The following is a 72,089-nucleotide window of genomic DNA, read 5'->3' on the forward strand; positions in this document are numbered from 1 at the left end:
TCCCATCCTGTGGAAGGCTGACCATCCTACCAAGCTGTGGCCAATTGAAGTGAACAAATTTGCTACAATCGTAAATACACAGCTGGAATATGCAGCTCTATAGTGAACAAAATGGGTCATTAAGCATGCATTAGCAGCTGGTAACCTACACTTTAAAACTGCTATTAACCTGCTGATAAGACATTTTAAACAATAAATAAAAGACACCCTTAAGAATGGTGTGAATGTATTTATATGTTCCAAAGCTTTCAAAGTGATAATGATTTATTTTCGTCAGTGCTTTTAATTCTTACAACTCCTGCCTTTTCTACATTTTTCCACCACTCATTTAAGAGAGGCACAAAACATCCTCATTCTCATTTCTGAGAAGCACTCTCAGGAGGGAGTGGTTTAGCAGTATTCAAAAAACAAGATTTCAACATGCTTAGGGGTATTGGGTGGTAGAAGTAAAGGTCTTCTCCCCAAATCTCAAGGTCAGCCAACTCCAGTACACTCTAAGCAGCAGTAATGTTTCCTGGGCCTTGAGGGAAGGGAATCTGTGAGTTTTGAATAAAGTAACCACACTGTTACCTTGGTTAGGTTGTGATCTGAGAGTACTCAAAGACAAAGTTCATTTTCCCAGTATATTGGTGAGAGGGTTTAGTGAGGTTTTTAGCTGCTTCTATTTTAAAGACCCTTTCCTAAATATGTTGCAATTACATTCCAATCAGCCTACCTTCTCTTTGTGCCTCCATCTCATTCACAAATTAAAACAACATTTTCTGGGGACTAGTTTACTCAAAATTGTAATTATTGCTTCATTGATTGCAAACCATGAACCACCCACTTCTCTTAAATACAGACAGCTGGGCCATCTGTTCCCTATGAATCATGTAAACAGAGAAGACTTGACAGAAAGATTTAAACACTTTCCAACCTGGTTCTGCCTTATTTCAAAAATGCAATCAACTGTCCAGAGACTTAACAGATGCAATGGTTAAGATGTGACCTGCCAACGTGATCCTCTCATGTAACATAGAAAGTTCTGGTTAGAAAATTAGGTCAAAGCATCCAACCTTGTCATATTTGTTCTTCCTGCTCATTTAATTAAATTTTTTTAAAAAATATGGAAAATACATACACAGGAAATAAAAATTTAAGCAGTACAGAATGGTACAAAATGACAAGTAAAATGCTCTCTTCCTGCCGCTTGCTCCCAGACAAATCCCTTTAGACATTTGAATTTTCTGTTTTTTTGTACTTTTGATTAACTAGAGCCTCTAGTTCTTGGTTTATCAATTTTAATCTGTACTGAGACTTCCCACTAAAAAAAAAAGATGATACATTTAGCTCCCTCATCCTCTCTCATGATGTGGCCAAGACCCTAACTCATTAATCCTACCTCTCTTTTTTCTCCCCTTGAAATGTCTATTATAGCTTTTAGTTTTTATATTAGTTGTATAAACTTCAAATAATACACTTAAGCCTTCATTTCTTAATCCATTCACTTGGTTTTTATTATTTTTTTAATATTTTCCTTTTTATAGTTTACATATTTTGCCTTGTGGAAGAAATCCTTCCCTGCTGCAAGATTACAAAAATATTCTCGTATACTTTATTCTAAAAGTTTTGTCTATTACACTTAAACCCCTAAACCATCTGGAATTGATCGCTGTATAGAGTGTGAAGTAGAGATCCAATTTCACTTTTTCCATATGGATAATCATTTGTTTCAGCAGTGTTTATTAAATAGTCCAAGCTTGCCCTACAGTTTTGCAATATTACTTCTGTTATATATCAAGTGCTATACAATACTTTCAATATAAAATCTGTCTCTGGAACCTGTATTCTCTCCTCTTGGTAAATTTATTCAATTAAATTGTATGCCTTAGGGTCACCACACCCTGTGAGCCTTGGTTTTCTCGTCCTTAAACTGGGGATAACAATATCTTGCCCTAACTACCTCAGAGAGTTAGTGGGAAGTCAAGTGAAATAACATATGCCAAGACACTTTGACAAATGGAAAGTGTTATTCCAGTTATGGAACCATAACATGCTGGCATCAAAGTGACTTTAGATATCACTTCGTTTAGTCCTTTATATTTACAGAAGAGGAAACTGGGGTTTCGAGCAGTTGAGTGATCTGCTCACGTAGAAGGCCTCATTATTATGCTCCTAGAGTGTGCTTCCTGAGGCCTCAGCCTAAAGTAAAGTACATTTTATCTGATCCCACAAAAAGATCGAGTCAAGGACTTAATCCTCTAGGTCTGTATGTTGGATACTGTTTATGTTTTCCCCTAAATGTGATGTAATCGCTGAAGTTTGATATATTACTTCCTGTGCCTAATGGCCAATTTCAAGGTTAAATGGTGCAAATGCAATTTTGCATAAGCCACCTCTGATTTAACAGCAGAGATTGATATACATCACAGCCACTTAACAAATGGCATCTATCCAGTTGGTGCCTGTCACACAGCTATTATGTGTTAAATATAAGGCACATTAGGTGATTTATATTGCTACTTTATGTAAAACGAGAACATCTATTTATGAAAACTGGCCCGTCTATGAATTGGCAAACACACCTGAACAAGAAGACAAAAGTTTGATTTAAACATTAAATAGCAATAAAGATAATTTAAAACTTTCATTTTCATTTAGTTAGAAAAAAATGTGTCTCAGTCAAAGACTGAATTTGGGCAGATAGTCCACAAACAGGGAATAACTATTAGCATAAAATAAAGTGTGGTTATAAAAGCATTGTTTTTTTTTTACTGTGAAATATGTCATTTACAAAGAAAGATTAAGCATGCCTGTAGTTTAAAGATTAATAGTAAAAAATAAAGCAACCATTTCTATATCTATCACTCAGGTTAAAAAATAGTATATTATCAATACCTTAGAGGCCCTTGGTGTGTACCCTCTATAGCACCTCTAAACTCCCAGGGCTAACTACAACCCTGTATATTATGCTAATTATTCCCTCACTTTTGTTTATAATTTTTGCTGCATATGTGTGATTTCCTAAAAGATGCATTGAATAATTTTGCCTTGTTTTGAAAATTACATAAAAAGGAATCATAATGTTTGTATTTTGGCATCTTCTCCCCTCATCTGCATTGGAACTTAATTGGCTGAGCCTTAGATACGTTTTTAACTTACACAAATTTAACTATGTGATACAAAATAGAAAGAAGAAGAAGAAAGGAAGAAATAACAAAAATAGTGAAAGAGAGAAAAATGATCATTTAAACAGCATTGGCGATTCTTTCCCCCATCCAGAGTTGTTAAATAAAATATAGGACACAAAGTTAGTTTTCAGATTTAAAAAATCATAAAAATTTAAAATATAATTATTACATTTTAATACTAAAAAATTATTAGTTGTTTATCCAATATTCAAGTTTAACTGGGCTTCCTGTTTCATTTTGTTTACTAAATTTGGCAGCCTATCCTATCCCATTCAATGTGCCTGCACCCAGAGTGAATGGAGGTATGAAAAAATGTGACTCTTGTTTTTTCAAGTATTTTCCAGTATCATGTGACAGTGTTATGTGTAAATCCAGTGCTCAAACATAGAAATAGTAAGGTGTTCCAATGCTGAAGGGAAAACTGACTTATTGGGAGATATGTTGCTCTCTAACATGGCACCTTCCTAAATTATTTTTGAAGGTAATTTTGATTATACACAATTGTATCAGGAGATGCATTCAATCATTAGTAACAGAGACCCAACCATAATATTTGAAAAATAAGAACTTATTCCTTCATATGAAGGAAATACAGGGATGATGTAATGGTTTCAAATGTTTGATCAGAGACTCAAGCTCCTATCTTTCTGCTTCACCATTCTTAGTGCTAACTGCCATCCTCAAAGTCACTTTATGGTCCATGATGGCTGCTAGAGCTCTAGTCATCAATTTTGCATTTCAAGCAGGAAATATGAGGGGTAGCGGGCGATAAGGGCATTCACCAGCATTCTCTTCAATTTTCAATAGCTTTCCTGCAAGTCCCTCCTAATAAGGTCCACTTAGATTCCATTAACCATTTCTAGGTCAGAAATATAGATTTTGATAAGCACATTACTATCCAGAAAAAAAAAAAAAACCTCAGGGTCCGGTCCTGCCATTAATGAGGAAGAGAAAAGTAAATATTGGGTAGGCAATTAGTAGTCTCTGCCACAGTGATTTTTGCCTTATCAACTGAACTAAGAACCCAACCCCCAAGTAAGACAGGACTCCACTATTTACTATTTACAAGAAAAGTTGCCTAAATTCTCATTCATTGCTTTTTTGGGTTATAAAGAATCAGTTCAATTATATTAGCATGTTAGAAAAACAGTGAATAAATCTGTCTATATATTTGGCATGTATTTTAGTCCAAACTACTACACTGCTATAAATAAGTAGCCCCTTCATTTAAATACTCCACAAGTAACATACTTTGAAATATTTAAGTACTAATTATTGGCACTAATAAATTCAGCCAATCTAAGAAACACTTTAGCTTTATTAACAAATCTTAACATTAAGTTTTATGCCAAGAAAAAATATTTAAAGGATCTTATACATAATCCGTGTACAGGGATAATTGTCGTATCTCCTAAACTGTTTGGAAGATGATCAGAGGTATTATTTGAGCTGTGCTTCTTGTCTGTCTGACATAGAAGTGTGTTGGATACTCCACCTAGGCCCTTTAATTCATTAGTAAACTATCATATTCGTTTTGTGGGTTTCCAGAATCCTTATTTACCCTCAGGGACATCATTCGGTCCTTTACCTTCACCTGAAATGTGTAGAGGGATGCACTGTAAATAAAAGACAAATGCATTTATCATTTAAGCAGTTACAGAAAGAGTCAGGTAAGAAAAGAAATTGAAATAATGAGATAAAACTTAATTTTAGAGCTATTTGTATATTCAACTTACTAATGATTTCCTGTATAAGCAAGAGTTTATTCTATGGCAAAACTAGATACTCCATAAGATAACTGCTGGCTCCCTAATTCCCAACTTTTCCAAGTGTAAGAGCCAATTCTGGAAACAGAAGGATCACCAACTACTCCAGCATGTTCTCCCCCAGTAGCCTCCAAAGCAAAGTCCAGGGATAGAGTTGTGAGCATCACTGCAGTTCAGTACTTAACTCCTACTTCCCCACTCAGATTCACCAGCCTGCACAGGTGGCTGCACATACTATATACTCTAACTGCATGGCTATATCTCACTATTGTCAAAGGGAAAAAAATGGCATTTGCTTCCACATATTTGTACCTTTGATTATGAGATTCCCTCAGCCTGGAATATTCTTCCTGCATCTTCTTTACCAAACTGGACTTATTTTCCAAGGCCCACATGAATAGCTAACCTCTTCTGTGAAGCCATCCCTAATTTCTTCAGGCAGAACTAACTTAACCTTCCTCTATATTTTCACACCACTTTGCTTAGCACTGATAACTCTGTCTAGCATGCATTTCATTCTGTTTTGTATGAAGAATGTTTATATAATTGTCTCTTCCACTATATTGTGAACAATTTGTGGTCTGCGGGCAGATGTTAGTTCATCTTTGTTCAAGACATAGAATCTCCCAGCCCTTGTGGCTCTTTGTTCAAAGTGGTCCTCATCCCATTATATTATTTGGGGAAAAGGTAAACAGTCATTCTTTTTTCTTATTCACCACAGATAAAACATGCATTGATTGAGTCAAAAAGTCCTCCAAAGACTTAATACACTATGAGCCAGTATTATATTTAACAAAAGAGTAGGCCAGGCCCAGTGGTTCGTGCCTATAATCCCAGAACTTTGGGAGGCAGAGGTGGGCGGATCACTTGAGGTCAGGAATTGGAGACCAGTCTGGCCAACATGGCGAAATCCCGTCTCTATTACAAATACAAAAATTAGTCAGGAGTGGTGGTGCATGCTTGTAGTCCCAGCTACTCGGGAGGCTGAGGCAGGAGAATCACTTGAAACTTGGAGGCGGAGATTGCAGTGAGCCAATATCATGCCACTGCACTACAGCCTGGGGTAAAAGAGCGAGACCCTGTTTCAAAAAAAAAAAAAGGCTATCTGCTTCATCCAATGGAATGTTTGTATTGCAAGCGCGGAAAGCCCTCCTTAAGATATACCTCTAAAATCTAACCTAAAAAGAGTATTATGGAAAGTCTCCAGTGTACTCCTTAGAAAACATTAGCCAACCACCACTAAAATCTATGCTTATGTCTATTACCTATTCCTCAAAATCTGTTCTTGCTATCTTCATGGAAAAGAAGGGATTTTAGAAAATGTGTGGAGCACAGCTTTTCCCATCTTATCAGCCAGCTTCATAATCAACTGATGTCTGGGCTCTAACCTAGAGGTGAAGTTAGATAAGTAGCCACATATTTCCAACACACAGTTGTTGGGAGGAACACCATGTTGATCTGGCTCTTATTTCAGTCTGGTAGGGCTCAAGGGAAGAGCAACCTACCCAGTCATCAACTGGATTTCCTTCTTTCATTATTTCAGACACATCCTTGCAAACAACGAACTTCTAAAATAAGCACTTTGAATCAGTTTAGTCTAATATCTGGGCCCAGTTGGGACTCTGGGAACAAAAGTTCTAAAATGAATATCAAGGTATTCACCACTACAGTCCTTTTGGCTGAATAGCAGAAGAGATTGTATGGGGAGATGCAATAATAAGAAAAATGTCTAGCAATCTCTGCTTTTTCTTCAGCCAGGCTACCAGACAAGCCTCTGAATCCCCAAAGTGATTTGTACTCAGTGACACTGTGTTCTGAAAATAACAACTCTTTTAATGTGGTGAAGTAAAAAGATTGGGGTGTTTGAAATTTGATAAATCTGAGCTTAAATCTTGGCTTTATCATTTATGGAAGCTCACTATGTGAAGTTGGTACAAATTACTTAAGATTCTTGAAGTACTTATCTATTTCTTAAACTGTAAAATGGAGTTGTCTACCACATTGGATTATTGTAATGCAACACTGAAATGATGAAGAGCTCAGCACACAGGAAGCATGCATTTAATAATATCTGTAATCCATGATTATCAGTTGTCAGCAAAGGCTGGTGGGTAACAAAGAGTCTTGTCCCTTGAGTATTTGGTATGTACTTGATAGTTTTGGATTTTTGCATGAACTAATAATTCACGTTTTTATCTAACAACTATGGAATACTAAACAGTGCCTATGAGGTTAAATTCCAAGTGGTGTAATTTCCTTCTAAAAGCTTCACAGTCTTCATTCATCCTCAATCTAAAATCTGAAATCCCTTTAGTTCCAGCTTACAGATCAGCTAAATTGAAAGCCTCAGTGACAATTAAACTTTTATGGAGCATTAAAGAAGAATCTGGAAACAGGTTTTGTTATAAACAAAAGGAGAAAATAAACAATGATGAAGATATTGGGCCATAGAAAAAGGTTAACACCAAAGAGTAGAGATGAGTGAAGTCAGAAAAAGAAAAGCCCTAAATATAAGCTTGGCCTACATCAAGACTCTTAGGTAATAATAATTATTGTTATTAAATAATATGTGCCCTGCACTGTTCTAAGCCTTTACATGGATTCTTTCATGAAATAACCCTCTTAGGTTATTATAATTACTATTCCAGTTTTGTAAATGAAAATACTGAGGCACAAAGAGGTAAAATAATTTTCCAAGGTCATTTATTGGCAGAATCAGGATTTGGATACAGGCTGGCTGAATCCTGATCCTGTGATTTCAAGCTTCACCTATGTTGATGGAAAAAGGTACAAGACATAGTTCTAAGCACTTCTCATTAATTATCTCATGATTCTTCAACAATCCTTAGGAGCCAATACCATTATTAACTCTATTTGACAGATTAAGAAACTAATTCTCAAGGGGGGGGCGGGGGAAGGGAAATAACTGGATGTGGTGGCCCATGCCTGTAATCGCAGTGTTTTGGGAAGCTGAGGAGGCAGGATCACTTGAACCCGGGAGTTCAAGACCAGCCTAGGCAATGTATTGAGACCTTGTCAAAAAAAAAAAAAAGAAAAGAAAAGGAAAGAAAGAAGGAAGGAAGGAAAAGAAGGAAAGAAAGAAAGAAAGAAAGAAAGAAAGAAAGAAAGAAAGAAAGAAAGAAAAGAAAGAGAGAAAGAAAGAAAGAAAAAGGAAAGCAAGCAAATCAGTGACACAGCCAAGATTCAGAACCGTGCATTTTGGTTCTGTGGCCTGCACTCCCATCTGATACTGCATCTCCAGACACAATGATACAGGTTGAGTATTACTTATCTGAAACGGGTGGGAGCAGAAATGTATCTGATTTTGGATTTTATTGTATTTGGAATATTAGGATGGGAACCAAGTATAAGCATGAAATTCATTTAGGTTTCATATATACCTTATGCACATAACCTATAGGTAATTTTATGCAGTATTTTAAATAATTTTGTGCATGAAATAAAGTTTTAAATATGCACGTGTAGAATTTTCCACTTGTGGCGTCATGTTGGCAATCCAAAAGTTTTGGATTCTGGAGCATTTCAGATTTTGGATTTTCAGATCAGGGATGCTCAACCTGTATTAAGCACATCTAACAGATGAGAAACTGGTGTTCAGTGGCTGAGGTGCCACAGTCACTCAGCAGAAATAGGTCCTAAATTCAGAGTCCCTAAAGTTTTATTTTTACTAGGCTACCTGACCCCTTACCATAGAGACTGTCCTGTGGTTTGGGACTTTAGTTTTCAAGGCCTTTTGTAGTTTTGCCTCGTTGTCAAATAGGTAACTCAAAGGCACTTTTTTAGTCTTTGGTTATTACACAACAGTTTGGTGAATTATTTGCTGTTCTTTTCTGGTATTCCAAAGCTAACAATTTCTAAAGAGTTAATCTAAGAAGATTATAAGAAATAAATAGCCCTGGACTGTTTGTCTCTAACCCTTACCCTCTCCCTCTTCAGGACTTACAGGAAATATATTGGCAATAATCAAAGGAAACTCAGTAATTCAGCCAGCATTACCTAACAAATCTCCTTGAAACTATTTTAAAAGCGACGGATGAGTACAAGGTCCTGGAAAGCACATGTTCTTTCTTCCTTAATTGCTGCCTAACTAAAAGCAAACAATATTGAGAATCTTTCTTTTTCTTTTTTTTTTTTTTTTTTTTTTTTTGAGTTGGGGTCTTGCTCTGTCTCCCAGGCTGTAGTGCAGTGACGTGATCATGACTCACTGCAGCCTTGAACTCCTGGACTCAACGGGTCTTCCCACCTCAGCCCCCATGTAGCTGGAACTACAGACATGTGCCACCAAGCCCAGCTAACTTACTTTATTTTATTTTTGTAGAGATAGGGTCTTGCTATTTTGTCCAGGCTGGTCTCAAACTCCTGGCCTCAAGCCATTCTCCTGCCTCAACCTCCCAAAGTTTTGGGATTACAAACATGAGCCATGGCACTCAGCCACTATTGAGAATCTTATCTCTGAAATGCACTACCTCAGATGGCAGAAGAAGCTGTACGTATACCTATTAAATAGGCCTATTGAAACCTTGTTTGTTCAATATTAATTAAGTGATGCTAATATAACCCAACCTCTGTGAACAAGCCAAGAAGATATCTGTAGATACTGGGACAAGTATTTCCTATTTGTATAACCCTTATAATTTAAGTAGTTCATGTTACTTTTATAAACACTGGAACTTAGCCTTCTAACACACCCAAGTTATAAGAAAGGGGCAAATCTTTAGTCCTTCCTATTTGAATTTTAAAAATTGAGGCACAATCATATTAAACAAGACAGGTTTCCAAATTTTCAACTCACTGCTGTGTCCTTAAACTACATAGAGGGTCTACATAGCAGGACTGATTCTAGGTAAAAATACAAAGGTGAAATTTGCCTTTGGGCCCTTCTGCATTTTTCTTTACCCATTCAGCAATCTTCATGCCCTTTCTGTGATTTTCTCCCCCTCTGCTCAAATGGCGCAATGCTAAAATACTTTACTTATGGCTTCTAATATGGACCAGATCTATAATTTGTGACTTCCTCTCCACATCTCCCACTCTAGAAATTACCTGAGTTGCATTGCAATAGGACTTCCTACAAAAAGTGTCATGTAGGAAAGCAATCAGGTGACCTGACAATCCCACTTCTGGGAATGGATGTGACAGATATAAATTACCAGGCAGTAAAAATAGATGTAGGAAGATGTAAGAGTAGAGTGACCAGCTGTCCCAGTTTTCCCAAGACTGAAGAGTTTCCTCGGAATGGGACTTTCAGTGCTTAAACCAGTAAAGTCTCAGATGACCTGAAACAAGTTGGCAACCCAAGGAGTATTGTTTACAGTAAGCAAAAAACAGAAAAAAACAAACTAACTAACTAAATGTTCACCAATAGGGTAATACTTGAGTAAATTATGACGCATCATTTTATAGAATACTATCCAACTACTTAAAAAATGAAGTAAATATATATTGAATAGAAAAGATGACTACAGGAATTATCAAATGAAAAAGCCAATTATATAATAATATGTCTAGTATGATACAATTTTGGTGAAAACATTTAAAAAAGACAATTAAGTTAGAAAAGTAACATGATCAGTTTTGCACAGTAGACCCAATCCTAAAAATGAAAAAATAACTTGGCATTTTAAAAATCCATTTTTGTAGTGGATAACACAGGGATGACTCATATATTCTGAGAGGTCATTAGGGCAATAATTAATAGCTCTATTACCTCAGGCCTAGGAATTTTGAAAAATTTATCCCAAATACATGAAAGAATAGAGAAATCTGGAATAACTAAGAATTATAGTGTCATATAATCTCACCAGAAAACATGTGAGCATTCAAAGACGAATGAAAAAAATAGAATGAAAACAAACAGGCATGATTTTCCATTTCTTGTAAAGTAGCCTAAAAAAAAGCCAAATACAATTTCCAGTGATGGAAGTTTTAAATAAATAACAACGTAGAGTTGTTTGGATTTGATGATGGCGTGGATCTTTGATATAAACAAGTTCACTGTATGTTATATATGGAAATAAGTAAAAGTGATTAGAAAACTTCAGTGAGGGGAATACAGTCCGTGCAGAAACTGTTTTGTGAAGGAAATATGTCATAGACATATTCAAGACTTTGGGGAGTTGTCAATGTCTCAGGACATATCTCCCTTGAATGTTAAAGATCGTCAGTATACAAAAAGAAAAAAGGGTAGAAATTACACCAAAAGAGTAATGATAGTTCTTGCTGATTAATGGGAATACAAGCTATTTTGGTTATTCCTTAGTAATCTTTTTTGTTTTCTCCAAATTTATCTAGAAATGAAATATTGTCTTTTTTTATTATTATTATACTTTAAGTTTTAGGGTACATGTGCACAATGTGCAGGTTTGTTACATATGTATACATGTGCCATGTTGGTGTGCTGCACCCATTAACTCGTCATTTTAATCAGAAACAAAAAGCATTGAGTCAGCTCCTATCCATCACTGGAGGGAGCATGAGGAAAAGGATTGTTCCAATACAGTGTAAATTACTGACCCCTTTTTGGAAGGCAATTGGTTGTATCAGTAAAATTTTTAAACTTGAATATCTTCAACCCAATAATTCTACTTTTCTGTGCAGACATCTATATGTACAAGGACAAACATTACAACTTTATTATAACAGCATTTTATTTTACTATTGATGAGCAACCTAGTGTTCATCAATAGGATATTTATTAAATAAATTGAGGTACATACTTGCTAAGGAATGAATGGAAGACATTTTTAAAAACAAGATAAATATGTATGTTATGACATAGAAAGCTGTCCGTATAATGTGGTTGAATGAAAAAAATGTAGAACAATGTGTGTGTAATCCTATTTTTATATCTACACAAATACACTTGTATGTTCATAGAAAAAATCTAGAGACTAAACTGTTAACAGTGGTTACTTCTGTAGAGGTGAGGGGAAAGAGTGGAGAGTTCTCTTTATATATCTACATGTTGCTTCAGGGTTTTTTTTTAAATCATAAGCGTGTATTATCTTGTTAAAAAGCCTTTTCACCCAAAGTAAGCATCTGACAGAATGGATAAATTGTACTATATCTGTACAATAGCATAGTTAGGCATTAAAACAGATGAATTATAACCTTACATGTCAACATGGATGAACCACAAACATAATGTTGAGAAGAGTTTCAGAAAAATATACGCAGTGTGGATCCATGTATGTAAAGATCCAAAACATGCATAAACCCTAAACAACATTGTTTAGAGATACACATATGAAAAAGAGGAAGGGAATGACAAACATAAAATTTAGAGTAGTAGTTACTTCTGGAGACGAGGAAGGGGCACCCAGATGCTTCAAGGATTTGGGTTAATTCTATTTTTTTAGGCTGGGTAGTTGGGTAAACGAGTATTCATTTCATTATTATTCTTTAAACAATATTCATTATGTTGCATATGCTCTCATATATACAATAGATTTCATACATGAAAATTACATTATAGATTTCATAACTAAAAATTTAAACAAAACATTTATGTTATCCTGAAAACAATCATTACACACACACACACACACACACACACACAATCAGACAAACTGATCATATTAACATGTTAGAAGCTGATTGGAGCTATAAAATCTGACCTGGGAGCAGGTACAATTTAGCTGAGGCTCTATAGAGATGCAAAATCCTACCACCAATGAATGAATGAATGAATGAATGAATAACATTTTAGATTTCAGGCAGTTAGAAACAAGTCAGGAATATTTCAATGTGGATTGGGGACAAGGGGTATTCTTGGTGTTTCCACATTACATTACAACATATGGGGAGCAAACCCCTTCTCTCAAATGGTTTATGGAGTCAATGACTTTCTAAATCTTCAGATTTAGTACCAGGAAACCACTCGAAAGTGATGCTTGGACTCCCTCGTATCTATAAAAGGTTTCTCGAATGACCAGTAAAGTCTAATAACTTGGCTAAAGTTTTCACTGAATTGAGCCCAAATATTTGAATTGATAACCTCCTATGAAGACATGGTTTTTGACATGTGCATTCTTCCATGGAACATTCTACTCTGAGTTCCTATTAATTAAATTTAACCTAAACAACACCAAATATCCCACCACCTTTTTCCCCCCACTACCAAAGAAGAGAAAATAGAAAGGAAAAAAGATTTTAATTTGCTCAGACATCTTGGTTTTGTTGAAATGATTTTTAAAAATCTTTGTCCCTTAATTGATACTTCCCCTTAGTAATTAAAGTATGGCAATAAATAAGGATGAAGCCTTTTACATTACTTGACAATGAAGGGGTCAGGCTCTCAGTCTCATATTCATCAGCCTGAGATGGGAAGCAGCAGCACGATGGGGGAAACCCATCTGTCTTTATTAAGACTTGGCACCAAGGGAGCACAGAAAAGAGAAGAGCTCATTTAGTAAATGGCAGTTCCCATTCTGCAAAGCGACAGAAAATTTACTGCACTGTCAGCAAGAAAAAAATAATCCACTCAGAGAAAGTTGTTATATTAGGAAGATTTAAAGAGAAAGACCTTTTCTGTGATATTAGAGAGGATAAAAGTTTCTACCTAATAATACATAACTAAGTAGAAAAAATTCTTCTCCAGGCCAACATTGCTCATGTTGCCTTTCCTTCCTCTAAAGCTCCTTCCTCTAGTGACCTATTCCTATCTTTTCCATCATTTTAGGCCAAAAACAAGCCCTAGCTCTACCCGAAGCCTTCCCTAATTTCAATCCAAACTAATTTCATTTTCTCGCTGTCATATTTTCTACTGGGCATAATTTAGCATTCTAACAGTTCAGCCTTTTACCATGTATTTTAGTTCTCTAATTGTTTCTTGTATTAGTTTGCTTTGCCAAACTAGATTTTTTTTTAAAGTATTTTGTGGGCAGAGACTGTGTCTTCAACAGCCTTGGAGCTCCCTTTAGCACCTGGCGGGGTTCTTGGCACATAACAAGTGTTCAACAAGTGCTTATTCCTTGATTTCTTCTGATCTAAATTCCATTATCCACGGTAACCATCTTCATTGGACAAAAACCTGAAAAAACCAAATAGATCAATTTCTTAAACAGTTTCAAATTATTTATTGAAGTAATACACACACAGTATCAAAACATAATAAAATACAGGAGGACTTATGATGGAAAACAACACTTCTGCTCCATCATGCCACAGCGCATATGTTTGCTCTCCAGGGGCAACACTTTTAACTTGTTTAAAACTGTTTCTTCTTATAGTTACTGCCTCTGCATAAAATGCCTAGACCACTGGGTCTTACTGAAATCATTTCTTCTCCCTTCTTCCATTCATCTAATATAATTATATAGTTACGTTGACTCCTCTATCCGTTATTTTAAATTTTAATTTCTTGGATGTAGAATGTTTATTACATGTTCCTTCAGCTCTCTACTCTTCCTTTTACCTCCCAACTTTCTTCATTTGTACTTTTCTATTGCATTATTTCTATAACTACAGTTAGCTTAAAAGTTAAAATTAGTCACCAGTGTTTACATTTTTGTGACTATGTCAATAGTGTTCACTTCAGGGACAATAATTAAATTATATTTTCTTCTTTGTACAGGTTTTAAATTTTTCCTGGACTTTCTAATAGCTTTTCCCCCCACCATACACTATTTTCCTGTGTCATATCCTCAGTTTGTTGGTTTCTTTTCAAAGTCTTCGTCATAACAGGTGAAGCCCCGTTTTTTCCTGGAAATTCACTCCCCAAGGCCTCCAACCTCAGGCTCCACTGTAGGCCAGTTGCTCTTTAGACTTACTCTAAAGCTACCATCCTGGGACGTCACTGCTTCCCGGGGTTTGATCTGCTCTTTTCAAGAATTCATGTCTTCCTCTTTCTTGGTTTATTTCCTCTTTTTCACTGGACTAAATCCTCAACTTCCTTTAAAAGTATTTGTTGCAGAGTAATTTCAGGAGTCATCTCATATCTGAAAATGCTTTGATTTTATTCTCATACTTGACTGATAGTTTAACTGATTTTAGAATGTCGTGCTGAAGAAAGTCATTTTCCTTCAGAACTGTGAAGGTATTGCTCCAATGTTGTCTCCTGTGAGACTGATGATGAGAAATCTGATGTCAATATCATTTTCATCTCTTTGTAGTTTACTTGCTTTTCTCTCTGGAAGCCTTAGGATATCTCTATACTTTGTATTCTGAAATTTCACATGAACGTACTTTGGAAAACGATCTTGTATTGTTTCTTTGATAATTCCCTCTCCTTTGTTCTCTCTCTCTCTTAAATTTCTATTAGTCAAATGTTAGATCTCCAGGATTACCTTCTATCTTATCTTCCTCTCTTAGTCTTTTTGTTCTACTTTTTTTTTTATATTTCCTCAAGTCTGTCTTCCAACTCTTCCTTTGAATTTGATCTCTGCAATCATATTTTTATTTCCAAGAGGTCCTTCTTGTCATCTTAATATTTATTTTCAAATATCCTATTTATGTTATATGAATGCAATGTTTTATTGAACCTAAGTATACTAATTCTAGAATTTTTTCTCTCTTTCTTTTTTTCTCTCTTATCTGTCTTTTCTTTTTTTTCTGTTTGTTTACCATTCTGTTTCATGTTGAAAGTGTTCCTCAAATATTTGCTAATCATTGATATTTTGTTTACATAGAAGAATGGTGCAATAAAAAGTGATTGGAAGCTTCATATACATAAGTAGGGAGTTGGCCATTTTGTTCAAGGGTTGCCTAAATGCAGAAATACAGATGATTTTTCTCTTGGATCTCTCAATTACTTTCAAGAATAACACTCTAATTTTTTGGCGCTCATGGAGGTTATAGCCGGATACAGGGCATTCTGTACACCAGATTGAGGAGGACAATGGGAGGATTAGCTGTGTAAAAATGGCTTCACCCTCCCCTTTCTGCCTTATATCTCACCTGGTTTCTTTGTCAACCCTGGCATTTATGCAGGGAAGGCTGACTTTCTCTCATTGTATCAACCCACTTAAAGTATTCTAAACTGTGGCATCTCCTATTCTGCTTCATCAATTACCACTCCTTCATCTACTTTTTAGCTTTCATCCAACCTTCATCCATCAATGGTCCCTTTCCCATTTTCTTCATTGTTGTGAGTTTATATCTTTTGTGTTCCTTTGCTATCTTTGGATGTAGAGGCAATACATGCATATAATCTGTATTCCATCATTAACTCATTGAAATACATAAACTGATTTCGATTACAGCTTAAGCTCCCACTTTGCTATTTTTTCTATTTCTTCTGAGAGTAGAGCACTAAATAACATCATACTCACTGCTGTGATAGCATCAAACTGATTTGGCAATAAAAACCCATTTTACAGTGTAACACACTGAAACATTAGAACAATAAACTTGTATTTATTATTATTATTTTTTTTAAAGAGTTTCGCTCTGTCGCCCAGTCTGAAGTGCAGTGGCACAATCTCAGCTCACTGCAACCTCCACCTCCTGGGTTCAAGTGATTCTTCTGCCTCAGCCTACAGTAGCTGGGACTACAGGCATGCATCAGCACACCCAGCTAATTTTTGTGTTTTCAGTAGAGGCAAGGTTTCACAGTGTTGACCAGGCTGGTCTTGAACTCCTGACCTCAGATGCTCCAACCGCCTCAGCCTCCCAAAGTGCTGGAATTACAGGCATGAGTCACCATGCCTGGCTTGTATATATTTCTTAAGCAGAATTTCTGTGCATAGTCCAAGAATGTCTGGTATGTTATTTAGTACAGTCAGTTCATTAGATACCTATTTGTTCCCTCAAGGTAGTGGTTCTTGAGATTCTTAAGCTGGGGAGCTTGTTAAAAATATATATTCTCAGGCCTCAGCTCTGCAGAAGGTCTGGGAGAGGGCCAATACTCTGTATTTTGTAAGAGCCCCTTGAGTGAAAAGCACAACTATGGTTGAGAACCACTGACCACTGGAAGTCCAGCAACAGCGAGTTGGGCTATTCTCATTCCCTCTTTCTCCTCATTTCAATCCCTATTCTTGCTGACTCCAAAAGTACATGGCAATCTTTAATGGAAGAATTGTTCAGAGTAGTTGCTGCATGGCTAATCCAGCTTTTAAAACCATACTACCTCAATAAAAATCCACCAAGCAACGTAGAAAAAATTGACAGGTTCATCTGTGCTGAGTGAACTCACTTGCCCAAGGTCCCAAGGTCATCAATGTGAATGATGAAGATGGGAACAGTATTTGGATCAGTCACAGTATATAGTCGAAGCCAGATATTGCCATTCCTTATAAATGTCTAAATCTATAATGAGAAGGTAAGAAATTACATTATAGCAGTGCCAGAGCTTAGCTACCGGGGGGGGGAAAAAAAAACCTCTTCTGCAAGGATGAAACAAGAAAATTACTTGAATTTGAACAATGTGTGCTAGGTTTTATTGGGGCAGGGGGTTATTTTTAGAAAGGAAAATTAGAGTTCTAATTTAGACAACCCAACATTATTGATTCACTGTCTTATTTAAAAATAAGGTCTGCAAGACCTTTTAGAACGTTGTCATTTTTACCCCCAGGGAAATCAGAAGTGAGCCAAGCAGAGCTGCTGATTTGTAGGTACTAGAAGTAGACCTTAGACATAGCTTCAATACTAGGGCAGGAATATGATAACAGTGGCTAACAGGACAGGTTTGGAGTCAGACATACCTGGGTTAAGAGGTTAGGCTCCATCACTTACTAGTTGTGTGACCTTGAGAAAACTATTTAACCTCTCTAAGGTTCAGTTTTCCCCTTTTGTAGTTTCTTAAGTAAACCAAGCTCTCTCAAGCTTTGGTGCCTCTGTACAGGCAGCTTACCACTCACCTCCTTTAACTCTGATTAATTCTTACTCATCCTTCAGGTTTCAAATCAACACTGCCTCTTCCTGCAAACCCTGATTTCCCCGTCAGAATTAGCAAATGCTCTTCTGTGTCTCCTCCCCCAAGTGCCCTAAACACATCTTCAGTCATAATAAATGTATGGTAATTGGTGGTTTATAAAAATTTGTTACTTCCATCATTTAGGAGCCAGAAAATTAGAGTGCACAGGCCAAATCTGACCCATGGCCTCTTTTAGTACAGCCTTCAAAATAAGAATGGTTTTTGCATTTTTAAAAGGTTAGTTACCAAAAGAAGTAGAATATGCAATTGAGATTGTACGTGTCCCTTAAAGCCTAAAATATTTATTATCTGGCTCTTTAGAGAAGAATTTGCTGACCCCTGCCATATATCATAAGTAATTTGAGGGCAAGAACTATGTTTTATTTCACTGTATGTCCTATTCCTAGCACAATGTCTGACGCATGAAAGGAATCACATGCTTGTTGAAGGGATGAATTAGTCAGTACAACCAGTATTTTCTACAGTATTATTTATTGTAGAATCAAAACACAACTTTATTTTGTCTCCCCATGTTCCAATAAAATGTACCCCATTGAGGTAACCTTTTCCTGACCATAGATGGAAGTTTGGATAGAGCACATGATTTTCTGCTCACTTCTTCAAAAATAGACAGTCCTTAGGTCACTCTAAGTCACAAAACACAACCTTGATTTAGTAATTAGAATGTATTCAGTCCAAGATATTACTCAACTTTCTCCATCTTCACTTAATGGTGAGGCTTTGTTTCCCACTAAGCCCATGCTAAGCCCTGTAGTGGTGGCTAAATGCCTTTGGAAAAGGAGGAGTGATAGGTTTTCTTCTTTCTCTCTCCACTTGCCAGTTTCTATTTGGATCCTCACCAGGGTGGAAATAGGAGTAGGGAAGAGAGGTAAGGGATTGGTCATTTCTTCCTTGGTGGAATGGCTTCCCACTCTCTGGGTCTTTGGCTCTTCTGTGGGTTCTTCAAAGGCCTCTGTCACTGAAGACCCCTCTACTGTAACTTGGGAGACCTGGGTTGATGCATTTTTATTTAGGTTGGTACTTAACAGCTCCTTCCTCAGCCTTTGGGAATCCAGCAGTTATCTTCAGCTTCCTGTTGATGGGGTCCTTTCTCCCCTCCAGATGGCCGCATTGAACAGGGTTCAGGATGACCTTACCCTGGCTGTCTTTCTTGCATGATCCCCATTTGGTTTCTAGGAAAAAATCAAACATCCCCTGCCCTAACAAACTCTGGGAATGAAGGCCAATCCCAACACAGTCAATCCTGTTCTCCTGCCAAGGGCCACATTAGCTTTCTCAGAATGGAGTACAGTTCCAAATCGCTCCCCTTCTACTGCAGGGAATAAATGTCAAGTTCTATGAGTGATCCAGTGAAGTACCCACTAGGCTTCTACTCCTGTGGAAGGTGGAGTGGAGTCTTGGCCTGGCAACAGCTCTGGGCAAAGAAACATTTTCACAAATTTCCCTTCCCACTCCCTTTCACAATCTGACTCCCTTTTATTTCTTGGAGCCTCTTCTGGAGTATTTCCATTGTAAATTTTGTATATGATGACCTGGCTTTGGAATTCCCAACTATTGTGGGTCATTAATTATGTCTTCCTGGAAACTCGAATTTAATATTATGTTAAATAAGGCTTATTTTTTCTAATTATGTAAGAAAAGGTCAATTATCCATGGTGAAACCTCTGGTTAGATTCACGTAGCCTCATTGTCTATTGATATCTACCAATTTGAAGCAACAGCATTAAGATTTGTTGAGCATCTGTAGCGTATGCTTTAGAGATATTTTCTCATCTAACCCCCCTTTTATAATTTTCCCTCTTTTATAGGTGAAAACTGAGTCTCAGAGAAATTAATTGACCTTCTTAAGGTAATCCAGAAAATATAGATCAAAGCTAAGGTGAAAACCCAGGTCAATATGATTTCAAAGTCCCTGATCTTTCTGCTATACCATGATCTTTGAACTTTTTCATCCAAAAATCCCAAATGGCAGAGAAGAGTGAACACGTATCCCTGGGGAAGTATGGGTGGCCCAAAGAGGCCCTACCACAAGTGTAAAATTTCTCTGAAATCTCATGCTTGATCATAAAAATGCATAAATTTGCATTCTATTCTGTGTGTTTATTATCATATAAACTATGTTTAAAATTATCACTTAAACTATCTACGTTCTCCTTGTCCAAATATTCAAGTAAATTCAATCATCTAGGAAAATACACTATGTTTATCCTGTACTTTCTTGAGCATACTACTGTAGTTTGAGAAACACCAGCATATTCCACAGTTTGAGAAAGAAGGTACTAGAATATGCTGGTAAGGCAAGGATTTCAAGGACAGCCTCAATTGATTTTAACCACTGGAATGAGGGAAATGGAAAGACATAGTATGCAAGAATTGTTAAGGAGAATTTGGGAATAAAGTGAAAATCACTGCAGTAATTTCTTAAAGATTGGCATGACACTATAATTAATACTATTGTGATTATTGATACCATAATAAAAATTGTTTATGATCATGTGTTGTTGGACGAGCAATGCACTAATGATGGTATAATATTGGAGAAGTAACATTGGGACATTCAGCTGTTCTTAACCTGGAGGCCATGGAGCACAGAAATTTTATCCCTATTTCTGAGGAAGGGGAAGGTCTGTAGCTTTCCTTAGACTCTCAAAGGAATCCAAGATCCACAAAGATTAAGAAACACTGCTACAGAGAAAACAGCAGAGATTTTGGGATCACATGGCCTTGTTCTCCAGTGCTGGCTCTAGGCTTACTAAACTACATGATATACTTTCTCTCTAAGTCTCAGGTTCCCCATTTGTAAAATGAGGATCATAATACCCAAATCACAGGGCTGTTGTGAGGATTAAATTAAGTTCTTTATGTTAAATGTTTGATATAGAGTAGGCACTCAAGAAACGTTAATCTCCTTCCTCCTGCCACAATATGTAAAAGATGATAAGGGCCTTTGACTACAAATGGATGAATAACTTATAGTGGAATATATACCCTGGCTAGATATGACTACTTAGAAAATGTTCTACTTTAATCTTAGAACCCCAACCAGAAACTCAGGCTGATGTTACATTTCCACAAAATATTTAAATCAAATGTATTAAGTTGGTGCCTAAAAAATCTTTTTCAAACCTAGAAATATACACATGCAAACATTCTGTTTGTAAAGATGGAATTATTTAAGCACTATCACATCCTGGAATGTTTGGTTTCAATTCTAAGCATATATTACTGTAAGACCCAGGATGAAAAACCTCTTGAATTTAGCTAGAGATTTGATCCTCTTAAATGACATACGAAGCAGCTTTTATAAAGATAGGGAGCCTCAGCTAGTCTTACAGATTCATGAGGAAGCCTCTAAGGGGTTAAAGTAGAAAGCTTATACAAACTTTGCTTCTCAGCCTCTCTTATCTCCTCCCTCTCCACACCGCTGAGACAGAGCAGAGCTGAATCACTACCTTTCCCACATACTCTAAACTGTTGCCTGCGAAAGAGGAACTGGGGACTTAGACTAATTCAGGCTGCTTTCATTCAAATGTTCCAGAGGGCACACACACATCCAAACAGACTTCTCTTTGCTTTTCAGAGCTTATAAGGACCAGGCATCTGAAGCTGCACTCTGAAGCTGTAAGTGGTAACTGACATTTTAAGTAACATTTTAAGTAATAGAAGGTGTTTTTCTGTTTTTCTGCAAAGGGATTACTCTTTAGGAAGATGAAAGAGAAACCATACTTTGCATGAACATAGTCCTGCTTCTTTGGCAAAACAAGGCATTCATTCTATGTTCCAGCTATTCCAGAGATGTTCCTGAACAAGTTACCTGTTGGTGAAAGCTTCAAAAGGGATACTTAAGTGACCAATCCTATTCATACTGTGGGCCAGGAGAGGTAAGAAATATTTGGAAATATTACGATGTTATTCCCGGTGAAGTGAGAGGCATTATTTTATTTATCGGCAGGTGTGACAAATAGGCACCATCTGCTGCAGAAGATACAGCAACTCCTACTTGAGCGAGCTTATTACTTAATGGCTCCAGCCACTGAAGAAGCATTTGCTGCTGGAATCGTTTTTTCACAGGGTGATGTGGAACTAGACACACTTCTCTCTCTCAGTTTTTTCTCCTCAGCTAGGAAGATAAATATAAATAGAATGTATTAACTCTTAAAAGCTGATATCAGTTGATAGTTTTGAATTTCTTTTCTGAATTGTTCCACTGAAGGTTTTCCTTAACTACTTGGTGAGATTTCAGCTCTGGAATTATATAGGCAGGTGTCATGCAGAAAAATGTAAAATTACCAGTGGGTTGTTCCCAGAACCTTATCATGTTAAAGAAAATAAAAGTAACTACTAGGAGCACCCTGGGAACCAAACAGAGATCAGGGTACACTTATTTTATATCTCCAGCACCTAAAAAAGTGTCTGGAACTTGATTGGCACTCAATAAATGTTTGCCAAAGAAATGTTAATCTGATTTTGGAGGCCTGTGCAGAACTTGGTTGCTCTTGCTACAAATAAGTTTCACTCAAAGAATCCCTCTCGGGCTTGATTGATGCAGAAAGTTATTCCCTTATCATTCTGGGGAGCAAAATTCATGATCTAGGAGTGTATGTTATTTTGCTCCTATGAGGTTATATACACTATGCTGATGTCAAAAATTAGTGAGAACTTGACATTTCAATGTTTATACTAAAAACACAAGACTTTTTTTGTTACTAAGATTTTATTTACCAAATTAATGACAAAATATGCAATTAGAAAACCAAAGGTGCATATTCATGTCACTTGTGAGTATTTTGGTTTACATTAGAAGTGAAGTAAACCAGATGTACAAGTTAATATTGGACATTGACCAGTTATTAAATTAAACACTTTCTCTTTTCCCTTTCCCCCAAACTTCTCTTCCTCTTTTTTTGCTCCATTCTTTCTCAATATTACCTCCTTCCCTTCCTTCTCCCCCTCATAATCACTCATTTCCTGCCCCATCTTGTCTCCATCCCACATCCCTCATAGTCTTTACTCATTTCTCACATTTCTTTCTTTTCCTCCTCTCTCCCTTCCCTCTTCCTCTATCTTCCTTTCTTTCTTTCCCTAATTCCTTACCCCCTTTTCCATTCCTCACTCTCCTCCTTTTCCCTCAACAGCTTTCAATCACTTTTACAAAGACTAGAAACTGATTTTTATTGCATGAGCTTTCCAGAAAGAACTGCAGGATACTAAAATAATTCTTTCCACAAAAAATCATATCCTTCAGAATTAATAGAATTTGAATTCCTTTTGAAATTGCATGGTTGTTTTTCTTTCCAAATGGTGCAGAGCTTTTAACAGAGCAATCATATTATCTGTGCAACTCATTAATTAGTTAGCAAAGAGAGCCATGACAATCCTGTTTGAAAAGCTTTTATGAGAAGTAGTCACAGATATAGGACCAGAGTAACAAAAAAGAGGATTTCCTAATATCTAACGTTGCATTTATTCATTTCAAAGTCCTTAATGGATTTAAGGAATTAAATTGATAAACCTCCCTAAATTGACCAGACTGTTTGGTCTCCTGAAGACTGTAGAGGCTTTAAGAAATATGTGATTAGTTAGTTTTCCAAACTTTCAAAGGAAATGTTTAAAGAAATTGACAAGGTTAGCTGAGAGCATTGTTCTCTAAGCTTCTCCAAGCTTCATAGAATTCTAATAAATATTGAATAAGTATTCAGACCTAAGGAAGATTCAGGGTCAATTGTGTAGGAGGCAGAAAATGTACTATCAATTGTTATTGAAAATTATCTGCAGACACAAGTGAACTTTCTAAAATTTAATTTAAAATCTAACCCATCCCATGTAGTTTTCCTTTAAAATTTTGTAACTGAAATAGCACTTCATGAAGAGAGTTTCTAACAAGGTGATAATTTCTTAATTCTAGATTATAATCTGGAATTTAGTCTCCAATAAGAAATTGAACAGTGGGGGAAGGGAATAAAAAGAAAAGAGAAAGTTATATTCTTCTCCAAGCTATATTAGCAATCGGATCAGAGATAAGACTGTGCTTCTCTTTGAACTGTAAATGTTAGGTACATTTCTTCATCATACCCATGCATTTATTCAATAATTCTTGAGCAGCTACTGCAAGCAAAGCTGTATAAGGGATAGACTGCTGAAAATGATCCTCAAGAATTTTGTAAGTTACAATTTAGAAGAAAACATATCAACTAGATATCTGCAATATTTGTCAAATTTAATTCCTCTAAGAGAAATACAAAGCATTGTGGAAATTAAGGTTAGGGTGGAAAGTCAAGATCAGCTTCATGAACTGAATCTTGAAGAATTGTAGTATTTCCTCACCCAGAGATGTGTGAAGATAGAAGGAACTGGTCAAACAAAAATGTGGAAGCAGGGAAGTAGGTAAGAGTGAGCATTACAGTTTTATTGGAAAGAGGGTAATGGAAGGAATTAAGGTAAGCCAGGGCCAAGGCATTGACAGCCTTAAATGTCAAGCTAAGGAGAATGGAGTAAAATCCAAAGGCAACATGTAGACTTCCAACATTTTATTTCTTTTTCCTTTTTCATTCCACTAGACTAGTTATAAATAAGTTGTATAGTAATAAAATATAGAATAAAATAGCAAGTTGAAGATTACACAGTTTGGTATATTTTTTATAAAGTTCAAAACAAATAATACTAACATCGTTTAGGCATAGGGGTGTGTGTGTGTGTGTGTGTGTGTGTAAATAAAAGGAAGGTAATGGTCACAAAATTCAGAATATTGGTTATTGGTTATTTCTGGAGAAGGATAGGTAAGAGGATGAGATGGGAGGAGCATAGGTAGATGTCGTGTAAATTATTAGTTATTCTCAATCTTAAAGTTGGTGGATGTTTGCCCACAGATGTTTGTCCATGGGTGTTCAATATATTATTAAATAAGTGAATAAAAAGAGCTCAAATTTACCAATGATGACAATGTGCCATAAACCAAGGAGTATGACTTACCTGATTCTGTATACTTGGGGTCCAAAAGGGAGTATAAAGATACTAGAATAGTGTAGAGGTTTCTCCCACTTGACTTGCACTAGCAGTGAGTGTTTATTTTTCCTTACCCTTCTTTTCTGGAAGGCAGGTGAAAAAGTAACTTAGGAGATACACGGGTGAAAAATCCATTAAGCTCTTATCTCTAGGTTACTACCATTCTTAAGGAAAGGAGCTGCTGGGAGAAGTGGTGAGGAGGAAGGCCAGTGAGACTGACAACCTATATATGAAGCACTCTGAATACATAGTGAAGCAATTGAGCTGTGTGGGCTGTCTGGGACTGTTAGAGTCCTGATTTGAAGTGCTCTGTTCTATTTGTAGACTGGTGTTTCTCAGCCCTGGCTGCATATCAAAATCACCTGTGGAGCTTTTAAGCAATACAGATGTTCATGCCCCATACAGAGCTACTGAATCAGCAACCCTGAAGAAAAGACCCAGTTATATATATTTTCAAAAACATACTAAGTAATACTAAAGTACAGCAAGGACTGAAAAACATTCCCTGAAGAGTGTGCTTAGAAACACGCGGGTAACTTGTTTCAAACATTGATTCCAGGATACTGTCCCCAGAGATTCTAATCTAAGAAAAAAGGGAAAGGGTCTGGGAAAGGGTCCGTGTTTTTATTCATAATAAACACCCTGTAGGTGATTCTGATGAAGGGACTTCCCTTGACCACTCTGAGAAACACTGCCCCAAAGGTTCCAAAACACTAGGGTTTCAGGGTGATTAGTCCATATATTTGCTTCCTAAAACTGCCATAAAAAATTATATAAGCTAGGTGACTTAAAACAACAGAAATTTATTCTTTCAGGCCTGGAGTATAGAAGTCTGGAATCATGGCATCAGTAGGGCCGTGCACTCTCTGAAATCTGTAGGGTAGACTCCTTCCTTGCCACTTCGAGCCTCTGGTATTTGCTGGCAATCCTCAACATTCCTTGGCTGGTAGATGCATCACTCTAATCTCTGCCTCTGTCTTCTCCTTGTATGCCTCTGTCTTCTCCTCTTCTTGTGAGAACACCAGTCACTATATTAGGGCCAACCTAATATATTGACTTGATTACATCTACAAGGTCTTATTTCCAAATAAGGTTACATTCACAGTTACTGGGGGTTAGGACTTCACCATTTTGGGGGGGGTGACACTATTCAACCCATAACACTGTTTTAAATGCTTTTAAAAGTACAGCCTCCAAACAACCAATAAGATAGATTAGCTGTATTCTTTAGCTGGGCTATCTAGAGAGAAAAAACAATAATTAACTCTCAAAGCTCAGTATACAAAGAAATACTTGAAAGGCTTGTGTTTAGTATGCGTATTCCTGGGCCTTGATCCCAGCTAATCAAATATCAAAATAGCTGCACTTTAAGGATAGAAAAATGTTTCCTAGACCATTGCTCCAAATATAGTGGAAAGATATTATCTCTCTCTCTCTCTCTCTCTGCTCTTGTTTCTTATGAACCAAGTTATTCTGTATGGGCAATAGGAACAGTAAGCAGGTAGACTAAGAAAAATATGGATTATGGAAAGTATAGTAACGTGGGCTAGGGAATACAAACTTTAAGCTGAAGTGTTCCCAAGCTGGGGGCAAAATTCAATATGATAGGAAAAATAATGTGACCGTTGGAGCTATTTCTACGAACTCTCCTTGGGTATGTTAACAACAGACAGAACTAGGCTACATTGTTAGCAATCTACTATTGCACATAGAAGTGTGACAGGTGATGGTTGTTTATATTGTTTATTTTAGCCACCCATATTCAAAATTCATGTTTAGAATGGCAAGTTAAATCATTTTGGAAGACTTCAGCAGTGAATAGTTGACCCTATTTACACAGTGGAATGTTTTTGCCAATAAAAAGAAGGTTCTAGCTTTACCAACGATAAAGCATGCAGTGCATTTATTTGCTCAGAATAGGCATACCCTCTCAATTCCTTCTGGTCTACAACTATTGGGGGGAAATGTCTATTTCCACTCTACAGATCTAAATGAGAGAGATAGAACAAAAAAAGAAAATTGGAGGAAGCCTGCATTCCTGAACGTTCCCCTGATTCATTAAAGTAACAATTGTCACTGGGATCTGGAGGTTGAAGAACAATTCCTTAAACTTAGGATTCCTTTGTTTCAGTGCTAGGCTTTCTGGTTCAACTAGATCAATGGTTCTTAGTCCTGGCTGCGCTTTGAAGTTACTTGGAAAAGACTTTATTGCTTTTCTTCTAACTCTCTTATTTAGATATGTGGGGTAGAAATAGACATTTTTCCCCAGTGTTTTTAGACCACAAGGAATTGAGAGGGTGTGCCTATTCTGAGCAAATAAATGCATCCTTCATCATTGGTATAGATAGAACCTTCTTTTTGTGGGCAAAAGCATTCCACCATGTAAATAGGGTCAACTATTTACTGCTGAAGTCTTCCAAAATGATTTAACTTGGCATTCTAAACATGAACTTTGAATATGGGTGGCTATTTTTTTTTTTTAATAGCAGTGCTTGGGTCCCATCCCAGACCAATAAAGTCTGAATCTCTAGAGTGGTGCCCAGGCCCCTACTGTGGAGATTATGATTCAGGAAGTCTAGGTTTGGGCCCAGGATCTGTATATTAATAAGTACCCCCAAGTAAATCTTATGATCAGTTGGTTTAGAAAACGTTGTTCTAATCTAGGTTAGTCATTAGCTGCTGTTTACTGATGTGATTTTTTTCTTTAACCTTTTACAAGCTATTTTCTACAGAGAAGAAAAAGCATTCTAAAATTAGTTTGCATATAGCAAACCATTTTGCAATTTATCAATTTATTTTTATTTCAAAATACATTGCCATTTGTTTTTCTTAGAGATAACTGAATCTTTTATTTTTGTTTTTGATTTTCAGGAAAACCAATATCTGTTGGAGAATCTGAAGAGCCAAATCTCCTGAGCCTAGGCCTACTGCTGTCAGCATCTCTGAGACCTCTCTCACCTGAGAATTACCAGGTCTGACAACACTTTCCCTCCAGCCTACAGTGAGGAATGTCAACAAAGCTACAGAAAACTCACATTCTGTAGACTTACAAGCTGGGCAGCTGGGCAGGAACCTTACAATCTCCATCCTTAGGGAAGTTTCAGAAATACAGATAAACGGGGTGAAAACTCAGATAAGCTGAGCCTGATATATACAAAAGCCTTCAGATAGTCTCCTCGCAGAAGAGCCCAATTAAGTCCACATAATTAGTCCACACATCTAGATTAGGTATAGGCAAAACGAGCCTTTTCTCCGTCTACGAAAACAGAGCAAAACACTGATATAATACTCTAAAAGATTCTTGTTCTAATAACAGTATTATAAAGCAGTTTCACCCATATTTATTTTAATCAGTATAAAAGTAGGAGTGTGGAAAATAAAACATTACTTGTATTTTTAAAAATTGATTAAGAAGCTCTGATAAAACCTATTGGAGGGGCGATTGCTGTGCTGAAGGATAGAGAGGGTGTTGCAATTGTCAAATAGCATCACCATTTTCTGCTTGTGTGCTATTGCCTTAGCTCTGAGAGTGATTGGTTTTTACCAGATTGTTAGAACACGTCCAATAGATTTAGAGACAGTCTAAGTGACTGTGAAATGCCTCAAGGGCAGTAGAAATCAAATAGAAACACATACTAACTCAAGTCTTGAGTGATGATGGAGGCGCATTTTAAATACCATGGAAATCTCACTGGGCGTGCCCATTTTCCCACTCTGGCAACAGAGGTTGATACCTCTTCAGACAAGTATTCCAACCTGTACATGTATGTGGGCTTATTCCTGAGCCTCCTGGCCATTCTCCTCATCCTGCTCTTCACAATGCTCCTTCGGCTCAAACATGTCATCTCGCCCATCAACTCTGACAGCACAGAAAGTGTTCCTCAGTTCACAGATGTAGAGATGCAGAGTCGAATCCCCACTCCCTAAAGCCAGGATGAAGGTGAGCTTTAGTGGATCTGGGTAAACCCTTATATATGGATGTCCAGGAGAGCTTGCTTTCTTGCATGAAGCTTCCCATGTAGGGAATCCACAAGTTGTTCATTTAACAGCAAGCTATTCATGTTTTCTTTGTGTTATTCTTCATCTTTACTCTGCTTGTGGGCTATCTAAAACGTTTAAGACTCACTCTGAAAGGAATATAGGAAAAGACAGCTGGTTGGGAGGGCTGGTTTCCATAGTAACCAAACAGTGCCTGGGCCTTGCACAAACCTCAGACCACAGAAATTCATGCGCAGTGGTTGTAAGAAGCACAGGGTCCCTGGAAGCTCCAAAAACAAACAAAGAAGATTTGCTTTTGAAAGAGCTGATCCTTCAAAGAGGATATCCCAAGAAAAGGACAAGTTCTAATTTAGTGTTTTGATCCTAGAGAATCACCTCTATACAAAGTTAAATTATGTCAGAAGTTAATGGAAGAGAAGCCCTTTCCCTAAACAGCAGTGATTTGATCATCTTAGGCAATCCGGTTTGTTTCAAATGAAAGAAGAGATTTAAAGAAACTGTTTCAGTTTAGAGAGCAAGTTTTCAGAAAGAAGTTTCTAGTAAACAAACTCATCTAGAGAGAGAAAAATGTGCATATTATATCCATATTAATTCTATTCATGCAGCTTCTTTGTCTTTTTCTCTCTCCCTCTCACACTCTAGGATAGAGTTGCACACAAATATGACCTTTGTTTAAAAGGTGCCTTTGCAAACAAGACTCAACTGTACTTTAGAGCAGAAATAAAATGATGTTGGTATTCTGTTGTTGAATATGGCTTTGGACAAAACATTCAAACCTTCTGAGTCCCAGGGTTTTTGTGCTGAAAAATGATTAGAGAGCTATTTAGTCATCACTATACTCTTTAGATCTGAGCATAAAAAAAAGAGAGACAAAGGAGGAAAGGACTAAACAACATCCTCCAACAAATCCTTATTGAGATCAATGTCCTCAAATGTCACATTTGTATTTCCCAGAAAATGTTCCTCCCTTCCTGATCCCTGCCAAAAGATGAAGTGTTTCACTTATTACCTATAAGAGAATTATATTTTGAAAAATTCCATTCTCATAAGTAGCCCTAGTATGCCAGTAGTGTGGACAGAATTTAATTTTTAAAACTAACTTTTCAAAGGGAAACCAAAGAAGATGAGTACCATTTACAAATCAGAATTTAAAAAACTGGTCATATTCTTGCCACCAAAGGACGAGTACACCTGTGTTAAATTTTACTTGCTAAAACAAAAAATAAGTTATCTTTTGCACCTAAAGGGGGGTCATTAAATTTCACAGAGTACTCTCTCAGGAACTGTAATGATGGTAAGAGAGAAATCAAATAGATGTTAGATTAATGCCACCTCCACCAGAAATGTAGCTCTTTGTAGTCTGTAACCAATTTAGATTGGCCCTTTTTCTCTGATCTAAACTAGATTGGTAGTGAAATTCCCAAGTGCTTTCCACTTTTATACACAGTCATTTGTCAATGCTCCTCTCTCCAAGGGGCTGCAAGTGTGAAATCCCTACATGCAGAGCTAAACTTAGCAGTAAGACTGACTGTGCCACACCTGTTACAACTGTGCACTGTCAGAGATGGCAGCTGCACTCTGCACCATTCAAAACAAATTAGCAGATAGGCTAAGACTTGGATAGGGCATATATTTTTCAAAACTCAAAGTGACTCACATTATTACACCTTGATGGTCTAAGTTGTGTGTTTATTCAACACCCAGATTCAGTGGACCCTTTAAAATTTGAGCTTTGGCAGCCAAACATGGACTTCCTCAAGACTGGCAACACGCCCCCCCCCCCGCCCCAGAACTTCTTAAGAACACACATCTTCCCTCATTCCAGGCTCTCCCTTTTGTGCCCACAGTATTTGAATGCACTTTACATTTGAGAAGTCAGTGGCTGGCTAAATGAAGGAACTGATTATACTTTCAACAGCAGTGAATAGCAAGATACGAAATACCTTGTTGCTGAATCTAATAGAGATACAGACTGAAAATCTATTCTCTGCCCATCTGACCTTCCCAACCCAAATTTCAGGAGAATAAAACTGCTTTTTAAGCACTGACTTGGATGAAGATTTCTAATTTATGATTAGGTTACTCACATGGAAAACTACCAACCTCTTTCATCACAACTACCCCATGGGGATCCAGCTCGTCACTGAGCATTAACCAAAGCACACAGCACAGATTACACCAAAATAGCAGCATAACACCCCCCACCCAATTTCCAGTGACAATATAAATGGAAATGCTTTTAAGCAGATGTGTCATTATAATGACTCACATGGTATTTAATCTTTAGGAAAATAAACTGAATGTTTTTATTGTAGCAAACTTACTGTAAAGAAAAGAATTTTTACATTATATTTATTCCCCAATGTATTAACATATATTACTGCTCAAAAAGGCAGCCAGAGTAACCAGACGGCACAATTTGAATTTATCCTTCTATTCGAAATGCTGACTTGGATTGCCTTCCCCCACCCCCACTCCCTCCAAAATTGCACATTAGCCAGTATATAAACAGGTAGGTTATTTATATATATGTGTACTCTGTTTTAAGATGAAAAGAACAATTCTTCACTTTTTATTAGCTGAACCATATGAAATTGCCATTTGATAGGCCAAAAAATGCTCAAATATCACCAACTTCATAAAATTCAACCTAATACAAAGACTCACAACATTAATTCTGTAAATAGTAAATTCTCCTAATATGTTTAAAAAGAATCCAATTTTTTAAAAGATATTTTGCATATATTTCAGAATCATGGGTTGTACAAAATGAAGTATATTGTAAGAGGCTTATGTATTATGTATTATGTATTAAGTAGGAAATATTAAGGTTAATCAAGTAAAGATGAATTCATCCAGCCTAACCTTTCCATCCATGCCAAATCTGAAGCTTTGGACTCATAACTGAGTTTGACTGCTGCAGATCCCACCATACTTACTAAGTAGGTATAAGGGATCCATTTTAATACATTTCAATGGTTATATTTAGTAATACATTTTATTCACTTGCATTTGTACAAAAGAACTTTTTTTTAACAAAATGAAGAATTGTGTGGAATAAAAAATTGAGTTTCTTTTGTTTGAAATTATTAATGTTTGAAATAGATTCATATTGTATAAAAATGGAAATATATTTGCATTAATATTTAGCATGTCATTTTTGATCCCTGGACAATAAATAATGACTGGTTTGATGATAACACATATCTATTGTCTGAAGAATGTAAAGAGAATGACATTAGTCTCTTCATCCCGGTATAAATTGTAATGACTGCACATTTGTGGGACTTTTATAATTTTGAGGTCTCATTTTTTCTTATTCTCTGATTCTCTCTCCACTTGTCAAGTGATTGGTGCATTTGTTTGTTTAGTAGTAAATTGTGAAAAAAAAAGAATGACTTCCAGCTGTCAATAAGAGTGACCTGAGGGAAGATTGAGATAAGGTGTCTAAAGTGCCAATAGCCTTCCACATTCCTCTGCTGATAGGATGTTTTGTTTTGTTTTGTTTTGTTTTGTTTTTTTTGAGACAGGGTCTCACTCCAATCACCCAGGCTGCAGTACAATGGCCCGATCATGGATCACTGCAGCCTCATCTTCCCAGGATCAGGCGATCCTCTCACCTTGGCCTCCCAAGTAGCTGGGACTATAGGCGCATGCTAATTTTTTTTTTCTTTTTTTGGTATTTTTAGTAGAAATGAGGTTTTGCCATGTTGGCTAGGGTGGTCTCCAACTCCTGGGCTCAAGTGATCCACCTGCCTCGACTTCCCAAAGTGCTGGGATTACAGGTGTGAGCCACCAAGCCTGGCCAGATTTTTTTTTTTAATGTAGCTTCCATTTTGTACTTTCTTCATTTGATCCTCACAGTAACCCTGTGAGTAGTGAGTGGAGATAATATGAAGTCTGTTTGACAAAAGAAAAAACAGGTACAGAGAGATTTGTGAGGCATTCATGGTTACACAGAGGCAGAGTCAAGATTACACTGTAAGGCTTTGGACTCCCGTTTTAATACTCATTCCACCATGCTTTTCTTTCTGAGCACTGAAGAGATATTTCAGAGCTATTCATTCTATAACACTCCAAGTTCTGCAAACAACAATTGAGCTCTGTGGGTGATTAACTCCTTGATTCCAATAATTCAAAACAAATTAATACAATTCTGCCATCTCTTCAAATAGTTGTGTAGTGTGGCAAGACACATTCCCAGACTGAGGGAGTTTGCACAAAGGCAACCCCTGCAGCTTTGATTTACATAAATGAAGAGAATAGACAGTAATATGGATGAATTATTACCCACAATGCAAATCCCAATCATCTGATCATTGGATTTAATGTTCACAGTCAATGCAAGTTCTTCATATGTATGATTGCTATCTCTCCCCTTGCCTCCCAGAAATGAGAACACCTCCCAGAAATGAAAACACCTCATCTTAGGTAAAGATAATGTTGTTCTTTAAAATTATATGATGCCTTGAGTATACACAGCAATTCCATTTGCCCTCTAGAATAAATGCTATGACATTAAAAAAGGAAAGAATTACCAACTAAAAAAAAGCTTCCTGTAGCCACAAAGAATGAATTGTTGAAGGAGACAAAATATGGAACATATGTGAAGTAGAAAAAGAAAATACACATAATAAATATAAGTGAGGAGATTTTGAAGAATAACTTGAGCAATTCCCGGTATTCCAATTCATTCAAGTATCTATTGATTAAATCAAACATATATGTGGAGGAGAATAAAAGAGACAGATTACACAACGTACTGGGCTAGGCTCTGCAGGAATCTAAAGTTTGCAATCAAAAAGTTTACAATCTGGCAAAAATGACAAACAGAAATTCATTCATTCATTCATTCATTCAGTAAACATTTATTTAGCACATAGTCTGTGTCCTGGTGAAGGTTATAGCCTACTAGGATGGATAACACCAACCACATAATTGCAAGAATACTGTGTTATAAAGAAGTATAAGGTGCTTGGGCACTTATAAAGTGGAAGGGATGCTTCCTAACCTGGCTTAGAGTGGCAGAGAAGACGTTACTATATATATATGTGTGTGTGTATACATATATATATGTGTGTGTGTGTGTATATATATATGTGTGTGTGTATATATATATGTGTATATGTGTGTGTGTGTGTGTGTGTGTATATATATATATATATATATATATATATGCTAAAGTTTAGTGAATGAGTAAAAGGAGAGAGTAAGGCAAACATGCCATAGAGAGAATGACAGGAGTAAAGATTCTGAGATCAAATAAACCTGACACACTTGAAGAAGCACAGTGAGTGAGGGAGAGAAGTCTTCAGAAGCCTGGAAAGGTTTACAGGAACCAGAACATGCAGGCCTTCGTGGGCAGTGCTATAGACTTTTTACTTTATTATAAGTGTAGAGAAGAGAACACTGGCAGCAATACAGAGGATGGATTGAAAAAAGGCAAAGGAGGTTGCAGGGAGGCCAGAAGAAACGCTGTGGCAGTGATTCAGGCGAAAGAAGAAATGGATATCTTTGCGATAGATTTAGGAGATAAAATCAGCATTACTTGACCATGAATTGGCTAAGTGGGGTAATTAAGAAGAAAAAGTCTAGAATGATTTACAGATTTCTGGTTTGAACAAGGATCTGGTGACTCTATTCACTGAGATATAGAACAATGGAGGAAAATCAGATAAAGAGATGTATTCAATTTAGGACATTTTAGTTTGAAGTGCCTCTGAGACATCCAAGTGTAGATGTTAAGTAGGCAGTTGAAAATATAGATCTGGACCTCTGAAGAGAGGTTTGGGCTGGAGTCATAAATTTAGGAGCTGATAAAGGATGAGATTACCCAGGGGAGGGGTTATAAATAAAACTGAGGAAATGACAATAATGTATGTAAAATATACCCAAACATGCTCCTCCCCATTTTTGGAGCATAGGCCACTTTTCAAGCAGATTGAAAAGAAGATTAGGTTTAAGGGTTCTCAAACTAAGGTACATTGCCCAGAGAAACTTGCGAGCAGGAGAAGTAAAAGAGTGTGTCAGAGTCAAAGTCCTTGGGAGAGAGGTAAGACTCCAAGCTGGGGAGACCAAATATAAACATTAAGTACAAAGATTAAGAGCAAGACCATAAATAAGAGGTAAATAAAGCCAATAATTAGAAGTCAGAAACCAATGGAGCAGTGTAGGTACACGTCAGAAGACAGCCCTGAGAGGTTGCAGTGAATAAGGGTGACGATGAATATTGATGCAAAAGTCCTCAACAAAATACTAGCGAACTAATTTCAACAATACATTAAAAAGATCACTCATCGCGACCAAGTGAGATTTATTCCAGGGATGCACGGATGGTTCAATATACACAAACCAATGAATGTGATACATCATAATAATAGAATGAAGGCCAAAACCATATAATCATTTCAATTGATGCTTAAAAAGCATTTTATAAAATTCAACATCCCTTCATGATGAAACCCTCAAAAACTGGCTATAGAAGGAACATACCTCAACATCTAAAAAGCCATATATGACAGACCCACAGCTAGTATTATATTGAATGGGGAAAAACTGAAAGCCTTTCCTCTAAGCTTTGGAACACGACAAAAATGCCCACTTTCACCACTGTTACTGAACATAGTACTGAAAGTCCTAGCTAGAGCAATCAGACAAGAGAAAGAAATAAAGGGCATCCAAAATGGAAAGAAGGAAGTCAAATTATATCTGTTTGCAGATGATATGATCTTCTATTTGGAAAAACCTAAAGAGACCACCAAAATCTATTAGGATTTTTAAACAAATTCAGTAAAGTTGCAGGATACAAAATCAACATGCAAATATCAGTAGCATTTTTACATGCTAACAGTGAACAATCTGAAAAAGAAATCAAGAAGGTAATCTCACTTACAATAGCTACAAATAAAATTAATCACCTAAGAATTAACCAAAGAAGTGAAAGATCTTCTGCAATGAAAATTACAAAACACTGATGAAAGCAATTGAAGAGGACACACAAAAAAATGGAAAGACATTCCATGTTCATGGATTGGAACAATCAATACTGTTAAAATGTCCATACTAACCTCAGCAATCTATAGATTCAATACAATCCCTATCAAAATACCAATGACATGCTTCACAAAAATAGGAAAAAAAATCCTAAATTTTATATGGAACCACAAAAGACCCAGAGTAGCTAAAGCTATCCTGAGCAAAAAGAACAAAACTGGAGGAATCACATTACCTAACATCAAATTATACTATAGAGCTAGAGTAACTAAGACAGCATGGTACTGCCATAAAAACAGACACATAGACCAATGGAACAGAATAGAGAACCCAGAAACATATCCACACACCTACAGTGAACTCATTTTTAACAGAGGTGTCAAGAACATGTGTTAGAGAAAGAACAGTCTCTTCAATAGTGGTGCTGGGAAAACTGGATATCCATATGCAGAAGAATGAAACTAGATCCCATATCTTGCCATATACAAAAATAAAATAAAAATGAATTAAAGAATTAAATCTAAGACCTTGAATTATAAAAATGCTACAGGAAAACATTGGGGAAACTCTCCAGGACATCCGCCCGGGCAAAGATTTCCTGAGTAATACCCCACAAGTAGAGGCAACAAAGCAAAAGTGGAGGAAACGAGTCACATCAAGCTGAAACTTCTGCACAGCAAAGGAAATGATCAACAAAGCGAAGAGTGACAGAAAATATTTGCAAACTACCCATCTGATGAGGGATTAATAACCAGAATATATAAGAAGCTCCAGCAACTCTATAGGGAAAAACCTAATAATCCAACTTAAAAATGGGCCAAAGATTTAAATACACAGTTCTCAAAAGAAAACACACAAATGACAAATAAGCATATGAAAAGGTGCTCAACATCATTGATAATCAGAGAAACGCATATCAAAAGTACAATGAGATATCATTTCATCCCAGTTAAAATGGCTTTCATCCAAAAGACCAGCAATAACAAATGCTGGTGAGGATGTGGAGAAAAGGGAACATTTTTACACTGTTAGTGGGAATGTAAATTAGTACAACCACTACGGAAAACAGTTTGGAGATTCCTCAAAAAAGTGAAAAACTGACCTGCCATATCATCCAGCAATCCCACTGCTGGGTATATACTCAAAAGAAGGGAAATCGGTATGTCGAAGAGATATCTGCACTCACATGTTTGTTGCAGCACTGTTCACAATAGCCAAGATTTGGAAGTGACCTAAGTGTTCATCACCAGATGAATGGATGAAGAAAATGTGGTGCTTATACGCAATGGAGTACTATTCAGCCATAAAAAGAATGAGATCCTGTCATTTGCAACAACATGGATGGAACTGGATGTCGTTACGTTAAGTGAAATAAGCCAGGTACAGAAAGACAGACACCACATGTTTTCACTTATTTGTGGTATCTTCAAACCAAAACGATTGAATTCATCGACATAGAGAGTAGAAGAATGGTTACCAGAGGCTGGAAATAGTAGTTGGGGGATGAGGGGGAGGTGGAGATGGTTAATGGGTTGAAGAAAAATAGAAAGAATGAACGAGACCTAGTATTTGATACCACAAGACCTAGTATTTGATAGCACAACAAGGTGACTATATCAATAAAAACTTAATTGTACATTTTAAAATAACTAAAAAAGTATAATTGGATTGTAACACAAAGGATGAATGCTTCAGGGGATGAATACTCCATTTTTCGTAATTTTGTTATTACATATTACATCCCTGTATCAAAATTTCTCATTTACCCCATATGTACATACACCTACTATGTACTCACAAAAATTAAAAATGTTAAAAAATCGGAAAAAGAAATAGAAATGAACACTTATTTGAAGAATTTTTAAGCATGAACCAGAGATTAAGTGTAAAGAATACAAAGTAGAAAGAGGTCTATCAACATGGCGAAAGGCTGGAGACCAAGCAGAAGAGTAACCAGTGAAGGTTCTTTCCTCAGAAGAATAGCAACGGTGAATGCTCAATTCTAAGTCTTTTGCTGTGATGCCCTAAAGTATAACCCTCCACCATAACTGAACCTTCACTAAAGTCTGAAACTCACATAGCCTAGAGATAGCAGTACTTTGGTTGAGTGAAGGGATTATTATGATGTCTTGAGTGGTAACATGGTGGATAAAAGAGACCACACACAGAGAGAAGACAAAACATAGAACAAAAATGGTAAATTTACTAAAAGTAGGAATTTCAACCCAGAGATAAGTGAAAGAAATACAAGACTTTACCTGAACCTTAGATTCTAAAACTCATTAGATGCCTGGAGACAGGCTAATTAAATGTCTAAAACAATCTCTTCAACATTTAACATTTCAAACTACCAGAATATCCAATATTTGTTCACCAATTTAATATATTTGTATGTGATGCTGAAATCTGTTAGCTAATTCTAACATTATTTATACTCTAGAGTTTAGACTCATAAGTAGAGAATGTCCTGCAGAATCAGATATTTCCTTCCAACCTTTGAAGAATTTCTACAATGATGCAGTAGAGAACTAACCCATGTAGTTTTAAAGGACAGAACTAGGACCAACAAGTAGAATTTAAGGGGAGTAGAGTTTATAGGAAAAGAATTTTGATGCATTGTATTTCTAGTGACAGATTCCCCAAAATAGGGCAGACTTTCTTGCAAAGTAGAATATTATTGAAACAGTTAAAGTAAAGGTTAATGGACATACCTATAAAAGATAATTATACTAACAATAATTGATATATTTTGAAGATTTATTATATGTCAAGCTCTATGCTTAATATTCTACATGCATTCTTATTTAAACTTAACAAAAGCCTGCAAAATAAGTATTATTATTCCCATTTTATCTATGAGACATTGAGGTTTAAAAAGATTAAATAAGTTGCCCCAGGTCACACAGCTGACAAATGACACATAACTGAGATTCTCACCCATAGCCAACTGACTCCAGAACCCATATACTACCATTATGCTATACTGCCTACCAAATTCTATAGAAGTGATTTTTACATTTGCTAAGAAGTTAGATCAGATGAGCTGGGGGTCTTTTTTTTTTTTTTTTTTTTTTTGACACGGAGTCTTGCTCTGTCGCCCAGGCTGGAGTGCAGTGGCTTGATCTCGGCTCACTGAGAGCTCTGCCTCCCGGGTTCACGCCATTCTCCTGCCTCAGCCTCCCGAGTAGCTGGGACTACAGGTGTCCGCCACCACGCCCGGCTAATTTTTTGTATTTTTGGTAGAGACTGGGTTTCACCGTGTTAGCCAGGATGGTCTCTATCTCCTGACCTTGTGATCCGCCCACCTCGGCCTCCCAAAGTGCTGGGATTACAGGCATGAGCCACCGCGCCCAGCCCTAATTCTAAGATTCTGTTTGTGTGTGTAAATATGTCTGTTTATGTGTGTATATGCATATTATATTATAAACAGACATATTTACACACACAAAATGTATGTGTGTATATGTCTATATCTCCATACATGAAAGAAACACATATTTATATAGCTCCATAAATAGAACATACATACATACACATATATATATGTCTATATCTCCATACATAAAACACTAGAGATAGAAACTCCTTAATCCAAAGAAAAGGTGAGAAAAAGATGGCCCTCTCAATAGCAAAATTCAGTGCAATTTAAAATCAATACAAACTGAGAAGTGATTTGTAAAATTTTGGTTAACAAGACATGGAAAGTGACCAGGTTACTATGTTCTAAAGTGACCAAGTCCTATGAAGTTGACCTAGGTAGAGCTAGATAGCCTGGAAGCTATGACTGAGATGTGAAGAAACGTCAACTATCTCAATTGTACTGTAGGTAGACTGTCTATGATGCTGAATCAGAAAAAGGGAAATCTATACAACATCTTCATTAAAAAAAAAAGGAGACAAATAATTGGTCTTTGTTTATGAAGCAAAAGCACTATTTTTTAAATTATGGACTATTTTAGGCCTATAGAAAAATGCAAAAAATATTAGGAAAGAAAAACCATTTTACCTGTGAACCACTTTTGACAATTCTTAACATTTTACCATATTAGCTTCAGATCTTTTAAGAGATATAAAACATTATAGGCAGAGTTGAAGCCCCTGTGTCCCTGTGTACATCTCTATGATCCTATTCCTCTTCCCTAGAGTTAAATACTTAGAGCTAAAATGATCTACCCCTACTCCCAGCTTGAACACTGGGGACTAAATTTATGTACACTTCTACCCCCAATATACCTAACTGTCTACATTAAAATGAGTCTTCCAGGAGTCTCTTGTGCAGGAAGGTGGTTTGACCGTTCATTATAGGAACTTCCCAAGAGAATCATCAGTGTCAATAAAGTGTCAGCAGACAATTTGTGCCTTGCACTCTTCGAATACCTCTCCTTAAAATCCTCCTCTGTTTCCACTAATCCAAGACTGTTGTATTATGATACTTACCCAGTCCTAACGAAGTCCCAATATTGAAAGAGCCACTTTTAAACAAACTTTCAATTCTGAATAAATTCTGACCTTGTCTTTTCTCCTCTGAGATACTACCAAAGTTTTGGGAAGTTGGTGTTATCTCTTACCATGGTAAGCAAACAAACTCAACAGGTTATGTTGATAATACTGAGAGAACCAGCATTCAACACTACTATTTAGAATTTGTTTTATCATTATAATATATGATTTAATTTGTTTCACTACATATGTACGTATCTAAAGGTGTCATTAATTTTCACTATTGTATTACATTGCATAAGCATGTTTGATCCATTTTCCTCATGAATATTTTGCCTGATATTAATAGAGATATATCAGCTTTCTTTTGGTATCTGCCAGACACACATTTTCCATTCTTTTACTTAAAGTGTGTGTGTGCTTGTGTGTGTTTTGATACAGGGTCTCACTTTGTCACCCAGGCTGGAGTGCAGTGATGCAATCATAGCTCTCTGCAGCCTCGACCTCCTGGGCTCAAGTGATCCTCCCACTCAGCCTCTCAAATAAGTACGACTACAAGCACACACCACTACTCCCAACTAATTTGTTTTTATTTTTAATATAGATGAAGTCTCATTATGTTACCCAGGCTGGTCTTCAACTCCTGGCCTCAATCGATCCTCCCACTTGGCCTCCCAAAGTGCTAGAATTACAGACATGAGCTACAGCACCCTACCTATGTGTGTTGTTATATTTAGGTGTATATCTTACAATTAGAATATCCGTTGGGTTTAGTATTCTTATTTTATTTAAAAATGTCTCTTTTAATTGGTGCATTAAGCCCATTTATATTTATTGGGATTACCAATTTATTTAGATTTCTTACTATCACTTTGTTATTTTTTTCTTTGCTTTTTTTCCCCCACATTTCATTCAGTTGCTTGAGTTTTTAATTTCCTTTTATTTCCTCTACTGATTTTGGAATTAAATATTCTATTTTTATTATTTTAGTGACCAGACTAAAATATTAACATATTTTATCATACTTATTGTAAAGGATAAAGTTCATCAGTATGTCTAATCTGCTGTTTTGTAACATAGGATTACACAGTAGAATTTTTTGAGTCCAATTTCTTTCCTTTCATCTTCTATATTACTCTTGAACATTTATTTCTACTTTGTTTTAATTTTTATTTTGATTAAAAAAATAAATCAATGAATCTCAAAAACATCATGCTAAGTAAATAAGTCTTGGACAAAGAGTACACATTTTATACTCACATTTATATAAAGTTCTAGAACTCTACTGTCCAATATGGTATTTAGTAGGTACATGTGGCTATTGAGCACTTGATATATGACTAGTCCAAATTAAGATGCACTATAAGTATAAATTGCACTTTGGATTTCAAAGACGTAATATTAAAAAATGTAAAATATATCATTCAAAATTTTTGCACTGATTGTATGTTGAAAATGATAACCTTTGGGGATACATTAGATTATATAAAATACAATATTTTTATTTATTTTTTATTGATACATAATGGATGTACATATTTTGAGGTACACCTGATAATTTAATATATTCATATAATTTGTAAAGATCAAATCAGTATAAATGTTATCCATCACCTTAAATATCTTTCAAATATCTTAATGCTAGAAACATTCCAATTATTCTCTTCTAGCGATTTTGAAATATACAATAGATTCTTGTAAATTATAGTCACCCTAGTGATTTATCAAACACTAGGCCTATTTCTTCCATCAGATTGTATGGCTGTACCCATTAATCAACCTCTCTTTATTCCCTCTTTCTCCCATACTCTTGGCCTTTGATAACCACCAATCTACTCTCTATCTTCATGAGATGCACTTTTTTAGCTCCTACCTATGAGTGAGAACATGCAATATTTGTCTTTCTGTGCTTGGCTTATTTCACTTAACATAATGACCTCCAGCTCCATCCAAGTTTCTGCAAATGACATGCTTTCATTCTTTTTATGTCTGAATAATATTCCATTGTGTATATATATCACATTTTCTTTATCCATTCCAATCATTGATGGGCCCTTAGGTTAAACCCATATTTTGGCTATTGTGAATAGTGCTGCAATAAACATGGGAGTGCAGATATCTCTTCAATATATTGATTTTCTTTCTTTTGAATATATGCACAGTAGTGGAATTTCTGAATCATACAGTAATTCTGTTTTTAGATTTTTGAGGAACCTCTCTATAGTTTCCCGTAATAGCTGTTTACTTCCTAATAGCTGTTTACTTCCAATTTAGATTCCTATCAATAGTGTGTGTTGGGGGGAGTCCATTTCCTCCACATCCTTTTCTTCATGGTTCAATTTTGGTAGGTTATATGTGTGCAGGAATTTACCCATGTTTTCTAGGTTTTCCAGTTTGTTGGCATATAGTTGTGCCTAATAGTCTCTAATTGCTCTTTGTATTTCTGTTGTCTCAGTTTTCATTTATGATTTTATTGATTTATATAGTATCTCCTTTTCCTTAGTCTACCTAAAGGTTTGCTGATTTTATTTATCTTTTTTAAAAAAACAACTTGTGGTTTAATTGAGCTTTTGTATTGTTTTTTAATCTAAATTTTAGTTTTTCTCTGATGTTTATTATTTCTTTCCTTCTACTAATTTTGGGTTAGATTTTTTTTATTTTCTAGTTCTTTGAGGTGCATTGATAGGTTTTTGAAGTCTTTCTATTTATTTGATGTAGGCATTTATTGCTATTAAGATCCCTCTTAGTGCTGCTTTTGCTATATCCCATATATTTTGGTATATTGTATTTCCATTTTCATTTGTTTAAAGAAATTTTTTAATTTCCTTATTAATTTCTTAATTAATACAGTGGTTGTTCAAGAGAATGTTGTTTAATCTCTACATGTTCATGAAGTTTCTAAGGTTCCTCTTGTAATTGATTGCAACTTTTGTTCCATTGTGGTCAGAAAAGATAATTGATATGATTTCTATCTTTTAAATTTTGTTGAGAATTATTATGTGACCTAAGATATGATCTATTCTGGAGAATGTTCCATGTGTTGATGAAAAGAATGTGCATTCTACAGCAGTTGTTTGAAATGTTCTGTAAACGTCAGTTAGGCCTAGCTGGTCTAGTGTGTACTTCAATTCAAATGTTTCTTTGTTTATTTCCTCCCTGGATGATCTGTCCACTACTGAAAGGAGGGTGTTAAAGCCTCCTTCTATTATTGTATTGTATTCTTTCTTTCCCTCTAAATCTATGCATGTTTGCTTTGTATACTTGGAAGCTCTGGTGTTGGGTGCATAAATATTTATAATTGTCATATCTTCTTGCTAAATTGACCCCTTTATCATTATATAGTGACCTTCTTTGTCTCTTTTTACAGTCTTTAATTTGTAGTCTATTTTTATCTGATATAAGCAAAGCTACTCCTGTTCTTTTTTTGGTTTCCATTTGTCCTCAGGGATATTTATTTCTTTAGGCATTCCTGATGCTTTCAATGGGATGAAGCAGGGACAGGTCTCCTGCCAAGGAACCCAAGATGCTGGGGAAGCTGATTGTCTACCTCTATCTCACTTTTTCCAGTGCAGAAACCATGAATCAGGGCAAACTTTTCCATGTCTGTGGTGCAGGGCAGATTGAGTGGAAGGGCATTGTGAATATCGAAATCCTATTCTCTTACCATCTGCTCAGAGTTTTTTCACTTCTGTATGGCCATGGGAACTGTCTCATCCTCATATTTGAGCTCTGGGATAGTGCTGGTGAGAAACTTGGTACTGTATATTGGTTCTTGGGTTTTTTTTATTGGGGAGTAAAGCGAACTTGTTTCTATCCTGCCATTTTGGAATCAAAATCCAACATGCAATATTTAAATTAATATCACCTGTTTCTTTTCACCTTTAGAATTATGGCTAGTAGAAAATGTAAAATTACACATGTGGCCCTGTTTTTTGCTAACATTATATTTCTATATAACAGTGCTATTCCTAAAAACGTTAAACTTTTTATTGTGAAAATATCTAAAGAGTGGTTTCTTTTGGGAAGGTGGGGGAATTGACTGGTAACGTCAGGAAGAAAATTTCTGGGGTGATAAGTATGTTTTGTGGCTTGATGGAAGATAGTATTACATAGGTTTTTAATTTGTCAAAACTTGTTAATTGGTACACTTAAGATTTGTGCATTTGAATATATGTATCTTTTTCCTTGACAAAGAGCCAAAAACAAATATTAGACTGTAATGAATGATGTGCATGCTCAAGGCTTAAGGTGAATTGTATTGATATTTTCAATTTGAAGTGCATCAACAAACAAGATGTTTTGGTGAATGGATGAAGAAACAGTTATATAATAAAGCAAATATAGCAAATTACTAATTGTAGAATCTAGAGTGTGGGCATACAGATGCGTATTGTATAATGCTTTAAATTTTTCGATATGTTTGGAAATGTTCATTATTAAATGATAAATCAAATAATAAATGTAGATAATTTTAAAAATTAAACAGGATTTCTGCTTCCAGCTAATGGAGTAACAGGAATCAGATTTACTCTCCTGGCTGCAATGAGCAAAAAATAAAATAAAAACAGATAAAATATATGAAATAATGCTTTTCAAGGCACTAGACATCAGAAAATGAAGAACATTAGTCTGGAGCTATGAGAAACAAATTAGGTAATCTCTATGATTGCCCTAGCTTACTCCCTTAAGATATTTTCCAGGCCATGGCACAGGAAGGAGGTATTAAGGTGAAGGATACTGGACTCTTGTTGAGTATATGGAGCTGAGAGTTCAGGGAGACTAATAGAGCTAGAGCTAAGAGAACAGAGACAGAACCCCAGATACATGCAGAGAGCTCCCCTCAGGTATTCAACAGAATACTTATCAGTGCATGTATGAGAAAAATCTACCTAAGGCCAAGGAAAGAACAATGTGAAAGAATTATATTACAGGGTACAGTGCCATACACCCACAGAGGGCCAGAAATAGTGCCTATTCCCACCAGTGAGATTAGAATAACTAATAACTTACAGAGCATTGGGTAGGGTACCAGGAAGGGCTTGCCTCAGTAGTGAAAAAATAGCCCTAGTCTGAGCTCTGCTTTGGACTCACTTAATACACCATAAAAATAAGACATAAATAAATCTAATTGTTTCTAAGCAACTTAACTGCATCCAAGAACAAAACTCATAAAGATTTGTAGGGACACACATATATCTAGCACTCAAAAAGTTAAAATTCACAATGTCTAACACTGAATCAAAGATTACTAGGTATTCAAAGAAAAAGAGACATATGACCCATAATGAAGTGAAGAAAGGTCAATCAAAATTGACCCATAACAGACAGAGATATTAAAATTAGACAAGGACATTAAAATGGTTATTATAATGTTACTTAATATGTTTAACAAGTTAAATAGATATACAAAATATATAAAAAGATGACCCAAATTGAACTTCCAGAGATAAAAACGATAATGTCTGAGAAGGAAAAAAAAAATCACAGGATGGGATTCATGGAAGACTAGCCACTACAGAAGAAAAGATAAGTGCATTTGAATGTATAGCAATAGAAATTACACAAAAGACACATAGAAAAAAATAATATTGATAAAAGAAAAGTGCATTAGTGAACTATGGGACAACAGTAAATGACCTCATATATGCACAATGGGAATCTCTGAGGGTGTGAAGGGGAAAGAAACATATGAAGAAATAATGGCTGAAAATTTCCAACATTAATAAAAAATATAAACTCGCAAATACAAAAAACTGAAGGAGCCCAAAGCACAATAAGTAAGAAGAAAACTACACTAAGATTCATCATAATCATATTGTTCAAAATAAGTGACAAAAAGAAAATCTTAAAAGCAGGCAAACCTGTCTGTTAAGGGGAACAGATAACAATGATATCAGATTTCTTGTCAGAGAAAAATGCTATGGAAAAGATAGTGGACATCTTTAAAGTATTTTTTAAAATCTGTCAGCCTGGAATTCTATACCTGGCAATATATTTTTCAAATACAAAATAAAGTCATTTTTAGGCATACATAACCTGAAAGAAATCATCACCAGCAGATGTCCACTGCAAGAAATATTAAAGGACATCCATCAGGCAGAAGGACAACAAAACAGATGAAAATATTGATTTAGACAAAGAGCAAACAGAAGAGAACAGGAATTGGTAACTATATGGGTAAGTATATAAGACTTTTTTCTTATTTCAACCTCTTTAAAAGACTGTTTAAACAAAAATAATAACAATGCATTGTGGGATTTGGAACATATATAAAAGTAAAACATGACAACAATAGCATAAAGGCTGGGAGAAATAAAAAAATATAATTGTAAGGTTTTTATACTATGTGTGAAATGGTATAATAGCACTTGAAGATATACTGTAGCAAATTAAATGTATACATTATAAACCTTAAAGCAACCACTAAAATAACAAAACAAAATGTTATAGCTACTAAGCCAACAAGGAAAATAAAATAGGATCACAAAGAAAATTTGATTAATCCAAAAGAAGGTGGAAATAAAGGAAAAAGAGGGAAAAAATAGATGGGACAAATATAAACAAACAATCAGATTATAGGCTTAATCCTTACCATATTGATAGTCATATAAATTTAAATGGTCCAAACACCCAAATTAAAAGGCAGAGATTGTCATATTAGATACAATATTAAGACACAACTATATTCTGCCTGCAGAAAATGTACTTTAAATATAAAGACACAAATACGCTAAACATAAAAGGATAGAAAAAGATATAGCATGCTAACACTATTCACAAGAAAGCTGGTGTGGCTGTATTATCTGACAAAGTAGGTTTCAGAACAGATAATACTGCCAGGTATAAAGTAAGTCATTTTATAATGATAATGGTGTGAATTTATCAAGAAGATGTAACAATCCTAAATGTTTATACACTGAATAACAGAACTTCAAAACGTATGAAACAAAAACTAATAGAACCACAAGGAAAAACAGACAAACCCATGATGATAATCTAAGAATCTATATACCTCTCTCTCAATAACTGACAAAACAAGTGGGTAGAAAAATCAGCAAATGTATATAGTAGATTTGAACAAAACTATCAACTAACTTGACCTGATTGACTTTTATAGAACACTCCACCCAACAACATTAGAATGCGCTTTATTCTCAAGAACCCAGGACATATTTACTAAGATAGACCATATTCAGAACTATAAAACAGGCCTCCATAAATTAAAAAGTATCCAACTCTTACATAGTATGTCCTCTGACCATAATGGAATTAAATCAGAAATTAATAACAAAATGATCTTTGAGGATTCCCATAATATTTGCAAATGAAATAACACACTTCTAAATAATGCATGGATCAAAGAAGGAACCAAAAAGAAAATTGGAAAGTGATTTTAACTGAATAAAAACGAAAAGACAACATATCAAAAATTACAGAATGCTACTAAAGCTGTGCTTATAAAAAATGCCTATATTAGGAAAGAAGAACAGCTTCAAATTATAATATCATTTCCTATCTTGAAAACTAGAAAAAGAAGAACAAATGAAACCTAAAGGAAATAGAAGAAAGGAAATAATGAAGATCAAAGCAGAAAACTGTGAAATAAAAAACAGAAAAGCAGCTGAAAAAGTCAATAAAACCAAAGGTAAATTCTTTGAGATCAATAAAATTGATAAACTGCTAGCCAGATTTTTCTCAGGAAAAAAGAGAGAAGACAAAAATTACAAATATCTAGAATGAGAGAAGTGACATAATGACAGGATCTATAGATATTAAAAAGATAAGGGAATACCTTAAACAACTCTATTCCCATAAATTTAATGAATTAGGTGAAATGGGAAAATTCTTTAAAAGATGCAAATTATCAAAGCTTACTGAAGAAGAAATAGATAACCTGAAATAGCAACCTGTATACATGTTATGGTGTGTGTGTGCACATGTGTGTGTGTCTGTGTGTGTGTGAGAGAGAGAGAAGTTAAAATTATAGTTTAAAGCCTCCTCACAAAAAATATCCAGGTCTATATGGCTTCACTGGTAAATTCTTCTATACCTTTAAAAAGTAAGTAACACCCACCTGGGCAACATGGCAAGACCCCGACTCTACAAAAAAAGTAAAAAATTTAGCCAGGCGTGGTGGCACAAGGCTAAAATGAGAGGGTTGCTTGAGCCCAGGATGTTGAGACTGCAGTGAACTGTGTTTGCACCATTGCATTCCAGCCTGGGCAACAGAGTAAGGCCTCATTTCAGAAACAATAAAAATAAATAAATAAATAATACCAATTCTACACAAACTCTTCCAAAAAACTGAAAGGAAGAAAACACTTCCCAACTCATGCTATGACGCCATCATTACCTTGATACTGAAACCACACAAAGACATTACAGGAAAATGCTGGGTAGAGAAAGGCTGGTCCCTAGCTAGGGCTTCACCCCCACAGACCTAGGTGAGGACAGGAATTTCCTGCCCAAATGTTGCATTTCCCAAGACCACCCTGGCCTGTCACACCCCTATCCTGGGCCCATAAAAACCGGAGAACCTAGTGGGCAGACACAGAAGCGGCTGGACATCGTGAGGAACACACTGGTGGAAGAAGACACAAGCAGCTGGTCATGGAGAGCCCAACAGCCGAAGAGCACGCTGACGGGGACCGGCAGGCCATCAACCAATGGCACAATGTCAAGTTTGGCCAGAACAGTCAGAGAAGAGCCAGGCAACCAGCCCAACTACAGAGGAAAACCATCTCCCTTCTGGTTCCCCCATCTGGTGAGAGCTGCTTCTACTCAATAAAACCTTGCACTCGTTCATTCTCCAAGCCCACGTGTGATCTGATTCTTCCGGTACACCAAGGCAAGAAACCCCAGGATACAGAAAGCCCTCTGTCCTTGAGACAAGGTAGAGGGTCTAATTGAGCTGACTAACACAAGCTGCCTATAGACAGCAACCTAAAAGAGCACCCTGTAACGCACGCCCACTGGGGCTCCAGTTGTAAACATTCACCCCTAGACACTGCCGTGGGGTCGGAGCCCCACAGCCTGGCCGTCTGTATGCTTCCCTGGAGGTTTGAGCAGTGGGGCACTTTAGAAGCGAGCCACAACCCCATCGCATGCCCTGCGAGGGGGACAAGGGAACCTTTCCCGTTTCACATTATGAAGAAATTCATAACAAAAATTTAGCAAATTGAGTTCAGCAATATGTGAAAAATAGAATACATCATGACCAAATGGGTTTTATCCCAGAAATGCAAGTTTGGATGAACAGTTTTTTAACAATCAACATAATCGACAATATTTAAAAAACTAAAAAGGAAAAAATATATGATTATTTCAATAGACACAGAAGAAGCATTTTACAAAACCTAATAGCAGGTCATGGTAAAAGCACTCAACAAACTGGGAAGAGAAGGGAACTTCCTCAACCTGATACAGTTCTCCTTCCAAAAAATCAATGGTAACATCCTATTTAGTGGTAAAAGATGAAGTGCTTTACCCCTAAGATCAGGAATAAGACAGGCAAATGTCTGCTTTTCCATTTTTATGCAGCATTCTAGTCAATGTAATCAAGCAAGAAAAAATAAATACACAAAGACATCCAGATTGGAAAGGAAGAAGTAAAACTATATTTTCTGATGACATGATTGCCTATGCAAAAAATCTGATAGAATCTACCAAAAGCATCTACTAAGGCTAATAAATGAATTTAGCAAGGTTGCAGAACACAAGATGAATATAGATCAATTATATTGTATACAATAACAACAAACTATTGGAAATTGAAATTTAAAAAACAATAACATTTTCAATAGCATCAAAAATGTGAAATCTTTAGGACTGTCTAATAAATGATGTGAAAGACCTGTACACTGATAACTGCTAAACATTGCTTGAAAGAAATTGTAGAAAACATAAATAAATAGGTATTCCTTGTTCATGGATTGGACAACTCAATATTGTTAAGGTGTCAACTCTTTACAAAACTGATCTATAAATTCAACACAATCCCAATCAAAATCCCAGCAGACTTTTTTTTTTTCTTAGGAATTGATGAGCAGGTTTTAAACATCATAAGGAAATGCAGAAGACCTAGAATAGCCAAAAGAATTCTGAAAATAAAATTGGGGGTAACATCTGATTTTGCAGCACTATTTGTCAATTAAAATAAAATCTATTTTTTAAAAGCTACAGAATAAAGACAGTGTGTTATTGGCATAAAAGTAGACAAATAGGTTAATGAAATATAACAGAGTCCATACATAAACCCACCTCTATATGGACAACAGATTGTGGTTATGGACAGCAGATTTTTGACAAATATGCAAAATCAAAGGAGTGGAGAGAGAAAAGCCTTTTTAACAAATGCTGCTGAAACAATCGGATGTCCATATTTTGCATGATATACAAGAATTAACTCAAAATGGATCTTACATCTAAATGTAAAACCTAAAACTTCTAGAACAAAACAGAATAAAATCTTTGTGACCTTGGGATAAGAAAAGATTTACTGAACTTGAAAACAAAAGCACAATCCATAAGAGAAAAAAAATGATAAATTGGATTTCGTCTAAATTAAAAACTTTGGATCTTCAAAAGAAACTGATAAGAGAATGAAAAACAAGCCACAGACTGTGAGAAAATCTTTGCAAAGCATGTAACTGACAAATCCAGTATTCATAAAGAACTCTCAAAACTGAAGAAAAAGATAATAACTTACCCAATTTGAAAAACTGGAAAAATATTTGAATAGACATTTCTTTGAAGATGTATGAGTGAAAAATAAGCACATAAAAAGTTGTTTATCATCATTAGGAAAATGTAAGTTAAAACCACAATGAGATACCATTGCACAGTTATTAAAATGTCTAGAATAAAAAAGACTAACCACTTCTGGTGGCCTAACAAAACTTTTTGGGTGGTAGATAAGTTTACTATCTTGATTGTGAGGATGGTTTTATGAAATACTTATATGTACATATTTACACAAGTTTATATAAATATATATGTATATATATTCCAATTATGCACCTTTAACTATGTGCAGCTCTGACGTTGAAAGATTTCTTCATGTCTGGTGATCCTTGACTGGATATTCATACTTAAGAATGAGACACTAAAAAGCTAAGTTTACTCACAAGCGTCACTGTATGATGATCAGACATCAGTTCAAAATCCTTAGCATGAGTAAAAAACTTTGCATCACCTTACTTGCTCTGTTTAATCCTCAGACCCCACTCCTTTCTCTTCTGCAATACACTCTAGCTAGGTCACATTCTGTTCCCGCATCCTGGAAAGTTCCCTTCACCTCTGTATCCTCAGCATACTGCTATTTGCCCTTTAAAACAACTTGGCCCATCCCCATTATTCAAGTCTATCATTTTCCTTAATCTCTCCCTAGAATACAGTTAATAACTATTTCCTTTGCATGACTTTGGTGGTTATAATTCCTTATACTCTTGCATTAAATCCCTGCATTGCAATACATTCTTTTGCATATACATGAGCTCCTGGAGGGAAGACATTCATCTCTACATCCTCAGTGACCAGCACAAACCCTGGCACATAGTTGACATTCAGTAATACTGGATGAGTGACTGCATGGCTAAATGTCATACTCTGACTCTCATACTGCACTGTCTCTGATGCTTATAGCTAGATCTGCTCAGTGGAAGGTCTAAGTCCATAACTTGGCCTACCACTCTCTCTTTCAACTAGATGCAGTTCATCTTGATTGGGCCCTGCTGGGACTTAAAATATATGAAAGACTGACATATACTGTGAACATTTTAGTCGTTATTACTGGGAATTTACTTTTAGTAAACAGGTTGTTCACATGTATGACCTAAATATGATACTAACAGTGTTCTTTACATATTTACTCACCAAATCATTTCCGTGTTCTTCAAATGTTGAATTCTGAACATTGTGATTTAGTACAGCCTAAATCAGTGAGCTTTTATTTTACATATGGAAAAGAAGGATAATCATTGTCAATGAAAAGAGCCAAACTGTAAAATATTTGAAGTGATTTATTCTGAGCCACATATGAGTGACCATGGCCTGTGACACAGCCATCAGGAGGTCCTGAGAACATGTGTCCAAGGTGGTTGGGGTGCACCTTGCTTTTATACATTTTAGGGAAGCGTGAGACATCAATCGAACACATTTAAGAAATACATTGGTTTGGTCCAGAAAGGGGTGGGGGGTGGGAGCTTCCAGGCTATAGGTAAATTTAAACATTTTCTTGTTGACAAATGGTTGAGTTTGTCTAAAGAGGTGGGATCTGTCTAAGATAAGAGATTGTGGAAAGCAAAGTTTTAACTATACAGATGAGACTTTTACCTAGCAGGCTTCAGAGAGAATAGGTTGTAAAATATTTCTTATCACACTTAAAGTCTGTGTTGATGTTAATGCTGGAAAGGTATACTGAGACCCGTTCAACCCCCACTTCCCATCATGGCCTGAAAGAGTCTCTCAGGTTAAATTTCAAGAGCTCTGGCTCAGGAGGAATTCCATTCAGATGGCTGGGTTACCTGTTGAGGGTGTCCAGGTTCTTGGGGTTTTGAACAAAGAACTGGACAAAACGCACAAATAAAGCAAAGAAAGAACGAAGAAACAAAAGCAGAGATTTATTGAAAATGAAAGCACACTTCACAGGGTGGGAGCGGGCTGAGCAAGGGGTTCAAGGGCCCCCGTTACAGAGTTTTCTGAGGTTTAAATACCCTATAGAAGTTTCCCATTGGTTACTTGGTATATGCCATATGTAAATGAAGAGGATGAAGTCAAGTTACAAAGCCATTCACATTCCTATCATTGCTGAAATGTTTCCATTTGATTTAGTTCTAGGAAGTCCTTAGGTTCCCTGCCTCCAGGCCTTATTCTCCTGCCTCAGTTGGGGGGCCTTAGAATTTTATTTTTGGTTTACATCATAATAAATTTGGAAGAAAACAAATGGTTCTTTGTAGCATAGGCTCCTAGTACCACTGTTCTGCAGTGAACAGTATATGCATACCTACTCCCCAAAGGCCGAGGAAGCTGAGAGTTGAAGAAAGAGGATGATAAATCCAGTTTCTTGAAAGAAACATCTAATAGGAGCTTACAAACAGAAGAGATGTCTCCAGCAGCAGAGAGACTATAGATTCCCACACCTGCCCTCCAGAAAGTATTCTTTATATGGCAAGCTTTTTTTTTTTTCAGTAAAACAGTGAAACATATGTCAGGCCTCTGAGCCCAAGCCAAGCCATCTCATCCCCTGTGACTTCAGATGGCCTGAAGTAACTGAAGATTCACAAAAGAAGTGAATATGCCCTGCCCCACCTTAACTGATGACATTCCACCACAAAAGAAGTGTAAATGGACGGTCCTTGCCTTAACTGATGACATTACCTTGTGAAAGTCCTTTCCCTAGCTCATCCTGGCACAAAAAAGCACCCCCACTGAGCACCTTGCGACCCCCACTCCTGCCCGCCAGAGAAAAAACCCCCTTTGACTGTAATTTTCCTTTACCTACCCAAATCCTATAAAAAGGCCCCACCCTTATCTCCCTTCCCTGACTCTCTTTTCGGACTCAGCCCACCTGCACCCAGGTGAAATAAACAGCCATGTTGCTCACACAAAGCCTGTTTGGTGGTCTCTTCACATGGACGCACATGAAATTAGGTGCCGTGACTCAGATCGGGGGACCTCCCTTGGGAGATCAATCCCCTGTCCTCCTGTTCTTTGCTCCATGAGAAAGATCCACCTATGACCTCAGGTCCTAAGACCGACCAGCCCAAGGAACATCTCACCAATTTTAAATCAGGTAAGCGGCCTCTTCTTACTCTCTTCTCCAACCTCTCTCACTGTCCCTCAACCACTTTCTCCTTTCCACTCTTCAATCTCTCCCTTCTCTTAATTTCAATTCCTTTCATTTTCTGGGAGAGACAAAGGAGACACGTTTTATCCGTGGACCCAAAACTCCGGTGCCAGTCACGGACTGGGAAGGCAGACTTCCCTTGGTGTTTAATCATTGCAGGGGCACTTCTCTGATTATTCACCCACGATTCAAAGGTGTCAGACCACGCAGGGACGCCTGCCTTGGTCCTTCACCCTTAGCGGCAAGTCCCACTTTTCTGGGAAAGGGGCAAGTACCCCAACCCCTTCTCTCCTTGTCTCTACCCCTTCTCTGCTTTTCTGGGGGAGGGGCAAGTACCCCTCAACCCCTTCTCCTTCACCCTTAGCGGCAAGTCCTGCTTTTCTGGGGGAGGGGCAGGTACCCCTCAACCCCTTCTCCTTCACTCTTAGCAGCAAGTCCCGCTTTTCCAGAGGAGGGGCAAGTACCCCAACCTCGTATCTCTGTGCCCCAATCCCTTATTTCCGCGCCCCAACCTCTTATATCTCTGCACCCCAATCCCTTATTTCCGTGCCCCGACCCCTTATTTCTGTGCCCCGACCCCTTATTTCCATGCCCCTACCCCTTATTTCCATGCCCCTACCCCTTATTTCCATGCCCCATCCCTTATTTCTGTGCCCCGACCTCTTATCTCTGCGCCCCAACCCCTTTTCCCACTTTTCTGGAAGGTAAGAACCCCCGAACCCCTTCCCTCCTTTCCCTACTCTCTCTTTTCTCTAGGCTTGCTTCCTTCACTATAGGCAACCTTCCACCCTCCATTCCTCCTTCTACTCCCTTGGCCTGTGTTCTCAAAAACTTAAAACCTCTTCAACTCATACCTGACCTAAAACCTAAATGCCTTATTTTCTTCTGCAATGCGGCTTGACCCCAATACAAACTCGACAGTAGTTCCAAATAGCCAGAAAATGGCACTTTGAATTTTTCCATCCTGCAAGATCTAAATAATTCTTGTCATAAAATAGGCAAACGGTCTGAGGTGCCTGACATCCAGGCATTCTTTTACACATCAGTCCCTTCCTAGTCTCTGTGCCCAGTGCAACTCATCCCAAATCTTCCTTCTTTCCCTCCCGCCTGTCCCCTCTGTATCAACCCCAAGCGTTGCTGAGTCTTTCTAATCTTCCTTTTCCACAGACCCATCTGACCTCTCCCTTCCTCCCCAGGCTGCTCCTCGCCAGGCCGAGCTAGGTCCCAATTCTTCCTCAGCCTCTGCTCCTCCACCCTGTAATCTTTTTATTACCTCCCCTCTTCACACCTGGTCCGGCTTACAGTTTCATTCCATGACTAGCCCTCCCCCTCCTGCCCAGCAATTTACTCTTAAAAACGTGGCTGGAGCTAAAGGCATAGTCAAGGTTAATGCTCCTTTTTCTTTATCCCAAATCAGATAGCGTTTAGGCTCTTTTTCATCAAATATAAAAATCCAGCCCAGTTCATGACTTGTTTGGCAGCAACCCTGAGACGCTTTACAGCCCTAGACCCTAAAAGGTCAAAAGGCCATCTTATTCTCAATATACATTTTATTACCCAATCTGCTCCTGACATTAAATAAAACTCCAAAAATTAAATTCCGGCCCTCAAACCCCACAACAGGATTTAATTAACCTCGCCTTCAAGGTGTACAATAATAGAAAAAAGTTGCAATTCCTTGCCTCCACTGTGAGACAAACCCCAGCCACATCTCCAGCACACAAGAACTTCCAAACGCCTGAACCGCAGCAGCCAGGCGTTCCTCCAGAACCTCCTTCCCCAGGAGCTTGCTACAAGTGCCAGAAATCTGACCACCAGGCCAAGGAATGCCTGCAGCCCAGGATTCCTCCTAAGCCATGTCCCATCTGTGCGGGACCCCACTGGAAATCGGACTGTTCAACTCACCTGGCAGCCACTCTCAGAGCCCCTGGAACTCTGGCCCAAGGCTCTCTGACTCCTTCCCAGATCTTCTCGGCTTAGCGGCTGAAGACTGACACTGCCCGATTGCCTCAGAAGCCCCCCTAGACCATCACGGATGCCGAGCTTCGGGTAACTCTCACAGTGGAAGGTAAGCCCGTCCCCTTCTTAATCAATACGGAGGCTACCCACTCCACATTACCTTCTTTTCAAGGGCGTGTTTCCCTTGCCTCCATAACTGTTGTGGGTATTGACGGCCAGGCTTCTAAACCTCTTAAAACTCCCCAACTCTGGTGCCAACTTAGACAATACTCTTTTAAACATTCCTTTTTAGTTATCCCCACCTGCCCAGTTCCCTTATTAGGCTGAGACACTTTAACTAAATTATCTGCTTCCCTGACTATTCCTAGACTACAGCTGTATCTCATTGCCGCCCTTCTTCCCAATCCAAAGCCTCCTTTGCGTCCTCCTCCTGTATCCCCCCACCTTAACCCACAAGTATAAGATACCTCTACTCCCTCCTTGGCAACCGATCATGCACCCCTTACTGTCTCATTAAAACCTAATCACCCTTACCCCACTCAACGCCAATATCCCATCCCGCAGCACGCTTTAAAAAGATTAAAGCCTGTTATCACTCGCCTGCTACAGCATGGCCGTTTAAAGCCTATAAACTCTCCTTACAATTTCCCCATATTACCTGTCCTAAAACCAGACAAGCCTTACAAGTTAGTTCAGGATCTGTGCCTTATCAACCAAATTGTTTTGCCTATCCACCCCGTGGTGCCAAATCCATATACTCTCCTATCCTCAATACCTGCCTCTACAACCCATTATTCTGTTCTAGATCTCAAACATGCTTTCTTTACTATTCCTTTGCACCCTTAATTCCAGCCTCTCTTCACTTTCACTTGGACTGACCCTGACACCCATCAAGCTCAGCAAATTACCTAGGCTGTATGGCCACAAAGCTTCACAGACAGCCCCCATTACTTCAATCAAGCCCAAATTTCTTCCTCATCTGTTACCTATCTCGGCATAATTCTCATAAAAACACACGTGCTCTCCCTGCCAATCGTGTCCAAATGATCTCTCAAACCCCAGCACCTTCTACAAAACAACAACTCCTTTCCTTCCTAGGCATGGTTAGCGCGGTCAGAATTATTACACAAGAGCCAGGACCACACCCTGTAGCCTTTCTGTCCAAACAACTTGACCTTACTGTTTTAGCCTAGCCCTCATGCCTGCGTGCAGCAGCTGCCGCTGCTTTAATACTTTTAGAGGCCCTCAAAATCACAAACTATGCTCAACTCACTCTCTACAGTTCTCATAACTTCCAAAATCTATTTTCTTCCTCATACCTGATGCATATACTTTCTGCTTCCCGGCTCCTCCAGCTATACTCACTCTTTGTTGAGTCTCCCACAATTACCATTGTTCCTGGCCTGGACTTCAATCCGGCCTCCCACATTATTCCTGATACCGCACCTGACCCCCATGACTGTATCTCTCTGATCCACCTGACATTCACCCCATTTCCCCAAATTTCCTTCTTTCCTGTTCCTCACCCTGATCACGCTTGATTTATTGATGGCGGTTCCACCAGGCCTAATCGCCACACACCAGCAAAGGCAGGTTATGCTATAGTACAAGCCACTAGCCCGCCTCTTAGAACCTCTCATTTCCTTTCCATCGTGGAAATCTATCCTCAAGGAAATAACTTCTCAGTGTTCCATCTGCTATTCTACTACTTCTCAGGGATTATTCAGGCCCCCTCCCTTCCCTACACATCAAGCTCGAGTATTTGCCCCCACCCAGGACTGGCAAATTAGCTTTACTCAACATGCCCGAGTCAGGAAACTAAAATACCTCTTAGTCTAAATAAACACTTTCACTGAATAAGTAAAGGCCTTTCCCACAGGGTCTGAGAAGGCCACCACAGTCATTTCTTCCCTTCTGTCAGACATAATTCCTCAGTTTAGCCTTCCCACCTCAATACAGTCTGATAACAGATGAGCCTTTATTAGTCAAATCAGCCAAGCAGTTTTTCAGGCTCTTAGTATTCAGTGAAACCTTTATATCCCTTATGGTCCTCCATCTTCAAGAAAAGTAGAATGGACTAAAGGTCTTTTAAAAACACACCTCACCAAGCTTAGCCACCAACTTAAAAAGGACTGGACAATACTTTTACTACTTTCCCGTCTCAGAATTCAGGCCTGTCCTTGGAATGCTACAGGGTACAGCCCATTTAAGCTCCTGTATAGACGCTCCTTTTTATTAGGCCCCAGTCTCATTCCAGACACCAGACCAACTTAGACTGTGCCCCCCCCCAAAAAAAAAAAACTTGTCATCCCTACTATCTTCTGTCTAGTCATACTCCTATTCACCATTCTCAACTACTCATACATGCCCTGCTCTTGTTTACACTGCCGGTTTACACTGTTTTTCCAAGCCATCACAGCTGATATCTCCTGGTGCTATCCCTAAACTGCCACTCTTAACTCTTGAAGTAAATAAATAATCTTTGCTGGCAGGACTATGCCGAATCTCCTTAAGCACTCTCTAATCAGATATCCTGAGTCGTCCCAATTCTTAGACCTTTTATACCTGTTTTTCTCCTTCTGTTATTCCATTTAGTTTTTCAATTCATACAAAACCATATCCAGGCCATCATCAATCATTCTATACGACAAATGTTTCTTCTTACATCCCCACAATATCACCCCTTACCACAAGACCTCCCTTCAGCTTAATCTCTCCCACTCTAGGTTCCCACGCCGCCCCTAATCCCGCTTGAAGCAGCCCTGAGAAACATCGTCCATTCTCTCTCCATACCACCCCCCAAAAATTTTCGCCGCCCCAACACTTCAACATTATTTTGTTTTATTTTTCTTATTAATATAAGAAGGCAGGAATGTCAGGCCTCTGAGCCCAAGCCAAGCCATCTCATCCCCTGTGACTTGCACGTATATGCCCAGATGGCCTGAAGTAACTGAAGATTCACAAAAGAAGTGAATATGCCCTGCCCCACCTTAACTGATGACATTCCACCACAAAAGAAGTGTAAATGGCCGGTCCTTGCCTTAACTGATGACATTACCTTGTGAAAGTCCTTTTCCTGGCTCATTCTGGCTCAAAAAAGCACCCCCCACTGAGCACCTTGCGACCCCCACTCCTGCCCGCCAGAGAAAAAACCCCCTTTGACTGTAATTTTCCATTACCTTCCCAAATCCTATAAAACGGCCACACCCTCATCTCCCTTCCCTGACTCTCTTTTCGGACTCAGCCCGCCTGCACCCAGGTGAAATAAACAGCCATGTTGCTCACACAAAGCCTGTTTGGTGGTCTCTTCACACGGACGTGCATGAAAACATATGCAACTGGTCATGTCTCAGGCCCTTTTATAAAACTTTTGATCACTGGGAAAGTTAGATAGGCATCTTTATGGAGGAGGCTTATCTATGGGCATTGTTTTTGTCTTGAGTGGTTATCTATGCTACAAGCATTGCTTCTTGAGTTCACTGCAAAATGCCTTGGTCTACAGGAGTCAAACATCAATCACTACAGCAGTTTTGCTTCAAGACTGCCTTACTCTTGCTATGCAACAGGTTGTTTTTCGACAATCATTTTATAATCTTTTTCATTTGCTGGTAGATATTTGGGTTCAAATGACTCCATTTACTTTTAGTCAAAGTTAATCATTTTGCTTGATCGTTTATTAGACTGTATATTCACTTTGCTCGATCCTTTATTTAACCTTATATGTACTATTACTATCAAGGTAAGTTGTTCTATCAAAGTAAATAGTGGTGATGTCATAAACTTAATATTGTAGCACAATTTTGAAAGTAGAAAAGATGAAAATGTAGATAATAAAGAAAAACTCTTGCTTACATTCAGATACATATGATAATTAGGGAGTACCATATAAAAATTTATAAAAGCAGAATTTAAATATACTGATGGCTATTTCATGAGAATGTAATGGGAGGAAGCTTTCCTAACAGCTATGCTCATTTATATTAGATTCATATATATAATCAATCAAAACAAGGTAGTTACACAGTAATGACTCATGTGATAATGATGAGACTCTGAAAGAGAGGCAATTGAATATGCATCACTTGCTTTTCATATGTAAATTCCATTACTAACCAAGCATTACTGTTCCCTAATATTTCTACATAATACTATGATTAATAGGAGTATCATGATAGAATAATGGAGAAAAATAGTCCTTATGTTGCATTTACAGATTTACAAGAAGCAAAAAATCCAGATTTATATCATAACAGAAGAAAATCTTCCATACCCGGGCACTTAACAAATAGTTTAGAATGAGAATGCAACTAACAGATTTATATATAATCTACAATTCAGCAATAATTTTCTCATTGATATTGATGTTTCCTTTTCTCCAGGAGTACAATGTGCAAATAGTTTTTTTTTTCTAAACTCTGGATTCAAATGAATGTAAATATTTGTATTCTTCTATATCAAGTTATAACATCTGGCCACTTTGCCTAGAATAACTGTAATAATAATAAGCAGGTAAATTTACCCCTTGAAGATTTGCTAAATGTTCTGCATTTCTTTTACTTATCAAAAGAATGAGGAAAGAAAGAGAATAGAGGCATCCCAATTAGAAATGTCACCTGGTGGCCTAGAATCAAAACTTTAAAATTTTTTGTTCAATTTATTTAGCAGTGTCAGTCAGCAATAGTCACTTAAGTCTGTATGCTATATAATCCTCTAATAAGCACAATGGAAAGAAAACTTGAGTAGGCTCCATCACTACCCTCAAGTAGCATATGTGTGCTGGATAAGAAGACATGATTTAATGAAGGAGCATAAAAACATTCACAAAGGTTTGCTTCATCTCTGTAATGGTAGCATTTGCTCAGGTCAAACCCATTGGAGATATTCTTTACTGCTCTATCTCACATACATCCAACCCATCAACAAATCATGTTGGCTCTACCTTCCAAACATGTCCAAATAACTCACTGCTTGTTATTACCTCCATAGCTACCATTTTGGTTCAGGCCACTATCTTCTCTCACCTAAACTATGGCAATAATCTCCTTAGTGGCCTCTCTGCTTCTACTCTTATCTCTCTGTAGTCTTTTTTACCCATATAATAGCAAAAGTAACCTTTTAAAACTAAATCAACTCATGTCACTTCCCCACTGAGAATATTCCAAAGGGAATATGGAATAAAACCAAACTCATTACCATGGATTTCAAGATCCTACCAGATCTACTCTCTACCGATCTCTCTAACATCATCTCCTAACAATTTCTCCTTCCCTCTACGCTAATCACACTAGCCTTCCTGCTGTTCTTCCAACACATCATGCTTAAGAGACTGAATATACAGACAATGGCCAAACCATATTAAAAAAAAAAAATAGAACTCTGACCCATAAACTGCAGGAACCAGTTCAGGAAGTCAATTAACTAACCAGAAATCAGATTTGTAGGAAGCCAGACTACTGTCTCTAATAGCCAATCCAGCAAGCCAAACAATAGTCTCTGTAACAATCAGCTCATAATAGCCAGGACTGATTAGTACCTGACAGCTTTCCTATTTTTTGCCCCCACTTCCAACTTAGGACCAACCAGAGAAAGCCAAATATGCATCACTAGCCGATCACATAGGATGCCCTGTTTCTAGTTAGCCTGCCTATAGCTTCACCATGCCAACAGCCTCCAATCAGAGCATGCCTGAAGCAATCCCTTTTTCCCATGACAAAGATTTCCTACTCTTCTACCTACCATTGAGTCTCTGCCAAATGCAAGTAATGGTGGCTGCTGACTCCCAAGCTATAACAAGTTCTGAATAAATAGCCTGTGCTTGTTCCCATTTGTGTAGCCTAATTTATTTCCAGATGATCATTGTGCCTAGTGGTCTTCACTCTTTCTGTTACTCTGTTTGGAATACACTTCCCCTTGCATGACTTGCTCGCTTAATGAGTTCAGGTGTCTATTCCAAAATGACCTCCTCAGAGAGGCCTCCCGTGGCCATCCTATCTAAAATACTCTTCTCAAAATAATTGGTTCTAATCAGTGATGTTCAAAAAATATATGTTGGCTGGAAGTATTCTATAGGCAGCTCTGCCCTTGCACAAAAAGGGTATAAGAACCTGGTGAGCCAAGAGCCCAATATCTTCTAAGGAGTACTGATGACAATGCCAAACTTTATCTGATCCCTGTGCTCCTGGAAGGCAGCAACAGTTAAGAATTTTCCCCACCCTTTTATATTCTGGCTAACCTCAAAGTACTACTCTACTCTCATATATTCTCATATAAGATCCATTTTCATCCTTCTCAGGGCTCCCATAAGCCTTGTGGATGACTCCCTTGTTTACCTGCCTCTGTAAAACTCCATGCCCCCTTCCTATTCACGGAGATGTTCCCCATTAATGAATGTTCTCCCTATTATAGTAGCTTCAATGAGATTATCTCTTTAATTATCCAGTGTATGTTGTCTTTCACACCTAGAATTCTTTCCTTTCCTGTAACGCCCCCAACTCCCATTAAAAGAAAGGATTTTGTTCCATGACCCAAATAGTTTACAGAAGTTTACTGTCAGAACATTTGCTTTAGGGTGAAACTTTTATGCAGGATGCTTGTAAAAGTGCTCAAAAAGATGGAGCAGGACTTTTCTGAGCTTATTGTAACAAGTTGTAAGACTTTCTTGTGCCTGCTTGCTAATAAATGTTTACATGTGCGAGATAACTCAGTCTACAATGTCCATTCATTGTAACATACCATGTAGTAGCAAGATTGTGCAATGTGAAGACCTATAGTCCTCAGCTTCTAGATATTCAAACTTAACCCTTGTGGAGGACAAATTGGCTTAAGTCAGGTTACAACAAAAATATGATAATAAATGGAAATTACTTGTTCAGTATCCATTTTTACTAATTTAATGTGTAAATATATTTTTATTCTTTTTCTTATTCTTTCTTTCTTGTCTGCTTGATAATGAAAACTGAGACCATATACACCCACACAGCTTACCATCTACATTAACATGACGTTATTCTTTCACTGCCTTCATCGGTGTAATTTTACCATTCCAGGAAACTCTTTCTCAGAAAGATAAAAGTTGCAAATAAACTATTCTTTCATTCCAGGAACTTCCTGGAAGAACCATCAGGATAGTCTTGAAAGACCATTGGTGGACTGCTTGGCCCATGACTAAACTATTATATCATGATCCTCACCCAATCATAACTAAGCCCCTTGGTTATGATTAAAAGACCAGACTTTACAATCTTATAAACATCCTAACTTCACCATTATAAATGGCGATCATTAAAAAGTCAGAAAACAATAGATGCTGGAGAGGATGTGGAGAAATAGGAGTGCTTTCACACTGTTGGTGGGAGTGTAAATTAGTTCAACCATTGTGGAAGACAGTGTGGTGATTCCTCAAGGATCTAGAACCAGAAGTACCATTTGACCCAGCAATCCCATTACTGGGTATATATCCAAAGGATTATAAATCATTCTACTATAAAGACACATGCACACATATGTTTATTGCAGCACTATTCACAATAGCAAGGACTTGGAACCAACCCAAATGCCCATCAATGATAGACTGGATAAAGAAAATGTGGTACATATACACCATGGAATACTATGCAGCCATAAAAAGAATGAGTTCATGTCCTTTGCAGGGACATGGATGAAGCTGGAAACCATCACTCTCAGCAAACTAACACAGGAACAGAAAACCAAACACCACATGTTCTCACTCACAAGTGGGAGTTGAACAATGAGAACACATGGACACAGGGAGGGGAACATCACACACTGGGGCCTGTCAGGGGCTGGGGGGCTAGGGGAGGGATAGCATTAGGAGAAATACCTAATGTAGATGACAGGTTGATGAGTGCAGGAAACCATCATGGCACATGTACACCTATGTAACAAACCTGCACGTTCTGCACATGAATTCCAGAACTTAAAGTATAATAATAATAATTATAAAGAAAACTAAAAAAAAAAAAGAATAAATTGCTGAAAAGAAAAATAATGCCAAATAAGAAATCAGAAGCTATTAAAAAAAGGAGAAAGTGGTTAACAAGGACAAATGTTGCAGAAAGATCAACTAGACTTGCATTTGGCAAATTTGGACATCTTTGGTGGATTTAGCAAAAACAGTTTAGTGGCATGGTGGAGGGAAGAATAAATGATGTAATCCTCATATCTATTTCAGAGGAAGCTGATACATTTCAATTACTTTATGTTACTGACTGGCAGGTTTCACTTTGAGAGATTAATGGTATATTGATTGGAATGTCTCAAGAAGACTCTCTTTAATGAAATGGATGATCAATGAAAATGTATTTATTCAAGTTTGCATTAACCAGAGTCTTGGCCATAGAACGCACTCAATAAACAAAATTTAAATTGAAGATAACATTCATTCACTTCTCTCTCTCTCCCTCTCCCTCTCTCTCTCTCTCTCTCTCTCTCTCTGTGTGTGTGTGTATAGTATATAGATGCTTTTTATTTTGTATATCTATATATACTTTTGATTTTGAAACAATTAGGGATTCACAAGAGGTTGCAAAAGAAATGTACAGGAAAGTCCCATGTACCCATTCCTTTGCCTCTTCCAATGTTAACTTCTTAAACCACAATAATACGTCACCAATACCAAGAAATTTATATTGGTACAGTCTATAGAGCTTATTCAAATTCAACAGCATGTGGCACTGTGCAGTATTATCACATATGTAGCCTTGCATAACCACCACCGCAATCAAGAGATTCAACTGTAACATTGCCACAAGATTCTCTTATGTTATCCCTTTGTAGACACATGTGTTCAAGTGTTTTCTTTCTCTCCATCCCTAACCCCTGACAACCACTGATCAGTTCTCTATTTCTATAATTATGCTATTTAATGAATGTTACATAAATGGAACCATGGACTATCAATCCTTTTAATACTGAATTTTTTTAATGCAGCCTAATTTCCTTGAGGTTCATCCAATTTCTGTGTGAATCAATAGTTCATTTTTATGACTGAGTAGTGTTTCATAGTAGGTATGTACCACCAATTGTTTAAGCATTCACCATTTGAAGGATATGTGGGTTGTTTTTAGTTTGTAGCTATTATAAATAAACCTGTTATGGACATTCATGTAAAGGGTTTTGTATGAACATAGGTTTTCATTTCTCTGGGATGAATGCCTAAGAGTATAATTGTTGGGCTGTAAGTTGCATGTTTAGTTTTGTAAGAAACTGCCAAACTCTTCTCCAGAGCAGCTGTGCCATTTTACATTCCCATGGCAATGTATGCAAGGGATATTGGGATTTATAATAAGATGCATACATTTAGTCTTTAGAAGCTGAGTTTTCTGGCACTCAGCTCCCAAAACCCTTGGAATCTCCAAAGTAATGTGTCTTTTTGCATGTTAATGAGATGACTGATGGCTGGGGCTCCTGGATACCTTCAGGATGGGGACTAGTTGCCAGGGGAACCAACTATGTGATTAAAGGGCTGGAACTTTCAGCCCCACTTCTCACTTAAAGGAACGGAGAGGGGCTGAAGTTTGAATTGATCACCAATGACCAATATTTAATCAATCATGCCTATGTAATGAAACTTCCAGAAAAATGCCTGAGGAGTTTCTTGAGACTCACAATAAAATGTGTTTAATCCTAAATGGGTCCTGTTAAGAATTCCTTTGTTATTTTGTCATGCTTTAAGGCCCAGGAAAGGCCTAGGCAAAACTCTTGGTGGGCCTAGGCAAAACTCTTGGTGGGCTTTTGTTACATTCCAGCCTTTGTATAAGGGCACTGGCTTTTTCTTAGCTTTTAATACTTAACCACTCAATCAGTACTGAAACAGTTGTTATGGAGGCCTGCGATAGTGAGACCTGGCCTGCTACACTCCCCAGTGTCAATTTGCACATGATTTCTACCATGCTTGCATGTAGGGAGATGGGGCGTCGTAATATTTCTGGCTACTTCCTGCTGAGAGAGGGTCGTCGTTATGGGGTACCAAACACAGCACTGGAGTAAAAGAGGTTGATTTGTTCCTGGTAGCACTCTATGTTTCGGGGGCTTAGAGGCAGCGCCTGCTGAAACATTTAGTCTTCAGTTCACAGGGCTTTAAGAAAGCACAGCTTAGGTTTTAGTGACTTCCAATTAGGAAAAAAATGAGGGAAAAGGAAAAGAGAAAGGAAAAAATTGAAAACATTATTTTGGAATTTAATCCAAACTGCAGAAAATAATAAAAATTGAAAAACGTCAGGCAAGACTAGAATTTAACAACAGGTATACTATAGTTTTTGAAGCATAATTTTTCTGTCTCTAGTTTCCCATTTTTATTAAGAGACAAATCATGGTGGGATTGGTTTGCTTCATTATACTTGGCCTGATTATATACAGTGCAGCAAGAATAATTATTTTTCACATAGGCCTTTTATATTGGCTTTGATGGAACTTTATTCCATAAAAGGAATCTAAGATAAGGCCTTTTAAAGCCGAGCCCAGCCATGGATTCGTACCACCAAATACCTATAAGTTGGGTGAATTCCTTTCCTCTTGAGGTTCCATGATAACTTGGGGTTCCTGGCCTGTCAGAAAGTGACATTCTTTACTTCCCACAGATCAGAAACCCTGTACAGGGACTTTGTACACAAAGTATTTGACCAGTTTTCCAAGGGCTTTATTGGCTCCATAAGTCAAGTTTGATTCTTTAAAGGAGAGCAAACCATTCCAGCCAAACCCTTGGTAAAATAACCAGTTTTTCCAATTGTGTCCTGTTACAAAAGAAAACAGATTCTTATTGCACTTATGCAAATAACTGTATTGCCATAAGTTAAGAATACTCACAAATAGTTTCCAAATTCTGGAGAATCAGGTAGAAAGAAACAAATGTGCTCCAAATTTTTTTCGTAAGAGTATAATTTACTTAATTGTTAAAAGCTGTTAATAGATCAAAAGTTTCCTTGACTCTGAAAAGCAAAACAAAGGATTAGCAAAATTTTAAGCAAAAAGCCAAAAAGATCACTTCAGTTTCCTATTAGTTCAGTTCATGCAGTTAATTCCTGTCCTGCTTGATATTAATGAACATTTTAGCTCTTCAAGAGTCCTGAACGTTGTTCCTCTATTCTGATATCACAATCTCCAAAGTTATCAGAAACCTGCATTTAAGAGCACCAGATAGAGCTTTATAGCTGATTATAAAACCACCTTCTAAAGAGGAGCAAAACAAGACAATAATTGTTTATGGATGACAAAAGGTTTTAGGGTAGCCATAGTTAAAGACACAATTGACTAGGATATCTGTTACCTCTGTGGCACACAATAATTTAACACAACAATTATGATTATTACTGATAATGTACACTAGAATATATCAGAATTACAGGAGTCTCCCATAATTTTGGAACACATACCAATAACATATTTATACAAATATACCCAAAGAAAACTAAACACCGTTTCATATTTGAAAATGCTTTCTGTATAATTTTTATGCCAAATAAGCCAAACTTTCACTTTTACGTTAGCATACTATTAATGTTAAACCCAATTCTTAATAAAATCTTATAGACATATTTACCCAATTTTAATGTTTGACCATAAGATTTTTACAGACCTTTTATAACCGTTTACAAATTTTGTTAAAGAGCAGGTTAGTGGCAGGACGTGGTGGCTCATGCCTGTAATCCCAGCACTTTGGGAGGCCGAGGAGGGTGGATCACAAGGTCAGGAGATCAAGACCATCCTGGCCAACGTGGTGAAACCCTGTCTCTACTAAAAATACAAAAACTAGCCAGACGTCGTAGCATGTGCCTCTAGTCCCAGCTACTCAGGAGGCTGAGGCAGGAGAATCGCTTGAACCCAGGAGGTGGAGGTTGCAGTGAGCCAAGATTGCACCACTGCACTCCAGCCTGGGTGACAGAGTGAGACTCCATCTCAAAAAAAAAAAAAAGAGCAGGTAGTGCTCTAAGGGAAACCCATTGTGCTTTTATTTTAATACTCAATTTACAGAAAAACTGGATGATTGCCCTTTAACTTTAGCCAATATGTTTACACACAGAATTTCCTTTACAATCAACCTTCCACAGCTTGCTTAAACCTTCATCTTTATTTTATCCAACTTAAAATAATCCTTTAACCTTTTAATCTAGGCAAGAATCTACATTCTCATGCCTCCTTATAATCTTTTTACCAAAAGTATATTTTACTTTCCTTACACACCTTGCATGTAAACTTTTTCTTCAATAGTCTTAAATGCATGTTACACTGTTAACTCTGAGCAACCTTTACTTTTGGTGAAAACCTTGGTAAGTTTGGGATTTTAATTATGTACTAGGTGTGGAGCCTAGGACCTAGACAGAAGTGCAGATAAGGTCTGACTTATTTCAGCGTCTGACTCCACGTGTCCCAGGCTTTATCTAGAATTTAACACTCCAAAATAAATTGAACAATTTTTAAATCAAAGAAGCAGTTTATGACCTAAAGCATTTAGCAAACCTAATATTTGACCTGCAAAATTTAGACCAAATGTTTACATTTTTGAAGATACTTTTACTTTACCAATAATCTTTAAAATTCTCTTTATTTTTATAACTTTCTTTGTATTTCTCTTATTTCCTAGTTTTGTTTACCTTGTTTTATATATAATCTTTAAATAAGCTTTGAATTAGACAAAAACTAGTTATCCCTTAAAAAGGAAAGCATTTTTAGAAAGAATGTTTTCCTACAATATATTTTTATTGGAAAATACCCAAATAATGAGATATCTGTTGTTTAATTTGATATAACTTCAGATTCTAAATTATGAGAAGTTTGTTTAAGAGTATTTATCCCATTGTATTTATCTAATTATTTATTTTAATCATTTACCTGGATTACTTATGAAAACTGTGTAGTCATAATTTAAAATTATAAAACCACCATTGCAAAATTATAACTAAGACAGTGAAAATGATCTGAACTAACTGACTCCATCTTGCTTCTAACCTAGAAGCTATTCTTGTTCATTAACTTAGTTTAGAGTTTAGCTTTGAAACAAAGGTGATAACAGTCCTTTCCCAGAACAAACTTCCTTCATGTCTGTGGACTAGCCTGCTTAAGGCCACAAGATTAGAAGTTAGGGTATTTAACTAAATAATTCAAGATATAGCTAACTTCCTTAAACCAATATTAATGTTTCATTTATTAAAAAAATTACCCAAGCAAAGATCATTCTATTTGGGCTGAGTTATGGTTTTGTAGCCTCTATGCCAAATTTTGACACCTTATAGTATTTGGCAGAGATAAGTATGATATTGCTAAATCAATAAATGCAAACAAAAATGTATGCTGGTAACTCTTAAGGCATTTCTAATATTACTTTACCAATAATTTTTTTTTTTTTTTTTTTTTTTTGAGACAGAGTCTCACTCTGTCACCCAGGCTGGAGTGCAGTGGCACGATATTGGCTCACTGCAACCTCCGCCTCCCGGGTTCAAGCGATTCTCCTGCCTCAGCCTCGCGAGTAACTGGGATTACAGGCGCCCACCACCACGCATGGCTAATTTTTGTATATTTAGTAGAGACAGGGTTTCACCATTTTGGCCAGGCTAGTCTTGAACTCCTGAACTTGTGATCCACCCGCCTCAGCCTCCCAAAGTGCTAGGATTACAGGCGTGAGCCACCGCGCCCGGCCTTTGCCAATACTTTTTAAAGCTAGCTTATTTATTAAAGATTTTAAGTCACATAAACTTGAAAAAGCATTTGACTAGTCTTTGCTGTTAAAGTATTCAAGTGCTTTTATTTTTCTTTGAGCCAATTAATTAGAACTCTTTTATATATTTTCAGTAGTGAAACATGGTGTACACAAGACATAAATACATAGACGTACTAGACATGCCAACAGAAGTACATTTTATAGATTCAGGAGACCTCCTTTTTCCTATCTTTTAACTAGATCTTTGAGCTCTGGGCAGAGCCCACACTGAATCCTGGGTTTTTAAAAAGGGAAAATTATTGTGAGGCTGGACCACGTGATGCTTTTACAGTACACTTAAAAAAATTTTTTCCCAAAGATATTTCTAAATGTCTAAATTATAAATTTTTCTCAAAAACCCCAGAGTAGCTTCTGTTGTAATAGCTATTAATGAAGAAAACAGGATTCAGTCAACTGAGAAGAAAAAACTTTTGCTCAAAAAGACAAGGTCCTCCTAGGAGAGAAATAAACAAAAACAAAAACATGAAGGTCTTTTAAATACAAACATGCAAACATACATATACACATCCTGGATGTTAGCTTTAATTAGGCTGACTTTTAAACATTGAACTCCTAAAAAAATATTTTTCCTTCCCAGAGGCCTCTCAACAGGAATGGACCCAATATCTCCCATTTTCAATTTACGTGGTATCAAAAAAAATAAGCAGATACACAAACAAGTGGAGACAAATTTTGGACAAGACAAAAGGGAGTGCATTCAGGCAAAACAGACTCAAAACCAACTCAAAACCTGATCTCAACCAAAATGCAAGGCAGGGGTATGAGCAAGCCCTATCACTTCCCTTGGTGGTACTGGACAAATGGCTTAACAAGCCCAGATAGGAAAAAAATAGGCTCCTGGCATACGATCCAGTTAACTCACCCTTTGAGCATGTCCACTCCTCATCTCTGTTCTTCCCCAGTACAGAAAAGGACATGCAGATTTGCACATGGAACAGCCCTCCAGAGGGTCCCCAGGGGAAACCTCACCTGGTAGCTGCTGGATCCTCCTGAAGCCTGTCTCATCGCAAGCTGCCAGCTGCTGAATGCAGCACTGTCCTTATCTACTGGCTGGCTCACCAAATTTGTTCCCGGACCAAACTGAGGGTTGAGTTGCTATTTCTCATGGCCCAATAACGAGATGGAGATGAACTGGGGAGGAAGAGAGTTTTTATTTATGTAACCAGTTATAGAGAGAAGGCCTGGAAATTGTCGCCAGACCAACTCAAAATTACAAAGTTTTCCAGAGCTTATATACCTTCTAGGCTATACGTCTACGTGTAAGTGTGCATTCATCTAAAGGCATAAGTGATTAACTTCTTTTAATCTATAACTAAGGTCTGGAGTCCTGAAGACATTCCTCTGGAGCCTCAGTAAATTTACTTAATCTAAATGGGTCCAGGTGCTGGGATGATTACCCTTACCTGCTACATCACGGAGGTTTGAGGAGTTCCTTCAGACCCCCAATAAACTTGTTTAATCCTAAATGGGTCCTGTTAAGAATTCCTTCATTATTTTGTCATGCTTTGGGGCCCAGGAAAGGCTGAGGCAAAACTCTTGGTAGGCTTTTGTTACATCCTAGCCTTTGTATAAGGGCACTGGCTTTTAATATTGAACTTAACCACTCAGTCAGTACTGAAATAGTTGTTAATGAGACCTGGCCTGCCACACTTTCACACATACGTTTTATCGTAGGATAATGTTTTAACACATAAGTTCACTGTGTTAAAAAATCACAAGTATATTTTAGGATGTGGAGTTGATATTATAATCTTGGCTTTCCATGTTTAATCCTTTCTCTAATGCCTTTTGCACTCAATATTATCACTGAGGTGAATAACAACTGAGTGTACAAAAACAAATTGAAAGGGTGAAAAGGACAAAGATCAAGTTGAATATGAATATAGATAATCATATTTTAAATAGTATAATTAATTTAACATGTACAGTCTACGAAAAGATGCTGGCAGCAATACATCTGTCCTGGATTAAATCAAGAGAGCCCAGGGATAAGAAGTGACATTTAACAGAATTATTATTATAAGCATATCTTATTATTAAGATGAAAGAAGTTCACATTTTATCTGAACTTCTGGACACATACTGAGCAACTGCAAAAATGTTTAAACAAATAAATCACCAGAAGCCTTTCAACCAGCTTAATTCCCTTCAATTGGACAAGAGCTTAATAGAAAAATTCATCTTTACAGAGCCATCAGTATTTGAAAGCTAAATTCAGTTCGACAAATAAAAGAGATTAAATTCAAAGAAGAGCATAAGGCAAGGGTATAGCAACCAAGAGGTCTAT

The 72,089-nt window shown here is 37.1% G+C and overlaps 1 protein-coding gene across 1 annotated transcript; it reads left to right on the forward strand.

The window, feature by feature from the left end:
* The first annotated feature begins 21,262 nt into the window (after positions 1–21,262).
* Positions 21,263–32,032, forward strand: SERTM2 (serine rich and transmembrane domain containing 2). The gene is made up of 3 exons (XM_057301164.1): positions 21,263–21,452; positions 21,616–21,712; positions 27,705–32,032. The coding sequence occupies exon 3, from the start codon at positions 28,488–28,490 to the stop codon at positions 28,758–28,760; it is 273 nt and encodes a 90-aa protein (XP_057157147.1). The 5' UTR covers positions 21,263–21,452; positions 21,616–21,712; positions 27,705–28,487; the 3' UTR covers positions 28,761–32,032.
* The last annotated feature ends 40,057 nt before the right edge of the window (positions 32,033–72,089 follow it).

The sequence above is a fragment of the Pan paniscus genome, chromosome X, assembly GCF_029289425.2.
Source record: "Pan paniscus chromosome X, NHGRI_mPanPan1-v2.0_pri, whole genome shotgun sequence".
NCBI lineage: Eukaryota > Metazoa > Chordata > Mammalia > Primates > Hominidae > Pan > Pan paniscus.

Coding starts and splice junctions, on each gene's coding strand:
- SERTM2 (XM_057301164.1), top strand. CDS start 28,488: ATGATGGAGGCGCATTTTAAATACCATGGAAATCTCACTGGGCGTGCC.